The sequence below is a fragment of the Nyctereutes procyonoides genome, unplaced genomic scaffold (genome assembly GCF_905146905.1).
Source record: "Nyctereutes procyonoides isolate TBG_1078 unplaced genomic scaffold, NYPRO_anot_genome, whole genome shotgun sequence".
In the NCBI taxonomy this organism is placed as follows: domain Eukaryota; kingdom Metazoa; phylum Chordata; class Mammalia; order Carnivora; family Canidae; genus Nyctereutes; species Nyctereutes procyonoides.
In genome coordinates, this window is record NW_026575126.1 from 60,261,700 (window position 1) to 60,322,537 (window position 60,838).

The window sequence follows — 60,838 nt, forward strand, 5'->3', positions numbered from 1 at the left end:
AGCTAAACTAAGCAAGGACATTAGTGCTTCTGGGCAAAGCTGGGGAGGAACGAGGCTGGAGTAACAGGCAAGGCCCTTGACACAGGCCAAGTTTCAGAAGTCAGCTGGATTCTGGGAAAGAACAAAGGAAAATAGCCCAGGCCAGTCACAGATAGCAAGTGAATTAAGGTCAAGAGGGCCTTTTGGGGAAGAGGGACTATCAAGGGTAGAGGCGGTCTAAGGAGTGGAACATCTGGGGTTTTGGCGACAAGCCCCAGCCAGGCCAGCCCTTAGCCTTAGGACTCCAGTTTGGGTAAACAGTCTCAGGAGCTATCCTTGAAAAAAAGAGTTGGTACAAGCCCTAATCTTATCTCCTCTTGATAAATTACAAAGAAAAGCCCAGGACTCTGAGATCTCTCTCCTCTCCCTCCCACTCTTCCCTAGAATGACATCCGACAGCCAGATAGGAGATTCGCTCACCCGTCCACAGCCAGAGTCAGGAGGCAGATTCCAGCTGCACACACCCACACACACATGAGCCTTAGCTAGGTTCTTTTGTTTTTATTGAGCCTTGCAGATGGAGTTAGTGGTGAAGAGGTTCCCATACCCGTCGCCGCAGTGCAGGGCCTGGAGAAGGCTGGATCTCAGCAACTGCTGCAGTCACTGGGGTAGACGTCCCAGTGCAGGCCAATGGCATTGATGAGGGAGCCAGCACGGCCGCTGATGAATCGGAGCACAGTGTTGGGGTACAAGGGGACAGCGTTGAAGCTCGTGCCTGTGTCTTTCCCAAAAGGCAGGTAGCGGCCCTTGTCCGTCACAAAGACCAGCTTCCTCAGGTAGTACTTGTACTTGCCAGACACCTGGATCACTGACTCCCCGGGGTGCAGGAAGATCTCCTCCAGATCTCCCTGGGTGCCACCCACATAGTCGCTCCATACCTTGCCATAGCGCACCTGGAGGCTAGGGGCAGTGTGAGGAAGGAAGGAAGACTGACATTGGGCTGATCATAATTCAGGACCTCCCCGCCTCCCTGCTGAGACTTGCAGACTGGTGATGGGGCAACAGGTCTCCTGCCAACTCCACAGTATGTGAGGGGTGAGTGAGTCCTTGAGATCATATAGGGAACTTCAACTCACTTTGCCCACAAATGCAGAGGCTCAGAAAGGAAAAATTACCTAGCCAGAGTCAAGCAGACAGCGTTGGAACTTGATTTTGGAATCTAGATTCCCACTGTGCTGCCCACCCCACCCCACCCCCAATACAAAGGGAGCGGAGGGATCTTTCTGGAAAGTTCTCGTTAGGGAAGATACTTTGTTGTTCCAGGATGTAGTCCAGGATTAGAAGGCTATACATTGTCTGGAGAGAGTCAGCAAAGATGGAAGATGCCAGGGGGGGCTTACACCTCAGGTGGGGCCCGACTAGCCAGCTTCCAAGTGCCTGAGCAGCTATGGCCTATGATTTGCCTGAGGTCATGTGTGCTGGGGGGGCTGTAGGGTTATTAGCAGAGCTGGCCTCAGATCCCTGTCCTCTAACAACTTTCACGTATCATGTTATCCCTGGGAATTTGTTGACTGGAACAGCCATGACCCAAAGTGACTGAGAACTTTCCAGTTTAGCAAGATCAGAGCAGATCCCCAAACCACAGAAACACAAAGAATCTTACCCTACGATGTAGTATCTGTTGACCCGGACACGGAGGGCAGTGATAGGGCCTTCCAGCTGGTTGCCAGAATGGGAGAATCGCTCCCCTCCACCACCTCCATACTCTCCATTGTATGAGGAGGACCTAGCCTGAACTGGAGGGGACAGTAGGAGTTGAAGGGAGAAATCTCAAAAGCTCAGTTTCCCCACCACCACCTCCCACAGCTCAGTGCCCACCACTCCGAGCCAGCCTCTGAAAGCCTTCGCCACCAGCAATGCAGGAGGCTGCCTTCCCATGACACTATGCTGGGCTCCTGGCTTCTCACTTACTGGCATTGGCTGAGGCTGATGCACAGAGTAGGGCCAGAAGAGCAATGGTCAACATTCTGGGGCTGGAGTGGAAATAAGGAGAAAGTCAAGGTTTAGCCTTTTTTCTTTGGCTTTCATTTACTCAGGCTTCACTGACCTCCAGCTGAGTGTCAGTCTTCTTTGTCTTCAACTCAGACCTCACTGACCCAGTCTTGGGTTTAGAAAGGATTGTCCCTAATCTATAGTCCTGCTCTTGGCCGACTGTCTTCTGTCCTTAACCCCTCTGTCGTCCCTGGTCCAGAGGGAGCCAACTCCCTTCTTCCATCCCAGATCAGAAGATCAATCCTAACCCTCTATCTGGACCAAGCTGTGTTAAGTCCTGATCCCTCCTGCCACAAAGCAGGAAAAGCATTTTCAAAGAAGTAGAGACCATCTCCAAATCATAGAGATGGCTGAGTTTACCAAACCAGGAGTCTGAGCAAAGCCTAACTGAAATCTGCCTGTAAGGGATGGGCCTGGCGTGGGGGGACATCTGGGCAGAGTTCAAACTTCTAGCTTCCTGCTGATCTCAGATCAGAAGGAAAGGAGCATTTTAGAGGTGCATCTCTGTGACACCCGGGGAGTAGAGGTGGTGATAGAGGAGACTGCCACCACCAGCATCAGAGCAGTTCAGGCAGAGGTGGATAGAGATTGCAGAAGGTGTTTGGACTAGCTCCAGATATTAGATTCCAGATGCCTGCTCTATTTGTCATAATTCTTTCTCCACTAACACAAATCTGGCCACATTAATTCCCCCGAGCATCCCAGACATCCCCAGTTCTTCCGCTGAGACCCAGATATCTTTGCACCTCACTCAGATACAGATGCCCCAGTTAGCTGACCCGCAGGTTTCTCTTGCCACCCAATCCAAGTAGGCGCCTGTCTGGCTCAGCCTGAATTCACCTTAATTTGAACCCGGCCATCCCTGTCACCTCTTAGTTCAGGCCTCTGTCACCCCTCACCTGGCAGTTTCAGGTGCAAAGTAACCCCCCTGAAACTTTCAGATCTTTTATACCAGGTCTGAGCCCTCCTCCTGCTCTTTATCGTGTGAACCTCACCTCCTGAGCAAATATGATCAACCTCTTAGGATCAGTTGTCAAGCAGGGTCCGGAATATCTTATCCGGCCTCTCCCCCCAAGGGTGACAGATCACAGGGTGGGGTACTCGGGGCCAAGGCCAGATCTCAGGACGGACAGGCAGGATAAACTTGAGAAAAGGTCACCAACCGAAAGGACCATCAGCTTTGGGTGGGCTAAGTTACTAATCACTTCTGGGTGTGGTCTAAGATTCCCTCCCCTATTTGGTTGTTCTGCAGGTGCTCTCACCTGTACTATGTCATCTTTCAAGATAAACATTGTCCTTTCAGGGCATTTGAAATATAGATTCTCTTGGAGAGGGATTATACTCCCAATGCCCCATACTTAGGAGTGCCTACTATATTCCAGACAATTTTTTCCCTCTCCTTTTTACTTTATATGAAAAAAAAAAAATCCACATTGATAGAAAAATTGAAAGAATTGTACAAGTACCCATATACCCACCATGTCAATTCTACCATGGTTAATATTTTGCTGTATTTGCTTTTTTTTTCTTCCCCCGTCTATCCATCCTCAACCTGCCAGACTGTTCACAAACCTTTTCTGAGAAGGGTAAGGTAACAGGGGGGGACACCTGGGTGGCTCAGTGGTTGAGTGTCTGCCTTTGGCTCAGGGCTTGATCCCGGGGTCCTGGGATCGAGTCCTGCATCAGGCTCCCCGCGAGGAACCTGCTTCTCCCTCTGCCTATGTCTCTGCCTCTCTCTGTGGGTCTCTCATGAATAAATAAAATCTGAAAAAAAAAAAAAAAAGGTAACATGGTGTTGCCGGTGGACACTGAACACCTGTAGATCCCCCTCTTGGGAACAGTCAGTCCAGAGGGCACGTGGGAAGCTAAGGAAGTAAAAGTAGCCAGGTCCTCCTTGGGGGCAGTTCTGCTCAGGACCCCAGGACTCCTGGGAGCCACAGCTGAATCTTCTGGGGGTTACAGCCCACACAGGACAATTGCTCTTTCCTGTAGGTCTGAAATGCCTCCCGGATTGATGTCATAGATTTCTTCTCTTTGGAGGCCCTTCCTTTCCACCTACATCCCTAGAATGGACTCCTGAGTCTTGCTTCCTGACCCCTCTAAGATTGGCTCTTTGACCCTCTGGGTCAGCAGGTCCTCCCAAGCAGACAGAAGGATGGAGCCCCAGGAGGGGCTGGAGTCATTAACCTCGGTTATTAATGACTAGTAGTTGGACACACAAAGCACCCACCCATCACAGGCTCACCATCTAGGACTGAGAGCTCCTCCCAAGAAAGCAAGGGAACCCCACCCTAAGAAGCCGGAAATAGGACAGGGCTCTTCTGGAGATTGCTGAACCAGGAGGGCAGCCAGGGACACTGTGTCTGACCTCACTTCTCCAAGTTCAAAAGAAGCCTGTCCTGCTGACATACTTTTCCTTCATTCTAGATGTTCTGTTTTGTCTCTTGTCCTCTCTGGTTTTCCTTTGTTTCCTGATTCTGTGTCTTAAATTTTCCCCCATGTCTCCTGCTCTGAGGATTTTTCTTTATATTCTCTCTCTGTGGTTTTTCCTTCTACCTCTTCTCTTTGCCTCTCTTCCTCCCCCAAACTCTCTTTCCTCTGTCTCTTCTCTTACTGTTGTCTCTCTCCTCTTCCTTATTAGGAATATATCCTACAGGATGCAACCAAACACCAATATTAAAGATGGCCTCAGAGAGGTCTGAGGTGAATGCTTAGGGAGAATGCCCTCGCATTTCCATGCATGATGCATCTGGGATCCTCATAACAGAGGCCCCCACACTTGTCATGGGTTTATCTGATACACTTAATGAAGTTCTGGAATATAGGTGAGGTCCTGAGCCGATGACCAAGAAAGAATTCTTGAGACATCTTTGGTGAAAAATGGTGATTTAATTAAAACAAAGGGACAGGATCCGTGGGTAAGAAGAGCTGGGTAGGAAAAGCTGTTTGTTGCCCAGGGCCTGTGAAGAGTGGCTGATTATATACCTGGGAGTTGGGAGGGGTTTGGGGATAGCATCCTCTCTAAGGAACTTTGGAAGCAACATTTCCAGGACCCTGAGGGGGCTAGCTATTGTTGGGGAAAGGTCATTTATTACCAACTAATAAAACCTGAGTCATGAAACCCTTCAGATGTAAATGGTGGGCCACATTGGGGGATGATTGCTAACAAAAATCTTGGGGGTTTAGAGATAAAGGAAATTTCTTTTTTTTTTTTTTAAGATTTTATTTATTCATTCATGAGAGACACAGAGAGAAGAGAGGCAGAGACACAGGCAGAGGGAGAAGTAGGCTCCATGCAGGGAGCCGTACGTGGGACTCGATCTTGGGTCTCCAGGATCACGCCCCGGGCCGAAGGCGCCCAGATAAAGGAAATCTCTAAAGGAATTTTTATATGTTAAAGTAGACTTACAGGATCCTGGGGGGTGGGCAAAGATTGCCTTTTGCCCTTAGCAAAGTATTAACTTGGAGGCAGCTGAGTGGTAGAAGAATGCTCCACTGCCTGTTTCAAGGATTTGTCAATGTGCTGCCCCTGGCTTGTGCTTTGTCCTCAGCTAGTCCTCTGTTCCCCCATCACACTGACCCCACCTAAGCAGAGAGCCAGAGTTTTCCCATCCCTACAGACTGTTCCCTGTGTTCCCACAGCAGGCCCTCCAGCTCCTCTCCAGAGGGCAAGAGAGGCCTTCCTTCCAGTGGGAGAGGGTCAGGGCTCATCCTCTGTCGGTCCCAACCACATAGGCCATTGTGCAGCTCATGTGGGGACATCCAGGGTTTGCTTTGATTTGGTGCAGAAAGAGTCAAGAGGAAGATGGTGGAGGCATTGGGACTCCAGACCTCACCTCTACTTCCACTTCATTAACTCCTGTTTGAATTTTTCACATTTTACCCATGTGTCTGCTGGGGGCCTACCTGCCTTAGTCCTACAGGCAGTGGGGGTTGTCCCTGTCCCCCTTCTACAGGCAGTGGGTCACCCCTACCCTCAACCTACAGGCAATAGGGTCACTGTTCCCATCCTACAGGTAGTGAAAGTCCAAAGCCTCCCAAGCTTTCTACTGTTGCAGGGCAGCTTACATTCTCTCCATCTTCTCTGCCCCCCTGGCAAAGCAACTTACACGTTTGTGGAGCATCTGTATGTTGGAGGCAATGTTCGAGATGTTGGAGAGACAGCCACCAAAGAAGAGTTGAGTCACATACTCCCCTCAGGAGCTTTTGCTCCAAGGGCTGGGATGGGGGGTGGGGGTGCTGTCAGACAATGGAACAACTGTTAGCACATGACAGGCCTGAGGAAGTACACAAAGCAGAGGGAGCTGGGAGCTGGGCTGGAAAGGCTGCTCTGCTGCCTGGGGGGCCTCCCTCCTCAGGTAACATTGATGAAGACTAAGACCTGACTGAAGCGATGGAAAGAACAGATGTTTGGGGGTAGACTGGGCCTGGTGAAGGCCTGAGTGCCAAAGCCCTGAGTGGGCGTGCAAGCAGTGAGTGTGTGGAACTGTGTGCAGTGGAGCAGGGGCTGGTGTTAAGTGTGGAAGTCATGAGGGTGGAGAGGGAGGTGTGGACAGCAGACAGGGGGCAGATGCTGCAGGGCCTGAGAGGCCTGGTCAGGAGTTTGGATTCCTCCTGATGGTGAGGGGAGCCGTTGAGGGATCTTACCTTTTTTTTTCTTTTTTTAAGATTTTTATTTATCTATTCATGAGAGACACAGAGAGAGAGGCAGAGATGTGGGCAGAGGGAGAAGTAGATTCCCTGTGGGAGTCTGTGGGGGACTCCATCCCAGGACCCCAGGATCACTCCCTGAGCCAAAGGCAGACAGACACTCAACCACTGAACCACCCAGGCGCCTGAGGGATTTTGCTTTTTTTTTGGGGGGGGGGTGCTTTTTAAAACTGGAGAATGAGGGCAGCCGGGGTGACTCAGTAGTTTAGCACCACCTTCAGCCCAGGGTGTGATCCTGTAGTCCCGAGATCCAGTCCCACGACAGGTTCCCTGCATGGATCCTGCTTCTCCCTCTGCCTGTGTCTCTGCCTCTCTCTCTGTGTGTGTCTCTCATGAATAAATAAATAAATAATCTTTTTTTAAAAATAAAACAGGAGAATGCAGAGACGCCTGGGTGACTCAGTGAAGTCAGCCTGGGAGTCTTGGTTTCCCTCAGGTCAAGATCTGGGGTGGGAGATTCGAGCCCCACCTCCCGCTCTGAGCTGGGCGGAGTCTGCTGGTCCCTCTCCTCGCCTCTTTCCCTCGCGCTCTCTCTCTCAAATAAATATTTATTTATTTTTATTTTTAAAAAGATTTTATTTATCAATTCATGAGAGACACAGAGAGCAGAAACACAGGCAGAGGGAGAAGCAGGTTCCCGCAGGAAGCCCACGTGGGACTCGATCCCCGGACCCCAGGATCACGCCCTGGGCCGAAGGGAGGTGCTCAACCTTCTGAGCCACCCGGGCTGCTCTCGAGTAAATATTTTTTAAAATAGATAGATGATGATGATGATCTCAAGTAAATATTTTTTAAAATAGATAGATGGGGGTCCCTGGGTGGCGCAGCGGTTTAGCGCCTGCCTTTGGCCCAGGGCGCGATCCTGGAGACTCGGGATCGAATCCCACGTCGGGCTCCCGGTGCATGGAGCCTGCTTCTTCCTCTGCCTGTGTCTCTGCCTCTCTCTCTCTTACTGTGTGCCTATCATAAATAAAAAAAAAATTTAAAATAGATGATGATGAAGAAGAAAGATAGATAGATAGATAGATAGATAGATAGATAGATAGATAGATAGAAGTGGAGAATGGGGCGCGGTGGGGGTGGGTGGTAAGAGCGGAGGTAGGGAGGAATCTGCCTCTTCCCGCCCATCCTGAATGTTTCAAAATGTTTTTCCAAACAATGGCAGATCTGTTTCCTGGTAAGAAAAAAAAAAAACAAAAACAAAAACCTCTATTTCCTTGTGTAGGCCTTGGGTCTCCCTCGTGGCTTCATTTGAACAAAGGGCTTTAGCACAAAAGCAAATGTGAATATTGCTTCTCTGTTCACCCTTCACTGTTCCAGTGAGGAAACTAAAGTCTCGCGAGAGGAGTGACCCCACTCAATTGCAGACGGGGTCCCTCTACCCCCTGCCCTCCTGTGCCCAGTGCCCCGCATGCCAGCCCCTGCAGTGGCCTGCAGTTTGCCCATGCCACTCCTGCTGCCTTCTGCTTGTCTAGTATCTTCTACCCTCAAGACATTCATTGACACCCGCCCCGGCACCTCTCACCAAGCGTCTATCGCAGGTGCCCTCTCCCCAGCCCCTCCCTCCACTACAGATTTCTTCTCTCTGGCCTCCAGCTGTGCTTCCTACATCACCAGCTTGCCTCTGATTACTCTGTGCTGTAATTTATCTGTTTACATGGAACCTCCTCTACTAAACCTGGAGCCCACTGGAGGCCAAGCCAGTGTCTTCACCTCTGACTTCCCCGTTCCTGCTCCCCACCTGGCACCAGAGCAGGTGCCCCAGAAATGACAGTCTTAGCTCCGGTGAGAATTCTACTAAATGCGCATCCTTTGTCTTTTCACTCCAGTGTCTCTCCTCTGGTAGGCTCCTATTTGGGTTTTCTTGTTTCTTATTTCTGAATCTTCTGGTAAAATTCTGCGTTCAGTAGAATACTGGACATAAAGACCAAATTTCAGGTTGAGGTTCTCTATCCAACACTCATTAGCGGAGTGAATGTAAAGAAGTCACATTTTAGGGCCTAGATTTCTGCATTTGTAAAATAAGAAAAAAAGGTCTCCAGGTCAACCAAAATCCTCAAGGATGATGTTTTTCTTTTTTTTTTTAAGATTTTATTTATTTATTCATGAGAGACACACAGAGAGAGACAGAGACACAGGCAGAGGAAGAAGCGGACTCCATGCAGAAAACCCGACGCGGGACTCGATCCCGGGACTCCAGAATCACGCCCTGGGTTGAAGGCAGGCGCTAAACCGCTGTGCCACCCAAGGATCCCCAGATGATGTTTTTCTATCTGTAGGTCTTAACTCGCTACTGGACCACGAAATCAGACTATATATTTTTAGTTTATTTATTTATTTATTTATTTATTTGTTTGTTTTTTAGTAATTTGTACATATAAGGTGGGGCTCGAGGCCGTGACCCCGATATCAAGAGTTGTGCGCTCTTCTGACTGAGCCAGCAGGGCACCCCAAGACAAACATAATTTTAAACACGGACCTCGGGGACGCCTGGGTGGCTCAATGGTTTAGCGCCGCCTTCAGCCCAGGTCGTGAATCTGGAGTCCTCTGATCGAGTCCCACATCATCAGGCTCCCTGCATGGAGCCTGCTTCTCCCTCTCCCTCTGCCTGTGTCTCTGACTCTCTCCCTCTCTCTCTCATGAATGAATACATATAATATTAAAAAAAAAACTTTAAAAATAAATAAAAGTGGAATAGAGAAGAAAGTGAGAGCATCACATGCAACAAGTCTAAATACTGTTTCCTGAATTATTGTTTCAGTTAAATACTCTCTACTGTGTATTGGCTCACAATATAAAATGTTCTTTCCTATTGTGAATTGGTATTTAAAAAAAAAAATCCTTGGAAAAAAAACCTTTCCCTCTCTCAAAGGGTAAGATTCTTTGTATACCAATGCAGTTCAAAACTGCCAGGCTAGAAGTGGGTTGGGACACCTCTAGGGTAGTAACCAGAGCACCTCCAGAAACCCAAAGTATATGTTGGTAATCTTTTTTTTTTTGAGGGAGGGGAAACATGTAATTGACATGTAACATGATAACATGATCAATTTCAGGTATATAACAGACTGGACATGTATATATTGCAAACTGAGTTAATTTTTTTTTTTAAAGATTTTATCCATTTATTCATGAGAGACACACACAGAGAGAGGCAGAGACATAGAGAGAGAAGCAGGCTCCATGCAGGGAGCCCAATGTGGGACTCCATGATCACTCCCTGGGACTGAAGGCAGGTGCTCAACTGCTGAGCCACCCAGGCTCACCCTGAGTTAATCATTTTTTGAAGTCAGAAACCTATAGCGATAGACCAGGAATATATTAGAAAGAGACAGGTCCTAAAGGGCTCCTGCCCTTACTCATTCCATGAGCTTCTGTTTGTTTATCTGCCATAGGAGATCAGTTCGATCAATTTGTGTCAAGCCCCTGGCACAGATCTGGCCCACATAAGTACAGAGTAAATTTCTCTCTCTCTCTCTCTCTCTCTCTCTCTCTCTCTCTCTCTCTCTCTAATTCTCACAAAACATGGCCTTTCTTTTTCCATCTCTTTATCTGAAGATAAAGTTGATGAGGGCAGCCCTTGTCTTTCTCATCTGCAGTTAGCTGTATTTATGGCTTAGCTTAGTTCAGATCCTGGAGATCTTTATCAAATGCATTTTTTTTAAGTTTATTTTTTTAGTCATCCCTGCATCCCACATGGGGCTTCAACTCATGACCCCAAGATTAAGAGTCACATGCTCTTCAGACTGACGCAGCCAGGTGCCCCTCAAAGAAATAATTTTCTGTAAGTTGATTTGAACATTTAAGTTAAAGTCACTTGGAGGGACACCTGGGTGGCTCAGCGGTTGAGCATCTGCCTTCGGCTGAGGGGATGATCCTGGGATCTGGGTCGAGTCCCACATCGGGCTCATTGCAGGGAGACTGCTTCTCCCTCTGCTGTGTCTCTGTGTCTCTCATGAATAAATTTTAAAAATCTTAAAAAAAAGTCACTTGGAAATCTGGTTCTGATTTCATTTTATTGGGGCACCTGGATGGCTCAGTCAGTTAAACATCTGCCTTCGGGTCAGGTCATGATCTCAGGGTCCTGGGATCGACCCCTGCTTTGGGACTCCCTGTTTAGCGGGGAGTCTGTTTCTCCCTCTCCTTCTGTGTGTTCTCTCTCTCTCTCTCAAATAAATAAAATCTTTTAGAAAATGTAATTTCCTTTTATTGAGCTATGATTACATGGTAATTTTTAAAAATCTGTGTGTGCTTTTTTTTTTAAAGATTTTATTTTTAAGGGGCACCTGGGTGGCTCAGTCAGTTGAACATCCCACTCCTGGTTTCGCGCAGGTCATGATCTTAGGGTCGAGGGATTGAACCCATGTCAGGCTCCACACCCATCATGGAGCCTGCTTGGATTCTTTCTGTCTCCCTCTTGCCCCTTCCCACCAGCTCGTGCTCTCTTAAAAAAGAAAAAAAATAATTAAAAAAAATCCAATGAGTATTTTTTTAAGTTTTTAAAGTAATCTCTACACCCAACGTGGGGCTCGAACTTACAACCCCGAAGTCAAGAGACAAGGGATGCCTGGGTGGCTCAGTGGTTTAGCACCTGCCTTTGGCCCAGGGTGTGATCCTGGAGTCCCAAGATCAAGTCCCACATCAAGCTCCTGGCTTGGAGCCTGCTTCTCCCTCTGCCTCTCTCTCTCTCTGTGTCTCTCATGAATAAATAAATAAAATATTAAAAAAAAATAATCAAGCCAGCCAGGTGCCCCAATTTCTGTGTTTTTGCCTTCAGCCTCAGTACCTCTTACTGAATGGTTTGATCAATTGCAACTCTTTGTGTTTTCATTTGTTTCATTTATTTTTTCCTTTGTTTCCTGTATTTGTTTTTCTCCTCACCAAGAATAATCACCTTCCAGAACATATAACAATATAACAATATCAAATATTGATACAACAATATCATAGTGGGAATCAGGTGAGGTCATTCTGCCAGGATGCAGTCATTATCACTGTGTGCGGAAGAATTCATCTAACAATATGAGCAGATTTAGTGTCCTTCATATATCACAGGAGGCTCAGTCACCTGCTCCTGTGCGATGTGTTCTACAAATGCATGACGACAGGGTCAGTTGGTGTGCCCTTGTGGTGTGCTGGTGAAGGACATGGACGGCCGGGCAGGACCACTCAGAAGCCTGGGGCGAGTTATTTTACCTCTCTCTGCTTCTGTCTTCTCATATGAAAAATACACACAGGGGATCCCTGGGTGGCGCAGCGGTTTGGCGCCTGCCTTTGGCCCAGGGTGCGATCCTGGAGACCCGGGATCGAATCCCATGTCGGGCTCCTGGTGCATGGAGCCTGCTTTTCCCTCTGCCTGTGTCTCTGCCTCTCTCTCTCTCTGTGTGTGACTATCATAAATAAATAAAAAATAAAAAGAAAAGAAAAGAAAAAAAAAACAAAAGCTTTAAAAAAAAAAGAAAGAAAAATACACACAAACAAAAAAGTGATCATTGTGCCTGCCTCCATGGGTTGCTGTGGTCCTGAAATGGTTAATGTTGGTAAAGTTCCAGACCACTGCCTGGTACAAGGTGAGGTGCCAAGGAAGTGCTTCTTGTTCCTCATGGTCTAAGGAGTGACTCTGTCCTGTGAAAGTAAGAAAATCATAGGGGCATCTGGGTGGCTCGGTTAAGGTATCTGCCTTCTGCTCAGGTCACGTCCCAGGGTCCTGGGATGGATGGAGTCCCACATTGGGCTCTTGGCTCATCAGGGAGCCTGCTTCTCCCTCTCCTTCTACCCCCCCCCCTCACGTTCTCTCTTGCTCCCTTTGCTTTCTCTCTTTCTCTCAAATAAATAAATAAATCTTTAAAAGAAAATCATAAAGTTCCTAATTGCCCTGCATGTTTTACTTTATTTATTTTATTTTTTTAAGATTGTATTTATTTATTCATGAGAGACACACACAGAGAGAGGCAGAGACACAGGCAGAGGAAGAAGCAGGCTCCATGCGGGGAGCCCGATGCGGGACTCGATCCCGGGTCTCCAGGATCACACCCCGGGCTGAAGGCAGCGCTAAACCGCTGAGCCACCGGGGTTGCCCCATTTATTGTTTTTTGAGATTTTATTTATTCATTCATGAGAGAGAGAGAGAGACGCAGAGACACAGGCAGAGGGAGAAGCAGGCTCCATGCAGGGAGCCCGACGTGGGACTCGATCCCAGGACTCCAGGATCATGCCCTGGACCGAAGGCAGGCGCTAAACCGCTGAGCTACCCAGGGATCCCCTATTTATTTATTTTTACCCCTCGTTTTAGTTGTAAACCTAAATTGTATATTTCTAGCATTCCATACATACACTTCATCTTGTTCTTTTCTCCCCCCTCCCCCCACTCAATAGGACTCAGTACTCTGCAGACGAACTAAAGCCCCAGAGGCACCACCACCATCATCCCACCCGCCTGAGGGCAGAGCTCACAGATTTTAGTACTTCCCAACTCTGGCCCTGTCACATCAAGGTTATGAGATGTCACATATCTCCTCTAGCATCATCACCTTTTCATGTCCACTTGGCTAATGAAAGAATAAGGGCAAAGGGGTCAACTAAGCAGAGAACAGTGATACGAAGGCCAAGATAGCTTGAACTGAACATCATTAAAAGCACTTAGTGAGCTTGCTGGAAAAATGGAAATGAAGTGTCCTGCTGGGAAGGGCTCACACCCTGGTGAGGGGCAAACCTGATCAACTGGTCTTCAGAGTGTAGTGAATGAGCAAAGCCAGAGGGCTAGGGATTCAGTCAAACACAGGGGAGGGAACCAGGGTCCCGGCTGTGACCACGAAGTGTGGTCACAGATGCCAGAACTGCACAGTGAAAAGAGAGAAGCACGCTGAGGTCTGGCTCTGCCACCCTCCTTGGGCAAATTACTTAACGTCTCTGAATCTCAGTTTCTTCATTAGAGAAGAAAGGATGAGATCCACCCCAAGGGTTATTTTAGAGGATTAAATGAAACATACAAATGTGCTTAGTCAGGGGCACCTGGCTGGCTCGGTCAGTAGAGCAACTCCTGGGCATGATTCAAGCCCCCCGTTGGGTATAGAGATTACTTTATAAAAGAAAATCAATGTTCTTAGTAAATTGCTTGACACATAGAAGGCGCAAGGGCCAGGAGCAGTAGCATTGGAGGAGTGCAGACTTTGAAACAAAGTAGGAAAATCAGTGCACGGACAAAGTGGGACACATCATCCTTCACTGTGGAAAGAAAATGTCTGGGCAGACAGGGCTCACAGAAACTGTAGGAAGCCTGTAAGAATCCTCAGACAAAAAAAAAAAAAAAAAAAAAAAGGAATCCTCAGGCAAGCTATGAACAGACCCAAGAGTGAAAGCATGGTGTCCATGATTGCTAATCTATCCTTGGAGAAGGAGCCAAAGGGGCCAACCCTCTCTCAGAGGCTGAGAATGAACAGGGAGGAGAGCTAGGGCTCCTGCCTGAAGGCATCAGCTTTCTGCACAAGAGAGAAAGCAGGTCCATTGATGACAAGATTTGAGACTGGGCAAAGTTTGCTAGGGAAGCTGTGAAAGATCTGGAAGAGCTTTGTAGGGAAGGGAAAGAAAGAGCATTGCCCAGATCCACATTGACAGCGTGACTGAGGGACCAGGTGGAGTTAGGGGCGTAAATGGGGTGAGTTTGTGTGATTTTCTCCAACCGGGCTCACTAACCTGGTAGTAGGATAATAGGCAAGAGGTTGTATTGGTCCAAGGTAGAAGCTTTATGAGGAAGGTGTGGCTGAGGACAAGGCTAGCAAGTGGCAGAGAGAGGTTGGTTGGAGCAATACACCGTAAAGTCAGGGTTATAGAGGAAGTGCAGTAAGATCAGGGAGGGACTCCAGGATGTGGGCTCCAGGAAAAATATCAATAGGATGCACCAGGAGGTGGAGTGGGAGAGAGGGGAGGCTCAGAGTCTGGGGAATCTGGTGGTCAGTGTAGAGCAATCTTGAGTGGTAATGAGATGGAAGGGGAGATCTTTTATGGTCTTTTTTTTTTTTTTTTTGAAGATTGTATTTATTTATTCATGAGAGACACACTGAGAGAGGCAGAGACATAGAAGGAGAAGCAGGCTCCTCACAAGGAGCCTGATGCAGGACTCAATCCCAGGACCCCCAATCGCACCCTGAGCTGAAGGCAGGTGCTCAAACGCTAAGCCACCGAGGTTCCCCCTTTATGGTCTTTCAGAGATGAGAAGCAATGCTATATCAAGACAGAAGAGGACAGAAGTGCTGAATGCCTACTTTATGAGGTGCTTTATATAAACTATCTACTATTACTTCCTTATAGCCCTTCAAGTTGGGAATTCGTGAAAAATGGGAATCAAATATAGGAATCTCAGATTTAATCCCAAGACTGACTGGTTCCAAAACCCAGATTCTTTCCACCACTGCAAATATCCCCAAAGAGGTGGCACTTGGGACCTTTCTAATTCATTATCATTTTTAAAAATTTATTTATTCATGAGAGACACAGAGAGAGGCAGAGACAGGCAGAGGAAGAGGCAGGCTCCTCATGGGGAGCCCAATGTGGGGCTCGATCCTGGGACTCCGGGATCATGCCCTGAACCAAAAGCAGATGCTCAACCACTGAGCTACCCAGGCATCCTGATTCTTTTTTTTTTTTTTTTTTTTTTTGCTTTTTTGTTGGAGTTCAATTTGCCAACATATAGCATACACCCAGTGCTCATCCCATCAAGTGCCCCCCTCAGTGCCCATCACCCAGTCACCCCCACCCCCCGCCCACCTCCCGGCATCCTGATTCTTATCATTTTTTTTAAGTTTATTTATTTCGCTAATCTCTACACCCAACACGGGCCTTGAATTTATGACCCTGAGATCAAGAGTCGCATGCTCCTCTGACTGAGCCAGTTGGGCCCCCCCATTCTTATCATTTTTCACAGTTCTCAAGGTTGGAATCTCTGACTAGGGATCCTGAGCAGCCACTAGGTACAATTGGCAGGCCCTGAGCAGTGATGAAACCTTCCTGAGTTCAGCCCTGTCTTTATTCCCTGTTGGCAGCAAGATGGCCCCTGGTGAGGGTTGGGACTCTCAGTGGGATAGGGCCCCACTGCAGAGTGCATGAGGGTGAAGGGAAGAGCAACAGGAAATAGCTGTACTCTTTTGTTTAAGCTCTGGCTGTATTTCCTATGATTGACCTCCTCAGGAAGTCATTCATTCAGCAGGAGGAGAAGGTTGGAGATGGTCAGATCTGGGCTTGGATTCAGCTCCAGCACTTGAGTTGTGTGACTTTGGGTGCCATTGCCCAACTTTCTCAGTTGGCCTAGAATTAAAGGATTTTCTGAGATGTGGAACTTCCAGTGCTAAAACCAGATTGGTCCTGAGGCGCCTGGTTGGCTCAATCAGTAGAACATGTAACTCCTGATTTTGGAGTCGTGAGTTCAAGCCCACATGAAGCATAGAGCTTACAGTAAGTACATACATACATACACACAGAAAACTGGGATGATCCAGACAAAATTGGGATGGTTGGTCACCCCAGATGGGCTACTCAACACTTCTAAGCCTCAGTTTCCAAGTACATTACAGCTACCTGCTATCTGCTTCTCTGCTCCTCACCACCTGAGGTTGTGCTTTTCAGAGAACATAAAAGCAAGGAATGTGGTTTAATTCCATTTGGTTAGAAGAAGCTCAAGTTTGCCTGCCTGCTCCTTCATCTGCTGAAGCTGAACTTCTTTTTTTTTTTTTAATTTTTATTTATTTATGATAGTCACAGAGAGAGAAAGAGAGAGAGGCAGAGACATAGGCAGAGGGAGAAGCAGGCTCCATGCACCGGGAGCCCGACGTGGGATTCGATCCCGGGTCTCCAGGATCGCGCCCTGGGCCAAAGGCAGGCGCCAAACCGCTGTGCCACCCAGGGATCCCTGAAGCTGAACTTCTGAAGGACAAATCAACTTTCACTGACATGCTGCTTGGAGTCTTCAGCTGTTGCTCATGTTGTGACCTGGACCCAAAGTCATAAGCCTCCCTAGTTGAACCACCTCCCCTCCTGTTCCTGGCCCCTGCGTCTTGCTGTCAGGTAAGCATGGCAAGATCCAAGCACACATGCTCAGCAAACAGTAGTATGACAGTGGCTGGGCACAGGTGGATGAGGGCACCTTGAAACATAAAACCCAGAACTCTGGTCACAGTATCATTGCATACGGAGGAATCTTTAGGCTTCAGCCAGAATGAGTGGCATGAGCACAACAGGAAGAGAGCAAAGTCTTTCTGAAGGCTCGTCTTCCCTGGTGCCTGCTGTCAATTCTGTTTTTGCCGGAGACTGGTGACCACCACATATTGCCCAGGAGCCAAGTGCATAGGGAATTCAGCAATGTGCAGGAAGGCAGTGGAGCTGTCGTTACCATAGGAGAGTGGGTTCTGAGCAGAAAGTAAGGAGAAGTGGATGAACTCAGCAGTCATAAATGTGACCATCCACAGTTCCTCAAAAAGGTAACCAGAGTCACCATATGATTGAGAAGTTCTACTTCTAGGTACAGACCAAAGAGAAACCGAAAACATGTGCACACAAAAGCCTGTGCTGGAACATTCCATAGCATAGTCCTTTGTGATAACAAAGAAGTAGAAACAACTCACATGGCCCCTCAACTGATGAATGGATAAAAACAATATAAAATATCCATACACTAAAATATTCAGCTATAAAAAAAGAATGAAGTATTGATTCATGCTACAGCATGGATGAACCTTGAAAACATTATGCTAAGTGAATGATGCCAGATACAAGAGGCCACATGTTATATGATTGCATTTATGTTAGATGTCCAGAATAGGCAAATGCATAGACATAGCAAAGATAGTTTTTGCCAGTGTCTGGGGGAGGAGGGAACAGGGAGTGACTGCTAATGAGTACAGGGTTTCTTTCCGGGATGATGAGAATGTTCTGAAATTAGATAGTAGTGACAGTTGCACAGTCTTATGAATATAGTAAAATTCACTACATCTTATTGAGTGAGCTTCATAGCATGTGAAGTGTAGCTCAAGAGAAATAATAATAAAGTTTGGCCACTCAGTTCTGTTACCTGTAGAGAGTGCAGCAGTGGAGTGATGCCTTCAGGATCCCGTTGATACCCCTTTGGCATTGGGATGGGGTCTTAGAGGAGGAATGGATTTGGATGGATGAATCTTCTGCACCCAGAATACAAGCAGATCCTCCAGTTGGATCACCAGTGGCTAACTGCCCATGGAGGTAGTAAACCTTTGTGATGAATGGGGCCCTGACCGCCAGGTATGTGGTGGAGGACCTAAAGCTTAATGTTTCTCTGAGACCACCCATCTCCGTCAGAATCAAGCTAAGAGGGATGCCTGGGTGGCTCAGTGGTTGAGCGTCTGCCTTGATCCCGGGTACGGGGATCGAGTCCCACATCGGACTTCCTGCAGGGAGCCTGCTTCTCCCTCTGCCTGTGTCTCTCCCTCTCTGTGTGTGTGTCTTTCATGAATAAATAAATAAAATCTTTAGAAAAAGAAAAAAGAAGCAGGCTAAGAACCTAAATATGAGCAGGCTCATTAAGTGTAGGAATTGGGAAGGGATACGGTAGCCCATTGGGCCCTCTTTTCTCCTGGGAACATCTGGTGTGCGGCCATGTGTCACAGGGTGCAGGGCCAGGTGCTGGCCACTGAAAGAACTGTACGGTATAGAGGTGGCCAGATTGGACAAGTGGGATCCAAGTGGAAGTGAAGGAGGCACCTAGCAAGTCAGATAGCAAGTCCTTTAGGCAGAAAGTGAGCAGAATGCCAAGGAGTAACTCACCTACCTCCCAAATTTCCTTCCTTCCATTTTCGCGGGGCCTGGCATCCTCTGGACCTTCTGACTAGAGAGGACATAGCCCCAGATGGTGGCCTCCCATTTGCTGGCAGGTTTCATCAGAGAGGCTGCACTGCTAGAAAAGTCGGCTTCCTCTGCCTCCTCAGTCTGCCCTTCCCCAAATAAATTAGGTGGTTTTATCCAGGGAGATTTCCCATGTGCTCCACACCCCCACACCCAAGCAGGAGCACATAATTGACATATGCTGAGACCCGCAGGAACTTGGGCCATGTGGGTTGCTAGTGCTAAAGACCCTGGTCCTGGAATTGCTTGGCTACTTGGCTGTCTTTCTCCCATCCCCCCGCCCCGTAACCTCCACAAGGTCAGGGACCATGTCTGATTGTCCACTCTTGGATCCCCGTGCCTGGCACATAGTAGATTCAAAAATAAATATTGCTTGCATTTGTGCTTTTACTGGTAGCCAAAATGTTCCCAACCAGTTTAGGGTGGGCAGGTTGTGCTTTTCCTGGGCAAGTGAGGAGTCCTTTAGGAGGGGCTCCATACCCGAAAGTAGCCAGGCTCCCCAAAACATAATCATAGCTGCCCCTCCACTCCTGGCTGCAGTTCCACTCAGCTCATCAGCAAGGATTCTGACACACCCAGGCACACATGCACACAAGCACACGCATGCATACATATGTAGGAGCACACCCATCCTCACACATACTCAGATTCACATTGGCTTCTCTTCCCCCAAATTAGGCATCCAGTTACACTTCCTTTTTTTTTAAATATTTATTTATTCATGAGACACACACACACAGAGAGAGAGAGAGAGAGAGAGAGAGGCGGAGACACAGGCAAAGGGAGAAGCAGGCTTCATGCAGGGAGCCCAACGGGACTCGATCACGGGAGTCCAGGATCACATCCTGGGCCCAAGGCAGGCGCTCAACTGCTGAGCCACCCAGGGATCCCCTCCAGTTACACTTCCAGTATGAAGTATCTGCTAGTGAAGGTGCTTGGCTGTCTCTTTTGGAAATCCAAGCTAACCCATCTTAGATGGTTCCTGATCAATTTTCTTAGAACCCGGCAGCCCCGGTGGCGCAGCGGTTTAGCGCCCCCTGAAGCCCGAGGTGTAATCCTGGAGATCCGGGATTGAGTCCCACGTCAGGCTTCCTGCATGGAGCCTGCTTCTCCCTCTGCCTGTGTTTCTGCCTCTCTCTCGCTCTCTCTGAATAAATAAATAAATAAACCTTTAAAAAAATTTTTTTTTCTTAGAATAAAAAAAAAAAATTCTTAGAATCAAGCCCAGAATGGAGTCATCCCTTTTGGAGATCCTGGGTGAATAGACAAGCATCATTTACTCTTTTTTTTTTTTAATTTTTAAAAAGTATTTTATTTATCTATTTGACACAGAGAGACCACAAGCAGGAGGAGTGGCAGGCAGAGGGAGAGGAAGAAGCAGGCTCCCTGCTGGGTATGGAGCCCCCATTAGGGGCTCGATCCCAGGACCCTGAGATCATGACCTGAGCCAAAGGCAGACACTTAACCGACTGAGCCACCCAGGTGCCCCAAGTGTCATTTACTCTTGGATGCCTTCCCTGCACACCTTTCTACCCACCACAGAGAGAGCTCCGGCTCTGTCTTTGGAGAAATCATGGAAGCCTTCCCAAAGTTACGAGGCTTTAGCTGAGCCTTGGCAGACAAGTAAAAGCCAGGTAGAGAGGTGTTCCAATCTCAAGGAGAAAGGGACTCTGTTTACCTGGCACCCAGTAAAGGGCCATTATCACTGGACGTTTTGTAGATACATGATAAATACGTACTGGAGAAAGGCAGACAGTAGACTCAGGGGCTGTAAGTTTGTGTGAGTGTGAGGTCGTAGCACAAATGAAGTTGAAGCTAGAGAGGTGGGTTTGGAGCCAAACCATGAAGGGCTGTGCACTAAGCCAGAGAATTTCCATCTGATCTAGCTGGTAGCAGTAAGCTCTCAAAGATTTTGAAGCAGGAAGGTGATAAGATCAGAACTGTCTTTTGGGGGTACTTGGGTGGCTCAGTCAGTTAAGCATCTGCCTGGGGCTCAGTTCATGATCTCGGGGTCCTGAAATCAGGCTTCTTATCTGAGCCACACATAGTGCTCCCTGATCAGCAGGGAATCAGCTTCTTCCTCTGCTCCTTCCACTGCTCATGCTTTCTATTTCTCACTCTCTCTCAAATAAATAAAATCTTTTAAAATAGAAAAAAAAGAGCTGTCTTTTTAAAAGATTAGCCTGGAGGGGATCCCTGGGTGGCTCAGCGGTTTCGCGCCTGCCTTTGGCCCAGGGTGTGATCCTGGAGTCCCGGGTTCAAGTCCCGTGTTGGGCTCCCGGCATGTGTCTTCTCCCTCTGCCTGTGTCTCTGCCTCTCTCTCTCTCTCTCTCTCTCTTTGTCTGTCTATCATAAATGAATAAATAGATCTTTAAAAACAAATAAATCTTTTTAAAAAAAATTAGCCTGGAAAAGATTAGAATGGGGGAGAAATTGAGTGAGGGAAACCACATCAGAAGGCTGTTGAGACAGGCCACCAAGGTGTGGCTATGGGGGTGGAGAGGGTCATCACATTCGCAAAGTATTTTACATATAAAATCACCTGGACAGGCTGACGTGGAAGGAAATGAGGAAGAGGAAAGATTCCAGGATAGTACACCTTCCTAGCTCAGCACACTGGGCAGATTGCAAAATCCCATTAGCTCAGATTGACATAAAGGAGAATAAACATAGAGGGAGAGATGGTAGGTTTTAAAACCTTTTTATTTTGAAATATTACACAACTATAGAAAAGTAAAAAAAAAAGAGGAAATGTATTGTGCAATAATAATGAGGCCATTTTTTTTAAAAGATTTTATTTATTTATTCATGAGAGACAACACAGAGAGAGAGAGAGGCAGAGACACAAGTAGAGGGAGAAGCAGGCTCCATGCAGGGAGCACAACGTGGGACTTGATCCCGGGTCTCCAGGATCACGCCCTGGGCTGAAGGTGGCGCCAAACCGCTGGGCCACCAGGACTGCCCAATGAGACCATTTTTTAAAATTTATTAGTTACCTGTGAAATCTAGTTCTGTTCTAGAACATAGTTGACAGGTGTAAGATTATATAAATGACCATTTTTGGTCTCGAGTCACAGAAATGCCACCCAAACTATTAAACACAAAGGGAAACGTATTATAAGGACACCAGAACCCAAGGACAGGAGTGAAGCTGGGCATCAGGAAGGAACTAGAGGGCACCTGGGTGGCTCAGTGGTTGAATGTCTGTCTTTGGCTCAGGGCGTGATCCCAGGGTCCTGGGATGGAGTCCTGCGTTGGGCTCCCCTCAGGAAGCCTGCTTCTCCTTTTGCTTGTGTCTCTATCTCTCTCTCTGTGTGTCTCATGAATAAATAAATAAAACCTTAAAAAAAAAAAAGGGAATTAGAACCAGGTCTCTCCAGTGCTCCTCTCTGCTGGCTGGTTCTTCCACTTCTCTGGCCCATGTGATGGAGAGGGGTCAGTGAGAGTTCCTAATTTTTATATCTAACAGATTCAGTCATCCAGACAGTCATTCAATTTCAGCTCCAAAGTCCCAAGGGAGAGAACTTATTGGTCCCACACGTGTGGCATGTTAACCTAGTAACTTGTGGCTAGGTGCAAGGTGACATTCAGAAAAGATGATTCTTCAAATGGTGGCACTAGTCAAAGAATCCAACAAGTGTGCACTACAGGGCAGAAGCTGTCAGGCTCCCCCAAGGATGCAGACTAGAGCAGTGGTTCTCAACCTTGGCTGCATATTGGAATCACCCAGAAAACCGTAAGCCTGCTGCCTGGGTCCCACCTATCGGGAGATTGTGATTGTCTTGGTCTGGGGTGTGGCTACAACATCAACCTTTTAAAAAAAGCTTCCCAGGTGTTTTTTTGTTTTTTTAAGATTTTATTTATTTATTCATGAGAGACAAAGAAAGAGAGAGAGAGGCAGACTCAGGCAGAGGGAGAAGCAGGCTCCCTTCAGGGAGCCTGATGCAGGACTTGATGCCAGGACTCCAGAATCACGCCCTGGGCCGAAGGCAGGGCCACCCAGGTGTCCCCCAGGTGCTTCTGATGTACAGCCAGGGTTGTGAACTTGTGCCTAGTGCCATGTCCCTCTAGGTCACCTGGGTAACCTGCTAAGATGCAGCTTCTGATTCACAGAGGCTGGGCAGAGCCTGAGATCTACACTCCCAGGTGATGCTGTCCTGGCTGGTCCTCCACCCGCCCTGGGCAGTGAGGTTCTGGGACAGCACCGTCCAGTAGAAGTCTCTGTGGTGGCCAGATGTTCTGTAGCTACACTCCCCTGTGCAGCAGCCATGACTAGCTACGTGTGTCTGTTGAACACCTAAAATGTAATTATTGAGACTGAAGGACTGATTTTATTTTATTTGAATTAATTTGAAGAACTGCATGTGGCTAACGACTACTGTATTAGACAGACAGGTTTAGTGTATCTCAGCCACGGAGGGGGAGGGCAGATCTAAATGGCTTGTGGCGTTTCTTAACCAACCTCAGTGCTGCTGTTGCTACTGTTTTTCTCCTCACCCTCCCCAATTTAGGCCCTAAAACAGTGGAATAGGATGAGGGGAGGGACCTAGAGACAAAGAGTGAGCACTGGAGAAGGCCCCACCGATGATTCTGAGGCACAGTCCTTACTCATCCTGGGAGAGCAATGCCATAGGGTGTTCCAGTATACACTTTGGTGTTACAAACCTCCCTGAATGTAGTGACCTAAGGCAGTGATATATATATATATATATATATATATATATATATATATATATATATATATATTTATATATCTATTTTAAACAAGGCTCAGTGGGGATAGCTCATCTCTGCTGCGCTTGGGGTGGCTGAAAGGCTGGGTGAGAATCATGGAAGAATAGCTCAGTTACAGGTGGGTAGCTGATGCTGGCTGTCATTTGGGACTGCCCCTGGGACTTTGACCAGATCACCTACATGTATCTTGGACTTCCTCACACATGGTGACTGGGTTCCAAGAGGGAGCACTGAGATGATAGATGATAGATTAGATAGATAGATAGATAGATAGATAGATAGATAGATAGATAGATAGGGATCCCTGGGTGGCTCAGTGGTTTAGCACCTGCCTTTGGCCCAGGGCATGATCCTGGAGTCCTGGGATCGAGTCCCACATCAGGTTCCCTGCATGGAGCCTGCTTCTCCCTCTGCCTGTGTCTCTGCCTCTCTCTCTCTCTCTCTCTCTCATGAATAAATAAATAAAATCTTAAAAAAAAAGACATAGATAGATGATAGATGGATAGATGATAGATAGATATATACCCCAAGCCAGGTGGGAGCTCTGTCCCTTCTTTAAATGTTTTTCTTTTTATTTTATTTTATTTTATTTTTTTTAATTTATGATAGTCACACACAGAGAGAGAGAGGCAGAGACACAGGCAGAGGGAGAAGCAGGCTCCATGCACCGGGAGCCCGATGTGGGATTCGATCCCGGGTCTCCAGGATCGCGCCCTGGGCCAAAGGCAGGCGCCAAACCGCTGCACCACCCAGGGATCCCAAAATGTTTTTCTTTTTATGTTTTAATATTTTTAAAAAGCAATCTCTATACCCAGCATGGGACTCGAACCCACAACCCCAAGGTCAAGGGTCACATGCTCTGTAGACTGAGCCAGTCAGGGACCCCTGTCCCTTCTTTTTTTTTTTTTTTTTTTAAGACTTATTTATTTTAGAGTTTGGGGAAGGGCAGAGGGAGAGACTTTCAGGTGGACTCCCCACTAAGTGTGGAGCCGGAAGCTGGGCTCAATCCCCCAACCCACCAGATCACAACCTGAGCCAAAACCAAGAGTCTGATGCTCGATCACTCAATCGACTGAGCCACCTAGGTGCCCCCTCTCCCTTTTTTTTAAACCTAGGCTTTGGGGCCATGCTATCACTTCTACTCTAGTCCAGTCATTAGAAGTCAGCCACTAAGGCCAGCCTACGTTCAAGAGATGGGGGACTAGACATAACCTCACAAGAGAAGGAATGTCAAGGAACTTGCAGACATGTTTTAAAACCACCACACACACCTAGGCGGTAAGAGCACTGAGGACAGAACGCTGCCCATGGCTGCCCACAAGCCAGCCGGCTAGTCTATGATTCTCTCACTGGTTCCAAGTAGAATCAGGCTCCTCCCAGAGCACCTAGCCCCAGGAGCACCCCATCAGCCCAGAAGACACCTCCCCCAGGGTTGTTTCATAGACTTCTGACCCAGAGACTCCTCTATTGCATACACTCCTTGAGTAACTTCCTGATTCCTGTTTTCAGAAATTCTTGAGCAGTGGAGTGGGAGGAACCCGAGTGTCAGGATATCTGGGTTCTGATCCCTATGCTGCAGAAGATTCTGCAAAATGCAAAACAAAATGTAAAACAAAAATGCAAGCTAGGGTGCCTGGCTGGCTCAGTCAGTGGGCATGTAACTCCTGATCTTGGGGTTGTCAGTTTCAGCCCATGTTGGGTGTAGAGATTTACTGTAAAAATAAAATCTTAAAAAAAAAAAAAGAATGCAGACTTATTTGGGAGTGAGGAAATTACAAGCAATAATTTCCCTGTTTCAATTTTCTATATTATTGTTTATTATTTTTTAAAGTTTTTCTTGTAGTGAAATACATACAATAAATTTTACCATTTTAATGATTTTTAAGTGTACAGGTCAGCAGCATTAAGTACATATTCACTGTTGTGCAACCGTCCTCACCATCCATCTTGAGAACTTTTTTATCTGGTCAAAGTGAAATTCTATACTTATTAAGCAACTCCCCATCCCCTTACCCCCCCAGGCCCTGGCCACCACCATTCTACTTTCTTGGTCTCCGTGAGTCTGACTGCTCTGGGGACCTCGTATGGGTAGAATCCTACAGTATTTGTCCTCTCGTGACTGGCCTAATTCACTTAGCATAGCATTCTTTTTTTTTTTTAAGATTTTATTTATTTATTGATAGAGATGCAGAGAGAGAGAGAGAGAGGCAGAGACACAGGCAGAGGGAGAAGCAGGCTCCCTGCAGGGAGCCCGATGCCGGACTTGATGCCAGGACTCTAGAATCACGCCCTGGGCTGAAGGCAGGCGCCAAACCGCTGAGCCACCCAGGGATTCCCTAGTGTTTTATTTTTTTAAGGAAAGACTAAAACAAAACATTACATACATTTCAAATTTATTCATTTATTTAGATTTTTAAAACTTATTGTTGTAAATACATGTAACAAAATGTATTATCTTAGCCTGTTTTTCAAATTTTATTTTATTTATTATTTATTTATTTATTTTTAATGATTTTATTTATTTACTTGGGAGAGCGAGAACACAAGCATGGTGTAGGGCAAAGGAAGAAACAGACTCCCTGCTGGGCAGGGAGCCCGATGTGGGACTCAATCCTTGGACACTGGGATCATGACCTGAGCTGAAGACAGACACCTAACCGACTGAACCACCCAAGTGCCCCAATCTCTTTAATTTTTTTTATTTTTTAGTAATGTCTATACCCAAAGTGAGGTCAAACTCATGACCTCAAGATCTAGGGTCGCACGCCCTTCCAAGAGTCAACCATGTGCTGCAATCAACCATTTTTTAAGTGTCCAGTTCAGTGGTATCAAGTTCAGTTTTTTTTTTTTTTGTAATTTCTTTATTCATGAGAGACACAGAGAGAGGCAGAGACATAGGCAGAGGGAGAAGCAGGCCCCATGCAAGGAGTCCAATGTGACTTTCCATCCCAGAACCCCAGGATCACATCCTGAGCCGAAGGTAACACTCAACCACTGAGCCACCCAGGCGTCCCTCAGTTCTGTTTTTTTTTTTTTTTTAAGATTTTTATTCATTTATTTGGTAGAGAGAGAAAAAACAAGCACAAGCAGGGGGAGGGGCAGAGGGAGAGGGAGAAACAGACTCCCTGCTGATCAGAGAGCCCAATGAAGGGCTCCAATCCCAGGACCCTGAGATCATGACCTTAGCTGAAGGCAGACACTTAACCGACTTAGCCACCCATGTGCTCCAATTTCAGGTTTTATTTTAAGGCTTATGATCTCATCAAATTATAATTGTATCAGATTCAAGCATGTGTCATAGGGCTAGGAGCCTCCGAACTCTATTTCTACCTACTCCTATCTCATGCCACACTTTGTGCTCCTTCTGGCCCTTTCCTCAAAACCACCAGGACAGACCAATGTGAGTCAGGCTGTCCTTGTGATCATGTTGTAAGATGCTAACATTTCAACATATTTTTTAGCCTTTCTCAAAAAGCTTGCAAAAGAAAATATTAATCCCAAGTAAGAGTTGTGTTCTGTTCAGTTGCTTGCCAGACTAGGAACTTATATTTATGCTTCTCCCATCCCTCCCACATACATGGGTTGTGTGACCTTGGGCACGACACTGCCCTTACGCGGGGCTTGCTTGTCATCTGTCGGCAAGCGAGTCAAACTAGACAATCTCCAAAGGGACCCAAGTGACCGATAACACTCCCTCATGCTGCGTTCCCAGGCTCTGCGGACCCTCACCCCAGGAGAAAGGAGCCAGGGTGGCAAATGTCCAGGGCCTTGGAGATAGACCTGAGCCTGATTCTATACCGGGCTTCTTCCCAGAGGCCTTACTCTGTTGCTACCCACACCGCACCTCACCGATGTCTTCCAACCAAAATTGAGGCCAAATATTCTGAAGACAGAGAAATGTGTATTCATAAGAAGTATGGGGAAGGCTGGGTTGAGCAGGAGAGGGGAGGGTGTGGGTGGGCCAGGGCCAGAGCCACCGCCCCGGAGTAGGGAGAGCAAGGAGCCTCGAGTGCTCTGTGAACCCACCTCTTGGTCTCTGGTGGAAGGTTTTGGGGCCTGAGGCCTGGCTGGGGTGAGACTGAGTTCAATACAACCACTGCCCGTTGAGCCCCACCTCTCGCCAGGAAACGCCTCCCCACCACATTGACCACATCCCCCCAGGTCGCCTAGGAAACACTCCCCACCCCAGGGCCAGAAGAGTTGGGGCACAGTTGCCCAGCAACAGGTGGTGCCCTTCCGCCCTCATCTGAGGCAATTGCCCGGGCACTCAGTCACAGGGAGTGCCTCAAAGGGAGAGCCAGGAGCCCTGGGGGTGCCCCAAGGTAAGGTGAGGCAGCGGAAGGCCCCTGCAGGTGGGAAGCTGGGGGGCCTGGCAGAGCAGTCAGGCAGGGGCCAGCTCAGAGGAGGCGCCTGACCCCTGGCATGACAGCCAGCGAGCATGCTGGAGCCTGTAGAGGCGAGACCAAGCCCAGGGGAGTGGTGAGGGCACAGGAGCATCCCAGGTGCTGGCCAGTGGCTGGTGGGTGCACACAGGGTGGGGGCCGGGAGGGGAGGAGGGGACAGTCTCATCTTACCCACCACTTCCTCTGAGCCAGAGCCAGACCTGGGCCGCGGGGGTGAGGGTGCTAGATGGAGGAAAGAAGCCCTTGGGGCCCTCAGAGTTTTGTCTGGGGCACCCCAGCATCTGAAAGGGAACTGGGGCTTCTGCAAGCAAGCTGGGGAGCCTGAGCAGAAGTGTCTGGCTGTAGGCCGTGGAGGGACCCTTGCTCTCCAGCCTTCTGGGTCCCCTTGGTTCCTCTGTCTGCCCAGGTCTGTTTCCCGGGCCAGATGCTGCTCCCCTCAGGCCTCTGTCTTTCTCCTCGCCCTTGTTTGGACACTCACTGCCTCCTGCCCCCGCTTAGGTTGTGGCGACCCTGTCTCATCTGACCCCTGTCTTTCCAGATGCCTTCAACACCAGAGCAGCCCTCTGGGCAACAGGAGGGACTCCCTGTGTCCGAACTGGTTCCGTGGCCCCCACTGCCCTGCGGGCCCTGCATCCCCATCATGCTGGCCCTGGCTTCCCTCGCCGCACTCTTCCTCCTAACCACAGCCGTGTTGGCCGAACGCCTGTTCCGTCGCTCTCTGCACTCGGACCCTGGCAACCAGGCACCCACCCTGGTCTGGCGCCCTGGAGGAGAACTGTGGATCGAGCCCAGGGGTACTGCCCGAGAGCGCTCAGAGGACTGGTATGGCTCTGCAGTCCCCTTGCTCATGGACCGGCCCCCAGACCCTCCCACCCCTGGGGGCACATTGGAGGCCAGAGCCACAGCCCCACCTGTCCCTTTAGCCCCACTCACCCCTCCCGGCTCCTTGGCCCCCCATACCCCACACAGGGCCCCAGCCTGCAACTCTTTCTGGGGGCCCCAGGCCTCAGAGGAGAGGCCCTACGCCCCAGGCCTGGTAAGCTGGGCTGAGCCTGAACAGAGGCCAGAGGCCAACATGCATCTGGGGAGCCCCCAGGCCCAGAGGCAGCGACTAGGAAGCCCTGATTTTGAGTGGGGCCTCCAGCCTCGGGTCACCCTGGAGCAGATCTCAGCTTTCTGGAGGCGTGAAGGTCGGACCAGTGTGGGGTTCTGAATCCCCAGGGCCTGGAGGACTGGCGTCCCAAAGACCCATACAGAAGGCCCTACCTCAGAGAAGACCCTGAAGCTCCAGCCTAGGAGCCCAAGTTGATACCTGGGTCCCCAGGGAAGAATGCCCCCCACCCATCCTCGGCCTTTTACATCTGGATTTCAACTCCCTGGATCTGGGGCTGGGTAGTTTCCTGTGGACAGAGCTGGTGCTGCAGAGGAAGCCCAGAGGTGTGTGCCTTTGGCTGCCCCAGGCTGCAGAGAATTGGAGGTGGGGTCCACTCTGGGCCAGAAGACACCAAAATCACGTTGCAGATTAAGATCTCAAGGTACCAAAGAGGCAGAAAATAGCATCATCACAGGGGTTTCCGCCTTCCTTTGCTCTGCAGCTAAGATGCTGGGGTTGGCGTGCAGGGTTCCCGTGGATGCCGAGAAACAGGCCGAGTGTGGATGCAGCAGGAGAGGACAGGAAGTCAGCCTCTCAAAGCCACAGATTGTGCCTCCAAGGAACACAAGACCAGGCAAAGGAGCATCTTACTACATCTCAACTGTGCCTTTGACCCTCAACTTGCAACAGAGAACTTCATCAGCCAAACTGGGGAGTTGCCTTCCTTGCCCAGACCCGGGACCTCGTATCAACAGAGACCAGGGGCAGGCAGCCTTCCGACCTTGACCCCTCCAGGATGCGGGACACCAGTCAAGGAGACCTGAGTGCGATCCAATGTGGAAAGGAACGTTGTCCCAGGGCAGAGCGCCAGCGTCTGGTCATCTCCCTCGGACCTTGCTGGATCAGTCCAGAGAGATGGATTTGCCCCAGGACACGCTTATTTATAACGCTCCACCCTTGTAGAAATGGAGCCCAGGGATGTCCTTGGCCCTAAAGCCATCTGTAAGAGCTGACCTCCCCTCTGGGAGAGGAGCCAGGAGGGGGGAGAGGGGAAGTAGTTTCCATTCCATTCCTGGGGTTTGATTTCCCAAACTTCAATCATGAACGTTAGGATTTTTGCCATATCACTTAACCATCTGTATTTTTCTTTAAGATGACTTAACTATTTGCTTAATAAATTTATTTTAGGGGATCCCTGGGTGGCGCAGCGGTTTGGCGCCTGCCTTTGGCCCAGGGCGCGATCCTGGAGACCCGGGATCGAATCCCACATCGGGCTCCCGGTGCACGGAGCCTGCTTCTCTCTCTGCCTATGTCTCTGCCTCTCTCTCTCTCTCTGTGTGACTATCATAAATAAATAAAAATTAAAAAAAAATCAAAAAAATAGTTGTTTAAATAAATTTATTTTAAAAGGAACCTTTTTTTGTATCACTTCTGCAAATGGAAAACCAGTATCACTTGCCATAAATAGAAGATCCAACATGAAAATAAATACAAGGTAAACAAAGATATTGCGTAAACGTTGTTCTTTCACTGCTGGAGGCATTCATTTACTCAAAGATCTGCTCTTTCTTTGTTAAAAGAAAAGAGAACCGGTGGACAGTAAGTGTTAGGAAAGTGTCAGACTTTCTAGTCCCATCCTGCCATCTCTCTACCCCCCCACCCCCGCCCCCGGAAGTACAGAGACAGACTCAGAGTCCTGGGGGGTGGGGGGGAGCAGCCATCCTGTGCTACTGAATGGCCAGGAACCTCCCAAGTTCACACCCGGGAAATGCTGGACACAACTCTTCCTTCCTGCTCAGGAGGGCCTTGGAGCACTCACCCCCTGGATGCAGGAAGGAAGTGGAAGTACCAGCAGGGCATTCCTCTGAGCCAGGCCCTGGGGGTGGAGGAATCAGGCCCTCACTCTCAACGAGCTCAGCGTCTCCAGTGGCAGGGGCAGGCCTGGGGGAGGGTGACAGAAGACAGGGACACAGAACTGATACAAGATAGAGATCAGGGCTCTGGTCCCATCTCTGTCACTCAGGAGCTGGAAAACCATGTTGCTTCTCATTGTCACCATCAGCTGGCAGGACTGGGTCGTGGGGACCCTGCACATGAGGGGCAGACAGTCCGCCAGGGAAACACAACAGGCGTACAGTGTTCAGAGCTCAGACGCCCACATGTCAAGTGATCAGCAGAGGCAAGGCCCTGGCTCTCCAGCTGGCCTCGCTGCCCACGCACTTGGAGACTTCAGAAAAGTGATGTTTATGTTGCTAGGACTCACATTCTTTTTCTGCATGAGAAAGTTGAAAGTTAACCAAGAGGGGCATCTAGGTGGCTCAGTGGTTGAGCATCTGCCTTGAGGGTAATGATCCCAGGGTCCTGGGATGAGTCCCACATCAGGCTCCCCGCAGGGATCCTGCTTCTCCCTCTGCCTGTGTCCCCGCCTCTCTCTGTGTCTTTCATGAATAAAATAAAATCTAAAAAAAAAAAAAAAGGTTGAACAAGATGCCCTGTGGGGACTTTCTAGCTTGACCTCTTAAAGATGCTGGGAAAGGAAAGAGGGGTGTGCATATGCATGGACGAATGTGATGTTCCTGCCCTAGAGCCCAGCCTGCTGTCCCCAGAGTCATCTTTACACTCTCAGACACAGACAAGGGGCCACAGGAAAGGGGAACGGATGGCTAGGTGGGTGGATTAACAGTGGCATTAGTTTTATCCTTTTCCTTTCTCTTTGTTTTAAACCTCTGCCTCTCCTTTTTAACACCCTCTGATTACTTTCTCATGCTGAGTCCTTCTTTTAATTCTTCAGGTGCTTAAAATATACTTACTGTGGGGTCTTTTGCTCCATGATTCTTTTGTCTGGAGTTCTGGGGTGCTTACTTTCGTCCATGACAGATGGTTTCCTTTTAAGTTTCTAATTCAGGGCTGTGAACTCAGAGTCAGCGGGGGCACCATGTGACTAAGTTTGATGTTGTCTTTCTAGAGAGATTCTGGTTTGCTCCTGTCAAGGATGCTTCAAGGGTATTACGAACCCTGAACCATGTTATTTGCTCATTTTATCTGGGCTTCCATGACCATCCAGATGGTGTAAACTTGGAACCCAAATCCAAGTGAGGGCAAGCCTTCCGCAATGAATTCTCAGGACTTTTCTATTGCCATCAGATCTCAGGGCGAGGCAGGCAAGGTTCTTTTGTGCTCTCTGAGCCGATGGAAAGATCGTTTTTTCTAGTCTACTCCTTCACTAAGGGTCCCCCTTTAAGGGGTTGAGCTTTATATTAGGGTCTCCGTTTTCTTTTTTTTTTTTTAATTTTTATTTATTTATGATAGTCACAGAGAGAGAGAGAGAGAGGCAGAGACACAGGCAGAGGGAGAAGCAGGCTCCATGCACCGGGAGCCCGACGTGGGACTCGATCCTGGGTCTCCAGGATCGCGCCCTGGGCCAAAGGCAGGCGCTAAACCGCTGCGCCACCCAGGGTTCCTGGGTCTCCATTTTCAGTGGCCCTGCAAGACCTCATCTCCAATCTCTAAGTGAAGGTAAAGCCCAAAGCCCCTGTGTTGCCAAGATCTACGGCCTCAGAGCTCTGGTTTTCAATTTCCTCCTTGTGTGTGGGGATTCCCCTTACTATCTTGAAACCCAGCTGTGCATTTTGAGGGATGTTTACTTGATTTTATGCCTAATCTCTACCTGTTTTATGGTGGGGATGTGCTCCTTAGGTTACATTGTTCACGACATCACAAAACCCAGACTATTTCCTCTATAAACAAGATCAAATCTCTTCCACCTTAAAAAAACCAGCCAACCGACAACCAATTCTCCATCCTTCACCACGCATGACCTCGCACCTCCTTCACTGCCAAACTTCTGGAAAGAGCTGTCTGTCTTAACAGTCTAGGTTTCCTCCTCTCCCCAGCAGCTGAAACCTGCTGTAGGCTTTGGCATGCCTCCAGCACTCCAGAAGAAACTGCTTTCTTTTCTTTCTTTCTTTCTTTTTTTTTAGAAACTGCTTTCACCAAAATCATGACCTGCATATTTTACTTAAAGGATACCTCTGTAGGCTACATTTTTTTCTCTTTTTTTCTTAAGATTTTTAATTTATTTATTCATGAGAGACACAGAGAAAGAGAGGCAGACATAGGCAGAGGGAGAAGTGGGCTCCCCGTGGGAGCCAGATGTGGGACTCGATCCCAGAACTCCAGGATCACGACCTGAGCCAAAGGCAGATGCTCAACTGCTGAGCCACCCAGGTATCCCTTGATTCTTTTCTTCACATGTTCTCTTTGCTTGGCTTCTGTGATTCCACACACACCTGATATCCCTTCCCTCCCTCTGGCCATCCTCTCTGACTTCTTTCTTGTCTGCCTTCTTCAGCAGTCCATCCTGGACAGCTTTTGTTCTCGCCTGCCACGCTTCTCCTGAGCAATCTCACTCATGCCCATGGCCTCACCTGATGTCTCGTACCTGAAAATCCCCAAGTTCCCACCACCAACGGTGGCAGATATGATCCTCCTATTTATATGCTCTGCCATTATTCCAAAGTAATAGTAACAATGGGAAAGAAACAAATTGACTAACTAGAAGATTATCTCAGAATCACTCCACAGCTGTCCTTGGGTACAGAGACAACATTTGTCCCCAGGATAAAACCAGGAAAAAAGAAAATACAGGGGTCATGAATTTGCATGAGTAAAGAGGCCAAGCAGGAGATATAGGTGGCCAAATGGACCAAGGGACAGAGGTGGGAAGGGACACATGCCCATCTGTAGGGACAGCAGCCACTCAGCTCTATTAATCACGTCTGTCCTGATTTTCTAGCAGAAACTAGAAATCTGTTTTTTTTTTTTTAGGTAAAATCAACCAAAATGTTGACCACTTTATATATATGTAAGTATTTTAATAAAAGCCAAATGAACCAAAGCTGTAGGCCACTTGTGGTTCATGAGCCATCAGTTGAAGATCGCGCTCTCTCTCTCTCTCTCTCTTTTTTTTTTTAAGTAGACTCTACACCCAGCCTGGAATCCAACAGAGGGCTTGAACTCATAACCCTGAGATCAAGACCTGAGCCAAGATCAAGAGTCAGATGCTCACTCAATTGACTGAATCACCCAGGCGCCCCTCTTCCTTTTTAAATATTTTTATTTTTTTAAGATTTTATTTATTTATTCATGAGAGACACACAGAGAGAGGCAGAGACATAGGCAGAGGCTGAAACAGGCTCCATGCAGGGAGCCCGATGTGGGACTCAATACCAAGACCCCAGGATCTCAGCCTGAGCCAAAGACTGATGCTCAACCACTAAGCCACCCAGGCATCCCTAAAGATTTTATTTTTAATAATCTCTATATCCAACATGGTGCTCGAACTCAAAACCCCAAGATCAAGAGTCATATGCTCCAGCAACTGAGCCAGCTGAGTGCCCCTGGAGATCTCCTTTAAACAAACTTGAATAAATGCCTGGGAAGTCTCCTGAAGTGGATGTGGAGAGTCCCTTCTTGTCTTGACCTTTGGTGGTGTGAGGTGTGGCAGGCTGCTCTCAGATTGTCTTAAATCAGGGTTTTCTCCACCTCCACACAATTGACATTTGGCCCAGATACCTCTTTGTGGTGGGAGACTTTCCTGTATGATGTAGGATATTTAGCAGCATCTCTGGTCTGTAACCACTAGATGACAGTAGCATCCCCCGAGATATCACAACCAAAAATGTCTCCAGACATTGCCAAATGGCACCTGGGGAGAGGATTGAAGCGAAACATTTTCATCAATTAATACACCTGCCCGGGATCCCTGGGTGGCGCAGCGGTTTGGCGCCTGCCTTTGGCCCAGGGCGTGATCCTGGAGACCCGGGATCGAATCCCATGTCGGGCTTCCGGTGCATGGAGCCTGCTTCTCCCTCTGCCTGTGTCTCTGCCTCTCTCTCTCTCTTTCTCTCTCTCTGTGACTATCATAAATAAATTTAAAAAAAAAATTAATACACCTGCCCACAGAACTCGCAGCCTGTCCAGGTATATGCCTGCTGGTGAACTACGTGGATCTCCTTTGACTCACTTCCAGTAGAACCAAAAGGATTAGGATGAAGAGACAAAACAAACAGCCCTGGAGGAAACAAATAAATGAGATAATGCAGCATGAAACAATAGAGGTTTCTAGGAAGACATGGTAATTGGAGAACAAGAAATAGTTTGGGAAATTACAAATATTATTGCCTAGGGTTGCCTGGGTGGCTCAGCAGTTTAGCACCTGCCTTCAGCCCAGGGTGTGATCTGGAGTCCCAGAATCGAGTCCTGCATTGGGCTCCCTGCATGGAGCCTGCTTCTGCTTCTCCCTCTGCCTGTGTCTCTGCCTCTCTCTCTTTCTCTCTCTCTTTCTGTCTCTCATGAATAAATAAAATCTTTTAAAAAAAGAAATGGAAAATATGAAAGAAAAGTTAAGAGATGATCAATCCATTCAATATTCATCTGAACGAAGTTCCAGAAAGAGAGCCCAGAGAAAATGGAGGAGAGGAAATAATCAAAGATTCTATTTGATTGAAAAAAAATTTCAAGCAGAGAAAACAGCTCTATAAACTGGCTGTCACTTGGCTGCATCCTGGATCACCTGAGGAGCTCTTAGAAACACACGCCAGGATCCCTGCTCCTCCTCAAGGTGAAGAAAGGGAACCAGGTTTACCCTATCAGAAACAACTACCACTACCACCACAAAACCAGACAAAACACACAAAACAATGGTTTTCAAAACACTGGACACTAAGCAATGAAGGACAGTAACAGAAACACTGCAATTCCAGAGAGAAAGGAACACAAGGACACTAGGGGAAGAGCCATCTTTGCAGGGAGCCCCACTCAGGGCCTTCTCCCACCAGCCAGACTAGAAAATGTGACAAGGCTTTGGGCAGGGTATTTGGAAGGGTTTGGCTTTAGTAGCAGGGAATAAATAGCCATAAGCTGAGCGTTGCTCTGGACCTGTCTATCAAATCATACAGATTACAAAAATATCTGGCACTCAGCAAGGTAAAATTCACAATGTTGAAAGATTACCAGGCAGGCAGAGAGGCAGGAAACACATGAAGAATGTGAAGAATAATCAATCAATTGAAACCAACCCAGAAGTGACACATATGTTACAATGAGCAGAAAAGGACATGAAACAGCTTTCATAACTGTATTTTGTATGTTAAAAAAGTTAAATAGAGACAGGGAGATATAAAAAAGACATAAATTCCTAGAAATGAAAATGACAATGTCAGGGCCACCTGGCTGGCTCAGTCCGTGGAGCATGCAACTCTTGCTCTTGAGGTTGTGACTTTGGGTGTGGAGATAACTTTAAAAAACAAAATCTTAAAAAAAAAAAAGAAAATTACAGAGCCAGATATGAAAAATACATTGAATGAGATCAACAGTAGATGAGACATTGTGGAAGAAAAAATTAGTCAAGTTGAAGGCAAAGCAATAGAAATTATCCAAAATAAAATACACAGAGAAAACAAAATTTTTTAATGAAAAGCACATTAGTGAGCTGTGGAAAAAATCTCACATAGCCTAATATGTGAGTAAATGGAGTTGAAGGAAAGGAGAGACAGAGGGACACAGAAAAAATATTTTAGGAACTAATGCTTATGTTATTTCCAAGCTTGATGAAAATTATAAACCTACATATCCAAGAAGTTCCATACATCTCACACACAAGAATCTTCACCAAGACACATCATAATCAGGGGCGCCTGGGTGGCTCAGTGGTGTAGTGCCTGCCTTCAGCCCAGGGCATGATCCTGGAGTCCTGGGATCAAGTCCCACATCAGGCTCCCTGCATGGAGCCTGCTTTTTCCTCTGCCTGTGTTTCTGCCTCTCTTTCTCTCTGTGTCTCTCATGAATAAATAAAAAATACATATTAAAAAAAAGAGACATCAGGGATCCCTGGGTGGCGCAGCAGTTTGGCGCCGGCCTTTGGCCCAGGGCGCGATCCTGGAGACCCGGGATCGAATCCCACGTCGGGCTCCCGTGCATGGAGCCTGCTTCTCCCTCTGCTTGTGTCTCTGCCTCTTTCTCTCTCTGTGTGTGACTATCATAAATAAATAAAAATTAAAAAAAATATTTATAAAAAAAAGAGACATCATAACTAAATTGCTCAAAACCAGTGATAGAGTGAAAATCCTAAAAGTAACCAGAGACAGCTCAACAACACTAATCATCAGAGTAATGAAACTCAAAACTACAATGAGATATCACAGCCATTAGGATGGCTACTATTAAAAAAACAGGGGGCCCCTTTGTGGTTCAGTTGGTTAAGCATCGGACTCTTGATTTTGGCTCTGGTCATGATCTCAGGGTGATGCAATGGATCCCTGTGTCAAGCTCTGTGCTGGATGTGGAGCCTGCTTGAGATTCTCTCTTCCTTTTGAGCTGCACCCCCCTGCCAATCTCTAAAATAAACAAACCAGGAAATACATGTTGGTGAGGATGTAGAGAAATTAGAACCCTTGTGCACTGTTGGTGGGGTGACAAAATGGTGCAAACACTATGGAAAACAATTAAAAATAGAGCTACCAGGGAGCGTGGGTGGTGCAGTTGGTTAAGTGTCCAACCCTTGGTTTTGGCTCAGGTTGTGATCTAGGATCATGGAATTGAGCTCCACATTGGCTTCAAACTCAATGCAGAGTCTGCTTAAGATTCTCTCTCCTTCTGCTCCTGCCCTCCCCAAATAAATAAACAAATCTTTAAAAAAACTAAAAAACAATAGAGCTACCATATAATTCAGCAATTTTACTTCTGGGTATATGTCCAAAAGAATTGAAAGAAGGATCTCAAAGCACACGATTTCACAGCAGCACTATGCACAGTAGCCAAGAGGTACAAGCAACACAAATGTCCATCAATAGATGACTGGAGAAGCAAAATATGTTCTATACACATAATGGAATATTATTCAGCCTTAAAAAGGAAGGACATCCTATCACATGCTACAACATGGATGAAACTTGAGGACATTATGCTAAGAGAAATAAGTCAATCACAAAAAGACAAAATACTGTATTATTCCTCTTACATGAGGTATTGAAAGTAGTCAAATTCATAGAAACAGAAAATAGGATGGCGGTTGATGGAGAAGGAGGAACAGAGGAGTTACTGTTTAATAAATGTAGAGTTTCAGATTTGCAAGATGAAAAAGTTCTAGAGATCTGTTTTTTTGTTTTTTGTTTTGTTTTTTTTAAGATTATACTTATTTACTGGGCAGCCCAGGTGGCTCAGCGGTTTAGTGTTGCCTTCAGCCCAGGGTGTGATCCTGAAGACCCAGGATCGAGTCCCACGTCTGGCTCCCTGCAGGGAGCCTGCTTCTCCCTCTGCCTGTGTCTCTGCCTCTCTCTGTGTCTCTCATGAATAAATAAATAAAATCCTTTTAAAAAATTATATTTATTTACTTATTCATGAAAGACACATTGAGAGAGAGAGAGAGAGACACAGGCAGCGGGAGAAGCAGGCTCTTCGCAGGGACCCTGATGCGGGACTCAATCCCTAGGCCCTAGGATCAAGCCCTGAGCTGAAGGCAGACCACTCAACCGCTGAGCCACCCAGGCGTCCCTAACCATATCAATAATTACATTAAGCATAAATAGTCCAGGCTAGATTGGAAAGGAAGAAGTAAAACTATATTTTCAGAAGACACGCTCTTATATATAAAAAATTCTAAGGAATCCACAAAAAATCATTATAACCAGCAAATGAATTTGACGAGGTTGCAGCATATATAATCAGTATAAAATATATACCATATATATAAGCACATGAAAAGATGTTGGCATCACCAGTCATTAGGGAAATACAAATCAAAACCATACTAGGACACTGCTTTACACCCACTAGGATGGCCATAATAAAAAAGACAGGGGTATCTGGATGGCTCAGTTGGTAGAGCATGCAACTCTTGATCTCAGGATTGTGGGTTCAAACACCACATTAGGTGTAGAGATTACTTTTTAAACACTAAAAACTTAGGGATCCCTGGGTGGCTCAGTGGTTTGGCACCTGCCTTCAGCCCAGGGTGTGACCCTGGAGACCCGGGATCGAGTCCCACATTGGGCTCCCTGCATGGAGCCTGCTTCTCCCTCCTTCTGTGTCTCTGCCTCTCTCTCAGGAATAAATAAATAAAATCTTAAAAAAAAATAAAAACTTGTACAAGAATCTTCACAGCAGCACTATTCATAATAGCCTTATTGTTAATAGCATTATTCATAATTATTATTCATAATAATAAAAGGGGAAACAAGACATGGGCATCAATGATGAATGGATAAACAAAATGAGATCTGCTCACACAGTGAAATATTATTCAGCCACACAAAAAAGTGAAGTACCAATGCACTCTACAATGTGGATGACCCTCAGAAATGTGCTAAGTGTGGGACGCCTGGGTGGCTCAGTGTTTGAGCATCTGCCTTCAGCTTAGGTCATGATCCTGGGGTCCTGGGATTGAGTCCTGCATCGGGCTCCCCACAGGAAGCCTGCTTCTCCCTCGGCCTGTGTCTGTGCCTCTGTCTCTGTGTCTCTCATGAATAAACAAATAAAATCTTAAAAAAAAAAAAAAAAAAAGGAAAACTAACAGGGGTGCCTGGCTATCTCAGTCAACAAGAGCGTGCAACTCTTGATCTCAGGGTCATGAGTTCAAGCCCCACATTGGGTGCAGAGATTAACTAAAGAAGTAAACAGATAAACTTTAGAAAATGATAAAGCAACAAAAATAAAAGGTGTGTATAAGCTAAATTCTTTGTCCTTCACACACAGAGTCAAGAGAGCTTTAAAAGCTATAAATCATCATCTTTCTAATTCAAGAGAGCCACCAGAAGAATTCAAAACAACTCTTTAAAAGTGGGCTATCTCCAGGGAATTAGAGTGAATAGAGGTTTTTACTTCTTCATTTTTATAACCTGATAAGTGAATTAATTAACAAGTGAAAAATAAAGGCGAAGATAAATTAACTATCAGAGTTAATTCATAAAGATGTATGAAACTTTTTTGGTTTTATTTTAATTATTGTATGCAGAGTGATGCTGACCTATTGCCACGGACAGGTCACGAAACAGTTCTTTTGCACCTTCTCTGGCTTCCCTAGTGCACTTTTCATCCATTGGAATTAATTAGATTAGAATTTTTAAATATATGTTTTTTAAGATTTTATTTATTTATTCATGAGAGACACAGAGAGAAAGGCAGATACATAGGCAGAGGGAGAAGCAGAGTCCCCATAGGCACCCCAGTGTGAAACTCGATCCCAGGATCCCGGGATCACAACATGAGCTGAAGGCAGACGCTCAACCACTGAGCTACCCAGGTACCCCTAGATTGGAATTTTTTTAATGCAAGGCTTGTTTTAGCCCCTGAAATAATCTATTTGGGTAGTTTACCAAAAATACAAAACTGTGTTAAGTACAATCGTTTACCCAAAAAGCTGCCAAACCTCAATGGATTCCCCTTTGGCTCATAACATTCCAAGAAAACAAAGCAAGTCATGCAAAAAATAAAAACTAAATGTCTTTGTTTTTCGGTGAGATTACAGTTAAGGGACTATCATTATTGTTCAATATGAGAAGAATGATTTTTATCGAGCCTCTAATACATCAGCATTGTCCTTCCCATATTGATATATTATCCCAAAAAAATGCTTTCCTTTGGCTAAAGGGCAACTAAATATCAAGAAGCAAGGGGCTTGTGGGATAGCTCTTCTTGGTACCATCCCAGGCTTCGGAATCTCTCAGCTGAATTGCTGGGAGAGAGGAAAGAGGTTACCCAGCAACCCACCAAAGTAGAGCTATGAGGATCTCTGCCCCTGACCATTTTCCAGGGCTGCTGTGCTAGATTCCAGGGATCTGAAGAGCACTCCGTTCTTGAAATGAAGAAAGCCCTCATCACCTGGCATGAGTTTGGGGTGTACAGTGATCAGCGGAAATGCTATTCACAGCCTCCTGGTGAGATTCCCTTCAGGACTTTGAAGTTTGGTCTTACAAGCTGAGCCTACTTAGGGCCTCAGAAAGCAGGGCTTAAAATGTTACTGAGCAACTGCCAAGATGATCAAGACTCAGGAAGCGATTGGAACAAAGTACAGAGGTACTGAAATATTTATGAAATTTTACCTACCATATTGTCTTGAAGGCCTAGTGATAAATTAATACATGTGTCCACACCACGTTATACCACAGTGGGATTTTTTAAAGATCCAAAGTTGAATTGCTTTCAGATACTAATAACATCTTGCCAGTTTTAAATGCCTTCAGTTTTTAACCGGCCTTAGCACGCTCAAACTCATGCCCACTGAGTTCACGGTCTCTATCAACCTGGTTTGACCTCTTGCCTTCCCCGACCTTCTAGACTGAGTACCCCAGTTGGTGGGTGGGTGGAGGGCAAGGGAAGAGGGATGGAGAGATGGGAGGAGGTGGGCAGGTGGGTAAATGGAAGGGAGTGGTGGATGAACTGATGAGTGCATGTGTACCTTGGTAATCTCTGGAGTACAGAGGACCTTAAAAAGTCGCTGAGAGACCTGGAGCAGTTGGATAGGGATCTGGTGAAGAGATTAAGCTGGAAAAGTGGGTAGAAGAAGGAACTGTTGCATACCTCTCCTCAGCTTCCATCCTTGAGCAGATGCGCTGAATATTCACAGCCTCCCTGGCTGTTATCTTTGGGACCCAGAAGGGAAGATGGAAGCAGAGAAAGGACGGTGGTGTCGTTACAGTGTCCTCTGGTGGCCATGAGGGGACTTGGCGTTTTGTCTTTTTTCTCCCAACCCCGCACCCCCAGTAGACTATGAAGTCCATGAGGACAGGGACTTTTGTCTGTTCACTCATTGTTGTATACTCAGTGTCTAGAATACTGCCCAGTATGTAGTAGGTGTTCAAATCATATTTATTGAATGAGTGGCTGATAGATTTCTAATCTTGCTCCACCGCTTTATTGATGTATGACCCTGAGCAGCTCTCTTTACCTCATAAATCCTCAGTTTCCTCCTGGGGAAAATGGAGATACTCACCCCCACCCCCATGGGCGTGGAGAGAAAGAGACCTTCCCAGGGCTGAGCAAGGGCACTCAGTCAACAGGTGTTCCCTTCTCACCCACCAGCCAGCGTTGGTGACACGTTATATGCTGACTGTAGCACCCAGCTGGATAGGCACATTTGCCATAATGAGCATGGAAGCATGGGCTTCGGCTGGGCTTGGGGCAGCTTGGGGAAATCATCCAAGCCTAATCCCAGGCTGGCCATGCAAGAAGAAGGTGTAGCCAGATAGACAGGGTGCTACCAGATGAGGTGTGAGATTCATCTTCCGATTCCACTCCCCAGTTCAGTCTCCCCACCCCCACAGCCACACCCAATTCCTCCTACTGCCTTGAACCCATGGGTTCCATCTGAGCTCTGAGCCTTTGCACACGCTGTTTCCTCTGCCTGCAGTCCCTTGTCTCCAACCCCATTGCCACGACCCACATTCGAGCCTGTGAGGGGCTGCATCAGCCTCCTCCTGGGCTCCCTGCAGCCACTGTGGCTCCCTTAAATGCATTCTGATGCAGTGAACTCGGTCTACAGCAAATATGCTTATCTCACTTTCCAGCTTCAGTCTGATTGTTCTCAGGACAGAGTCCAAGTCCTCTGGCCTACCATCTTGTGGTCTGGACCCAGTCCAGCTCCTAACCATCTCGCCTGTCTTGCTCCCATCTTCAAATCTTCCACCAAACAATCCAAGTCATTTCCTACCTCTGAGCCTTTGTCCTTGCAGTCCCCTCTGCCTGGAAATCCACTCCATTGCGAGGAAGGCATGTGTTGTTTTTGCCTGCCCAGGATCCATTTCCTTTTCCTCTGGTAATGGGATCCCCTCCCAGCTCTCAGATCCGGAGGTGCCTGGAGGGCTGACCCATTTCTGTGTTCAAGGGTGATCTTGAGACTCAGCCTGCTAGAGTTCTTTTTTCTTTCTTAATTGGGATGCTGTGGGTGCAGTACACATTCTCCAGTTGGCCACAGCCCACTTCGCTCCCATTTATCTTCTGGGTCCTGGAAGCATTGGAGTTTGAGATTCCGGTATACTTCCTTCTGTGTCTGTCAGACTCTGATTCCCTTCTGGATTCCAACTGTTTTGCCTTCCCTTTCCCAGTGTATCCATGAATCTTGATTTCCTTATCTTGACACCTAGAAGTGCCCCTGGTTCTGTGGGTGTTCAGTTATGACACTTCGGGATTGAGAAGCTGAGGCCCAGAGATCTAAGTTCCCTAGAGCCAGGAAGTCTGCCTAGCTGAGCATGACTGTTTTCCCTGGAAAAAGGACAGGAGGACCCAAAGGTGGAAGTGCTTATTAAAGAGGAAAAGTGTAGCCCCAGGGGGCATCTCTGGGGTGTGTCCTGTGAGAAGGTGTCACCAAAGGCAGTGGCTCACCACTTCTGTCCAGCATCTTTGCTAGATTAATCTCCACTGTGTGCTCTGAGCCTGACTACAGCAGCTGCTCAGCACTTAATTCGTGCGTGAAGGATGGTCTTGTCTTGTCTGGAGCTTTCATATCTGAGATGAGCTCATTGTTTTCTTGATCTGTCCCCTTCTTAGCAAGGGGTCTCCAGGATTGAGGAAGGGGCAAAGGGGTAGGTTACCTCCCTCAAGGCAGACTGTGACCCCTAGACCCTCTCTAGTAAAGGAGCTTTGTGGATGAACTGTTTTCCTCTTCCTCTGGCAAAGGGCAGAGAAGACAGTGGGTTCCTCTCTCAACTGACGATAGCGCAATGGAACCAGGACATAAAGGGACTTCAAGCACCAAATGGAGATGCATAGTGGAGTCGGCTGGGGACCCCAGAAGTGAATGGTCAGGTTCTCGCTTCCTCCAAAGAGGTGGGAACAGTAGCCAGAGGTGAGAGGCAAAATGCTTAATAATCAGTACAATATGGGCACCAACGAAGTAGAATGTTCCAGCTGAATGCCAGCCCAGTGGCAGGCTCCCTGCTCAGCGAGGAACCTGCTTCTCCCTCTCCCCATGTCCCTCCTCTGCTCATGCTCTCTTTTAAAGACTTTATTTATTTATTTATTTATTTATTTATTTTATTTATTTATTTAAGAGAGCATGGGTGGGGGGAGAAGCAGAGGGAGACGGAGAAGCAGAGGGAGACAGAGAAGCGGACTCCACACTGAGTAGAGAGCCTGATGGGAGGCTCCATCCCAGGACTCTGGGATCATGACCCCAGCCAATGGCAGATGCTTAACCAACTGAGCTATCCAGGTGCCCCCCACAATTTCTTTCTGGCATTTGTTTAAAGAGCTCTCTTGAACTTATTTCAACAGATTGTTATCATGTTTTATTTTTTTTTTAAGACTTTATTTATTTATTCATAGACAGAGAGAGAGGCAGAGTTACAGGCAGAGGGAGAAGCAGGCATCATACAGAGAGCCTGACGTGGGACTTGATCCAGGGCCTCCAGGATCACGCCCTGGGCTGCAGGCGGCGCTAAACCGCTGTGCCACCGGGGCTGCCCTGTTATCATGTTTTATCTGTAAGCTGCACACATAGGCCATGATGGCTATGTGATGGCCAATGCCTGGCTGACAGTGACCACTAGACCCCATTGGTGAAAGACACATTTTGACTTCAGAGAAGGTAGTGTGTGAAAACAGGTGCATCTTAGAATCAGTGAGCTATGGTTAATTTCTAAGAGTCACTGAGCCTTCATGATGTGTTAATGGTCACCCAAAGACATCTGTAAGGTTGCTCATTTATTAGACCTATTGTACAGATGAACAGAGGTGAAGTCAGCCCCTCCAACTCACACAAGCAGTAGGTGGCAGAGCCAGACTGCAGCCCAGGCCAGTGCTAGGAGAGTCGTGTACTATACTTAGGGGCAACCTTGAGGGTCCCAAGAAACCATGCTATCCCACTGGTGGCAGCATCCTCTTTGCCTTTAGGACCTGTGGGCATTGTACATGGGTGTGGCCCCTTCAGGAAACAGCTTGAGAGAGAAGTCAAGGGCCGGGGCAGCCTGGGTCAGCATCCCTAGAGAGAGGACGTCGATGTGGGGCCCACAGAACTGGGGGAGGTTGGCCAGTGTGATGCCTCCGCTGGCCTCCACGCCCACACCGGGGAACTGGGCCTTCAGCGCAGCAGCCGTGGGGTGCAGCTCCTGTGGGACATAAGCCAAGGGGAGGTGAGAGTCCCTGACTCGGCCCCTTCCCCGGAAGCAGACCCTGCCTCACCTCAGGCCTGAAGTTGTCCAGCAGGACGAGGTCCGCTCCGGCCTTGGCGGCCTCCACAGCCTCCTGCAGACTGCTGCACTCCACCTCCACCTTCAGGGCGAAGTCAGCCACCTGCCGGGCCCCCTGCACTGCCTGGGGGGCAGGCCCAGAAGGTGAGTGAGGACAGTGGCACCTGACATGGGGGCCTGGCCCCAGAAAGGCCCCAGGTGGATAATGAGCTTGGGGTTAATGAAAAGGCAAGGCCACGGGATGGTTTCTCCCACATTAGTGAAACCACATGAAATTACCCCTTCTGTGGATCCAAAAAATGGCCAAATATCAGCCATATTTGGCACCAGGACGGGAGTCCAATTTGACTCATGAACAGTAAAACTGGAAAGCACCTCTTTCTGCCCACGGGTCCTGTCCCCCTGCTATAATACAAACACCTTCTTGTACCAGAAAAAAAAAATAACAAAATAAAACTGGACGGGGTCTTTAAGAACATTTTCAAATAGGAAACCGGTCCAGGAAGCTCGAGCAACTTGCTCAAGGTCACAGAGCCACCATCACCAGCAGCTCAACCACCCTTTGCTTTTGAACATCACAGCAAGTCCCAGGGCCCTGCTGGAGAAGTCTGCCACCAGCCCATCTGACCTGACGGCGCGAATGCCCAAGGGGGTGGGAGTGGGGGTCCAGCACCCCGGACTCCCCAGCCATCACTGTTCACCCTGGCGTGGTTGGGGGGGGCGGTCGCTGGTAGGGGGAGGGGGCTGCGGCTGGGAGCGCAGCAGGGCCGGCGCAGGGGCCCAGCGGGACGCACCTTCTCCACACCTCCTGCGGCCAGGACGTGGTTGTCCTTCACCATCACCAGCCCTCCCAGGTCATAGCGGTGGGCGGCGGCCCCGCCCACCAGGAGCCCGAACTTCTCCACCAGCCGGAAGCCGGGCGTGGTCTTCCTGGTGCCAGCCACGTGCCCGGTCCAGCCGGTCCCCTTGGCGGCTTCGACGGCGGCGGCGGCGGCGCTGGCCACCCCACTGCAGCGGGCCAGCGTGTTCAGGGCCACCCTCTCGCCCAGCAGCAGGCAGTGGGCGGGGCCCCGGACCTCGGCCACCTTGGCCACCGGCACCAGCTTGGAGCCTTCAGGGAGGAACCAGGACACCTGGCAGTTGACTCGGGCAAAGATGGCATCGAAGAAAGGCCTCCCGGCCAGTACCCCCGGGGACTTGGCCCACAGCACCGCCTGCGACGGGGCTGCCCCCGAAACCAAGGCTGCGTGGTTAAGGCCTGGGCAGTCCTCGCGGAGCCAGCTGTCGGCCAGGGCGGCCAGAGTGGTGGGGGGCAGCAGCAGCTCCAGACCTGGGAGGGAAAGACAGAGAACAGGGTTACACTGAGGACGCCTCCCTGCAGTCCGGGGTGGTTGTCAAAACATCTAATGACCAGCTAAACTGGGGGCTAGCCAGTCAGGGCAAAGATCTGGGGTTCCCCTCAGATGGGCTTGTGGGTTGGACAAGGGTGTCAGATTAGGCAAGTAAGAACACAGGACACCTAGTTAAATTTATTTATTTATTTTTAAAAGATTTTATTTATTTATTCATGAGAGACACAGAGACAGAGAGAAAGAGGCAGAGACACCGGCAGAGGGAGAAGCAGGCTCCATGAAGGGAGCCCGCCGTGGGACTCGATCCCCGGTCTCCAGGATCACGCCTGGGGCTGAAGGCGGCACTAAACCGCTGAGCCACCCCGGGATCCCCACCTGGTTAAATTTAAATTTCTGCCAAACACCAAAGTTTTCTTGGTATAAATATATCCTAGGTGATATTTAGAACAGACTTACACTTAAAAATCATCTGTTGATTATCTGAAATTCAGATTGAACCCAGTGACCTGTATTAAGTGGCAAACCTAGTGCTACATCAACAGCTATTTACCAACCAGAAGAGAAGGCACCTGAGAGTCACCTGCAGCCTTTCCAGTCTCCCTGGCACCTGGCACAGAAGGATTAGTTATGAGTGGAGGCCCCCAGCAGAATAAGTGTATGTCTGCTCCGTAGCATCAAGTATTTTATAGCTGGAAAGTCCGGTTTTTACAGATATGGAGACTGAGGAAAGGCAAGTGCGCTGAGGTCACACAGCAAACTGGAGGCCGACCAGGCCTTGGGATCCCTTCCCCTTCCCCCTCTTGCTTGGAGCACACACACTCCTATGCCTGATGTCTCAACGAACTGTCCTCTCTAGAGATGGGGGCTGTACAAGGAGGAAAGTGTAAGTGGAAATTGGGCTTGAGCCCTTGCTCTGTGAGGCACAGCTTCAGCAGTGTGGACGAGTCCTTTCTCAGTAAAAAAGTTGTGGACCGAGTGGTCCTTCCCGCCCACGTTACCCGCGTTTAGCCGCTAACCCGTCCCTAAGGTCTGTGGATTGAATGGGTGAGCTCAGGCGCGGTGCAACATCGCCATCTGTCGGCCATGAGAAGACCTGCAGCCTCCTGAATGGACGGCGCTTCCCGTCGTCGTGGCAGGGGGAGACCATTGGATAGCATGTTAGGTTTGTTTTTTGTCTTTGTTTTTGTTTAGATTTTATTTATTTATTCATGAGAAACACACAGAAAGAGAGGCAGAGACACAGGCAGAGGGAGAAGCAGGCTCCATGCAGGGAGCCCGATGCGGGACTCGATTCAGAGTCTCCAGGATCACACCCTGAGCCGAAGGCAGATGCTCAACTCCTGAACCACCCAGGCGTCCCTGTTAGGTTTGTTTGTTTTTTTTTTTTTTTTAATTTATGATAGTCACACACACACACACACACACACACACAGAGAGAGAGAGAGAGAGAGAGAGAGAGAGAGAGAGAGAGAGAGGCAGAGACACAGGCAGAGGGAGAAGCAAGCTCCATGCACCGGGAGCCCGACGTGGGATTCGATCCAGGGTCTCCAGGATGGCGCCCTGGGCCAAAGGCAGGCACCAAACCGCTGCGTCACCCAGGGATCTGTTAAGGGGTTTTGATTGGATAGTATGTTGGGTTTTGTTTTGCTTCCTCACTTTTGCTCCACATTGAAGTTAAAACAGGTATTCTGGCTTGCTCTACCCTCAAAATAAGGCTTTCTTCCCCAAAGTCAAGCACCCAGTCTTCACCCCTTCCCCACCCTCAGTAATTTTACCTGGCCCTCCTTGCTCATATTCTGCCCCAAATGGCTTCCATTCCTCACTCAGAGCCAGTTGTGCCCTGGCTGGGTACTGAGAGCAAAGTGACTGTGACAGCAAAGTAAATATGACAAAGACATAGTTGTCATCTCCACTGTTCCACCAGCCAGCCAGGCAAAAGGCTGTTGGACATACAGCAGAGATATAGAAGCCCCAGCTCCAACCACACCAGGTGCAGTGATGTTTGCTTTTTAAAGTGAATGTGAATCCTTCAACTGGTGAATATACGATATACAAACTGTGAGGCACCTCTGGGGTGTAATTCTACTTGGCAACATAGAAAGGAACCAACTACTGACACACACAATAGGGGACTCATTTCAAATGCATTATTCTAAGTAAAGAAGCCGGATTCTAAAGGCTATGTGCTATTTGAGTTCATCCATATGACATTCTGGAAAAAACAAAACCACAGCAAAAGAACAGACTGGTGGTTTCCTGAGGGGAGGGGGGCTGGCCACAAAGGAGCAGGACCAGGGAGTTTTGGGGATGGGACTGAATGAGTCTATATTTTCTCTGATGGTGGCTACAGCACTGATGCATTTGTCAAGACTCACAGAACTGTACACAGAAAAGGGTGAATTTTACTCTCTGTAATTATGCCTCATTAAATCTGACTTTAAAATAAGACAATAAAAAAGTAAATCACCTTCCTGCTTCAAACCGCACTTTCACTGTATCAGCTCCAGCTGATACTTCTCTCCCTTTTTCATTTATTTTTTTGACAAATCCTTCTTTTTTTAAGATTTTATTTATTTATTTGAGAGAGAGAGAGAGAGAGAGAGAGAGAGAGAGAGAGAGAGACAGGCAGAGGGAGAAGCAGGCTCCATGCAGGACGCCTGACATAGGACTCGATCCGGGTTCTCCAGGATCAGGCCCTGGGCTGAAGGCAGCGCTAAACCGCTGAGCCACCGGGGCTGCCCTGACAAATCCTTCTTGAACGCCCCCTCTGTGCCAGGTACTAATTGCTGGGTAACAGAGTTGGCAGCCCTCCTTCTTAGCTTTCAGGCCTTAGCCTATGCTGTTCCAAGGCTGTGCCTTTGCCTGGAAGTCCCTTCCCTCTCCCTTCCCCCAAACTCCCCCTTTCCCTCCACTCCTCTCTCAGGTCTTCTCTTAGTTAGCACTTCCTTGGCAGGGGGCTCTGCAGACACCCTATCGGGTCACATGTGCACTGTGCTCCTTGATCTTCACCCATGCTCTAATGTCATCACCCAGAGTTTTCTGCTGCATCTCAAGTGCCTAACACATGGAACCATACAAATGTGCTATTTTTATGGGTCAAAGATGGCCAAATATTGGCAATTTCATACTGATTTGCTTAATACTAGATGTTCAGTGATACTCATCCTAGCATAGAGGCTGCTGCATGGTAGATGAATAAGAACCCAGACTCTGGGGCCAGATGGCCTGGGTTCCAGTACTGCCTCAGCCATCTTCAGTTAAGTGATCTTGGGCAAGTGACAGAGCATCTCCAGGACCTCAAAGGTGCCTCCTTTGTCATAGGGATAACAAAAATAAGCACCTCATAGGGCTGTATGAAAATTAAGTACTTTAATATTTGCAAAGCTCTCGGAAACACTGTCTGGCACACAGTAGATGTGTCTGCTAAAGGATAACTGAGCATCTACCGAGGGTTGTGGGAACACAGAGGAAGAAATGACTAAGTGTCTGTGAGGAAGGAGGGAGGTAGGTTCTGTGGCCTTGAAGGATGAGTAATGTTTGCCAGGCAGATATGAGGTGGTGGTGGGGGAGACACATTTCATGCTGAAGATGCTGGTGCTCAAGTCTCAAAAGCAAGAAAATAGAGAAAGGCTGTAAGGGGAGAAATGGGATGGCCAGAGTGAAAAATGACTAAATTATTTAGCTGTGTAGTTTGGACAGATCCTAGGGTCCATCACAGAATTTTAAGCACAAGGGTTTTTTTGTTTGTTTGTTTTAAGATTTTATTTTATTTATTTATTTTTAAAAATATTATTTATTTATTTATTCATGAGAGACACAGAGAGAGAAGCAGAGACATAGGCAGAGGGAGAAGCAGGCTCCCCATGGGAAGCCCGATGTGGGACTCCATCCTGGGACCCCAGGATCACAACCTGAGCCAAGGCAGATGCTCAACCACTGATCCACCTAGATTTTATTTATAACTAATTTCGACAATCAGCATGGGGCTTGAACTTACAACCCCGAGATCAAGAATCACACGCTCTACTGACTGACCAACTGAGCCAGCCAGGTACCCCAAGCAAGGGATTATGGAATTATGATTTTGTTTCAGGAGGGTCACTTCAGCCACTGACTGGAGATAGGTTGGGAGGCAAAAGGAGGCTGAGGCAGTTGGCCAGACAGGAAGAGATGTAGCCCTGAGCTTGGGCAGAACCGTAGGAAGAGCAAGCAGGGGCAAATATGAGAGTTGTTTCTAAGGTAGGATCTGCCCGAATTAGCAGCTCATGAGATGTAGAAGCCTTGGGTTTCTGCCATAGGTAGCTGCAAACTGCCACAAGGAACTATTCAGGGTGGAGGATGGGGACAACAGAAGGCAGCAACCTGCATGCCTGCAGCGTGCCAGCCGTGGGCACCACGCTTCTCTTGGGCTCTCTCGTCTGAAACTCACCACAGGGGATTATTCCCATTTTACAAGCACAGAAGCTGAATGTCAAGGAGGTTCGTGCAGCTGGTGATGTAGCTGAGAAGCAGCAGAGCTGGGGGGAACGACTGACTTTGGCTTTGCAGATGTTAAGGTCGAGATGCCAGCAGGAGGGATGTGCCTGGCCACACCATGATGGTGGGTCCTGGTGAGACACTGGGTGAGGAATGGAGATTTGGGGGCCACCAGCAGACATGAGTGATGACTAAGCATAGCAGTGGGTGAGATCACCAGGTCAGGAAGAAGAGGAGGCCTCTGGGAAGTACCAGTATTTAAAAAGAGAAGCAGCACCAGGAGGGAGTGGGTGTCTGGAGCTGAGGGTTTCAAGAAGTAGGATGTAAGCAGAAGCAAGTAGAAGGCAGGCTGCAAATGGGCATAAGACTTAGCAGCGGGGAGGCCATTGCCAGAGCACTCTTAGCGCTGTGCAGTGGGGGCAGAAGCCATATCATCACGGTCAAGTAGTGCATGGGAGGTGAGGAAGTGGAGGTGGGGTGTGAGACCACTCTTCTCTGCAGAACAGAGAAAGCAGGAACCCACCTGAGGAGCTCTTCAGACTCTGCTGCTCAGCCCCAGCCCAGACCAACCAAATTAGAATCTTTTATGAGTGGTTCCCGGGCATCCAAGTTTGGAAGAGCTCCTCCTGTGTTTCAGATGCACATGAAGGTTAAGAACCAATGCTCCCAGGGATCCCTGGGTGGCTCAGCAGTTTAGTGCCTGCCTTCGGCCCAGGAAGTGACCCTGGCTGGAGTCCTGGGATTGGGTCCCACAACAGGCTCCCTGGAGCCTGTTCTCCCTCTGCCTGTGTCTCTGCCTTTCTCTCTCTGTGTGTGTGTCTCTCGTGAATAAATAAATAAAATCTTAAAAAAAAAAATGAATGCTCCCGGAGTGCCAGGCTGGCTCACTCCATAGAGCATGCAACTCAATCTTGGAGTTGTGAATTCGAGCCCCACATTGGGTGTAAATATTACTTAAAAATAAACTCTAAAAAATTAAGAGAAAGATGCCTGGGTGGCTCAGACAGTTAAGTGTCTGACTTCCTTTGGCTCAGGTCATGATCTCAGAGTCCGGGAATAGAGCCCTGAATCAAGCTCCCTGCTCAGCAGGGAGTCTGCTTGTCCCTCCCCCTCTCCCGCTACTCGTGCTTTCTCTCTTTCTCTCTCAAATAAATAAAATCTTTTTAAAAAATAAATAAAAGGGGCACTTGGGTGGCTCAGTTGGTTAAGAGTATGTCTTCGGCTCAGGTCATGATCTCAGGTCAGATCCTGGGATAGAGACCTGTGTTGGGCTCCCTGCTTGCCAGGGAACCTCCTCCCTCTCCCTCTGCCCCTTCCATGTCTGGTTCTCTCTCTCTCTCTCTCTCTCTGTCTCTGTCTCTTTCTCTTTCAAATAAAGAAATTACAATCTGTAAAAATAAATAAGCAATAAATAATAAAAAGAATCTTTTTTTAAAAAAAAGATTCATTCATTTATGAGAGAGAGCAAGAGCACACTGGAGAGTATGGGGGCATAGGCAGAGGGAGAGGGAGAGTCTCAAGCAGACTGTGTTGAGCATGCAGTCCTAAACAGGGCTCTATCTCACAACCCTAAGATCATGACCTAAGCCAAAACCAAGAGTCAGACACTTAACCTACTGTACCACCCAGGCACCCACACACACAAAGAATCTTTTTTTTTTTAAGATTTTATTTATTTATTCATGATAGACAGAGAGAGAGAGAGAGAGAGAGAGAGAGAGAGAGGCAGAGGGAGAAGCAGGCTCCATGCACTGGGAGCCCGACGTGGGACTCGATCCTGGGTCTCCAGGATCACGCCCTGGGCCAAAGGCCGGCGCCAAACCGCTTGAGCCACCCAGGGATCCCACACACAAAGAATCTTAACACACATACTAACCAATCACAACATGGATCTTATTTGGATCCTAATTCAAACAACTGAAACCAAATTAAAGCATTTATGAGACAACTGGAAATCTGGACACTGGATGTTTAATAACATTAAGGAAATTTTTTAATAATTCAGATGTAAAAAAAATTAGTTGTGATCATTGTATTGTGGTTGTAACAAAAAGAAAAGTCCTCATATTTTTTAGAAAATACACGCCAAGATGTACATGTATGAAAAGACTTACGAGGGATCCCTGAGTGACCCAGCGGTTTGGCGCCTGCCTTTGGCCCAGGGCGCGATCCTGGAGACCTGGGATCGAATCCCACGTCGGGCTCCTGGTGCATGGAGCCTGCTTCTCCCTCTGCCTGTGTCTCTGCCCCCCCCCCCCTCTCTGTTTGACTATCATAAATAAATAAAAATTAAAAAAAGAAAAAGAAAAGACTTACAAGCCCATTTTGCTTTAAGGTGTTCCTGAAAGGTAGAAAGTAGAAGATGTGTGGATGGAGCCCAGCTGGCCAAAAGTTGGTGGCTGTTGAGGCTGGGTGATAGGTACATGAGGGTCCATCCTTACTTTTCTGCTTACTTTTGTGTACATTTGAAATTCTCTATAATAAAGAAAAGGAAGAAAGAGAGAACGGAAGGAACGAAGGAAGGAAGGGACGGAGGAAAGGAGAGCAAGAAATCTTGTTTGACAGGGTCAAGGAAAGCTTTCCTTAGGGTGGGGAAGACAATGGTTCTCAACCTTGGCTGCACAATGGAATTATCTGCGGAGCTCAGCAAAATGCTGATGCGTGGGCCCCACCCCCCAGAGATTCTAACATAATGGGTCTACAATGTGGTGACCTAATTCTAATTCATAGCAGAGCTGAGAGCTTCAGAACTGCAGGAAGGGAATCATGGCTACCATCCACTGGTGCCTACCATACGCCAGGCACTTGCCACATTGCCACAGGCCTGGCACTTTGTTACAAATCTTACCCCTAGTTCCTCAAGCTAGAGCTCATTCATATTTACAGATGGAGACCTGAGGCTCAGAAATGTAAAGGAAACTCCTTACAGAGCAGAGTAGGAAATGACCCGTGTGGATTCAGGTTGTGCCTCCTACGCTGCCTCCACCAGCAAGGGTTGCTCTCTTGGAGGCTTCGAGATCCATTGTTCTGGGCTTGTCTACCATTCGGTCAGAATATTATCTGCTCCGTGTTCCGTTTGTGAAACATAAGCAAGTACATCTGGTTTGTTTCAGGCCCCCACTCTCTCATGTGTTTCCAACAAAAGGGATTCCTGGGGGAAGCTTTGAAAATGCGGCTCTTCTATTTAGCAGCTGTTACTGAAAGGAACTTCAGAGAAGGGAGTGCTGTTTTTGCAGGTGCCTGAGGAGACCTTGCCCAGAAACTGCCACCCAGGGGGGACAGCTATAACACCCTGTCCCACCTTCTACCCTTGCAGTTGTTATATGTAAAAGTTCTCTCAAGATGCCTAGACTTAAAAAAAAAAAAAAAAGAAAGATGCCTAGACTTCACAGATTATATATAGTTTTACCCTGTGAGATGTAACCCTGATCTCTTCATTAGTTGACTAAAGTTTTATTAAAATTGGCATCTCTGGGGGAACCTTCTTACACTGCTGGGAGGGAATGCAAACTGGTACAGCCACTATGAAAAACAGTATGGAGATTCCTCAAAAGTTAAAAATAGAGCTACCCTACCACTCAGTAATTGCACTCCTGGGGATTTATCCAAGGCATACAAACCAAGCGATTCAATGGGGCACATGCTCCCCAATATTCACAGCAGCAATGTCCACAATAGCCAAACTATGAAGAGAGCCCAGATGTCCATCGACAGATGGATGGATAAAGAAGATGTGGTACATATATACAATGGAATATTACTCAGCCACAAAAAGAATGAATGCAGTCCTAAACAGGGCTCTAAACAGTCCTAAACAGTTGCATCATTTGCAACGATGTGGATGAAACTAAAGAGTGTTATGCTAAGTGAAATAAGTCAATCAGAGAAAGACAATTATATGATCTCACTCATATGTGGAATTTAAGAAACAAAACAGATAAACATAGGGGAAGGGAAGGAAAAATAAAATAAGATAAAAACAGAGAGGGAGGCAAACCATAAGAGATTCTTAATTCCAGGAAACAAACAGAGTTGCTGGAGGGGAGGTAGGCAGGGAGATGGGGTAACTGGGTGATGGGCATGAAGGAGCGCATGTGATGGAATGAGCACTGGGTATGATATATACAACTGGTGAATCGCTAAATTCTCCTCCTGAAGCTAATAATGTGATGCATGTTAACTAACTTGGATTTAAATAAAGTTTTGAAAATGGGCATCTTTGTTTCTGAGGGGATGCATCTTGGGCTATTTCTTGCACTAGATCAGAATCAGAATGCCCATACCTTCATCTTTACATCAGTTACTTAACTGTTTCTTGTCTGGGATGGATGGGTCACAAAGGGAGACTCTATGAATGCACCTAAGATGAGTATAACAAGTGATTGTTTTCAGTTTCGTGTGTAATGACATGGCCTGTGCCTGCAGCTACAGCTCTGGTATGTGTTCAACTAAAAGCAAGTCAGGAAGGGGCCGCCCAGCTAGTTCAGTCAGTGAAGCGTGCAGCTCTTGATCTTGGGGTCATGAGTTGGAGCCCCATGTTGAGGGTAGAGATGACATAAATAGATAGATATATGGATAGATAGATAGATAGATAGATAGATAGATAGATAGCAGCTGGCACTTTCTAAAGCGCTGTGCCAAGCATTTTATATATACCGACACATTCGATCCTCACAACAACCTTATGAGATAGGTCCCATTATTCATTTTACAGATAAGGAAGCTGAGGCACTGAGAGACCACAAACCACATCCAAATTTCACAAAGTTCACACAGCTGGGAAGTGGGGAGTTAGAGTCATTAACTCAGGCAGAGTGGCTCCCGAGTCCCCTCACTTACCCCACCCCACTGCCATAATCTAGCACTGAGTGATATTTTTAAATTGTGATGTGCTTATCATGTCAACATTCACAGAGTTCTGCAAACCACACCCATGGTTCCAGGGCTCTGTCCATGCAGTAGTAAGAACATCCGGCTCAGGAGTCAGAAACACCTGGGCTGGAACTGGACTCCACCACCTACACACTGAGTGACCTCAGGCGGTTTGCTAACCTCTCTGAGAGTCGGTTTCATGCAGGAATCACAGGGCTTTTCTTTTCTTTCTTTTTTTTTTCTTTTAAGATTTTATTTATTTATTCATGAGAAACACACAGAGAGGCAGAGACACAGGCAGAGGGAGAAGCAGGCTCCACGCAGGGAGCCCGATGTGAGACTCGATACCGGGTCTCCAGGATCACGTCCTGGGTCAAAGGCTGGCGCTAAACCGCTGAGCCACCCAGGGATCCTCACAGGGCTTTTCTGCAGTGACAACCTCCCCACGGGAACATGTCCCTGATGAAGGACCTCCTCCCTGCATCCCAGTCCCCAGGAAGAGGAGAAGAAGTGCCTGGCGTAGAGCCCCAACTCTTACTTCATGGACACGAAGTGCTCGGGATGCTACAAAATCACCACCGTCTTTAGCCATGCACACACCATGGTTTTGTGTGCTGGCTGTTCCACTGTCCTTTGCCAGCCTGCAGAAGGAAAAGCAAGCCTTCTGGAAGGATATGCCTTCAGACAGAGGCAGCACTGATAGCGCCCTGAATCAAGATGAGTGGGACACTATCCCAATAAACAGATTTTGGATAAAAAGAAAGGAAAGGAAAGGAAAAATCACAGGGCCACAATGAGGAGGGCAAGAAGCGGTCGACAAGTGCTGAGCCAATGCCTGACAGATGTCTCTGAACCCCTTTGGGTGTGACCGTGGCACCCCTGATCATTCGGCTTAAAAAAATTTTTATTTATTCATGAGAGACACAGAGACACAGGCAGAGGGAGAAGCAGGCTCCCCGCAAGGAGCCCGATGCGGGACCCCTCTGGAACTCTGGGATTAGGCCCTGAGCCAAAGGCGGACGCCCAACTGCTGAGCCACTCAGCCATCCCTCAGCTCTTTATTTGTTGATCCATTTGGCTAACACCAGATGGAGACAGAGGCTGACGAGCACAGCAACTCCCAGCTAAAGTTCTTTTTCTCATCACCTTCTCTCTCTAGAGAAGAGAAATGACCTCCAAATAGGGCTCAAAGGGACTGCCTATCATGCAAGTGGTAAAACGCTCTACAGAATTTCAGATCGGGGGACACCTGGGTGGCTCAGCATTTGAGCGTCTGCCTTCGGCTCAGGGCGTGATCCCAGGATCCGGGATCGGGTCCCACATCGGGCTCCTTGCATGGAGCCTGCTTCTCCCTCTGCCTGTGTCTCTGTCTCTCTCATTGTCTCTCATGAATAAATAAATAAAATCTTAAAAAAAAAAAAAGAATTTCAGATCGGTTTGAGTAGCAAGAGGGGGCTGAACGGCAGGACCGGGCCAGACTGAGCAGGCCTTGAATGATGGGAACGAGTCAGGGTCTTGTTCAACAGGCAAAAAGAAAAATCACTGATACATTCCATCTGAAATCACTTGGAAGTTTAAATATTTAAACTGCGCCTGGTGTTCTTGAAAGATGCAAGATGGGAGCCTGCAGCAACAGCCCGGGCAAAGAACAGGGGGCCAGGGGAAGGGTAGTGAGGGCATTGCTCCCAAGGCTGTAAGGGAACGCAGCACCCGCACCCTGCACCCTGCTCCCACCCTGCCCTGCTCATGCTTGGGCCAGGCCTGACCTCTCCATCTTTGCCCACCAGCCTGCCATCTACATCTGCCCCAACTCTGTCCTCACCCCTCCTTGCTGCCACATCCCCAGCTTTTGCTTCACCCCTTAGACTTTTCCCTTAGACCCTCCCGGCTTTATTCCCATGAGGCACTGATCAATGCCAGTCCAGAGTTATGGACACATATCACCAGAAAGAAGGCAGCAAAGCAAAGGAAGACTTCACCAGGCTGCTCCCCAGAGGGAGGTAGGAACAGAAAACAAAGAGGGTAGAGGTTTAGGTGACGCTCAGGAGAAGGGGAGTCCATAGGACGTGGCAACTGTCTGGATGTTGGGGTGCGAAGGGGGATGAACAGTCACAGATGACCCTGAGTTTCCTTTCCAAGTAGGAGGATGGTGAAGTAGGGATAGACATGGAGAGGATATGAGGGGACGTCTCTGAGTCTGACATGCCAGTGAGTTGTCAGGTGGAGATGGACATGCAAGGCTTCCAAGTGTGGGACTGGGACCCAGAGAGAGCTCAGGGCTGCAGAGACACACCCGGGGAGTCAGCACCACCACCAGCATGACTACACCGAGGGATTCCTGTGTAGTAGGCACTGGACGTGTATTATCTCATCAAACGCTCCCCACAACCCAAGGGAAGACAACATTTTCACTTCATCAGTAAGGAAACTGAGGCACAGTGAGGAGAGGCATTTTGTCTGAGGTCACACAGCTAGCGGGTGGCAGGAATGGGGCTGAATCCAGGCTCTGACTCTGAGGCTATTTCTAAACTGAAAGTTTGTTTGGATCCCCAAGAGCTGGTTCCGCAGCCTAGCCAGAGGTGCCAGGTGTGTGTGTGGGCCACCAGAAGCCCCAAAGCAGGGGAGGCAGATGAGAGCCAAGGAAGAAGCAGCCCAGAAAGGGGGAAGGGCAAATGCAGAGAGCTCTAGAAGGAGCCCGACTTCTGTCCTGCAGGCACTGGCCAATAGCTTCTGTGAGTCTGACATTCGTCCTCCCTACAGCCTCATGAGCTGGGAACTAGTATTGTCATTTTGCAGATGCAAGAAGATGAGGCTCTGAGAAGTCAAGTGACTTGCCGGAGGTCACACAGCCTGTTCCAGGTGGAGCCCAGATTCAAGCAGGAGCCTTTGATTCCAGAGCCTGGCCCCAATCATCGTCCACTTGTCCTCCTTCTCCTCTGCGACATCACCCCCACCCCAGGCAGAGTCACGGGGCTCAAGTCCCCTCCCCCCACCGGCTACATAAGGGACAGGACTTTGCCTCCCCTCCTCCCTGCTGGCTAGCATGGGGCAAAGTCCAGAGCTGCTCCCCAGACAGGGCCTCCTCCAGACCCCTCTGGACCTTTCCTTTCCTGGGGCTCAAGCCCCTTTCTCCCCAGAACTCGCTGGGGACTATAGAAAGAGAAAGAAGAGGCTCTCAGGAGACAGAAGAATTGCTTGGGGTTCAGAGAGGTCAGAGGGCGTGAGGAGGGGAAAGCAGGGGGGGCAGGGAATGGATCTTCTTTGGTGGGGGAGGAGGGCTAAGGGACTGAGATTAGTTGGGATGAGGAGGGAGGCAGGAGAGGGGAGATGGTGATGCAGGGACAGAGAGGAGAGGCCTGGGGGTTTCCTTTACCTTTAGGGTCCATGATGGCTGGAGGCGCAGGGCTGGCGTGTCCACTCTCAGTCCACGACCGCAGAGGCCCAGAGTGGGGGTGGGGCTGCCAGAGGAAGGAGGAAGGGGCCGGTCTAGCCAGGTCTAGCCAGCCCCTCTCCAGTTCTCTGGAGCTCTCTCCTGCCCTCTCCCAGGAGCCCGGGCCCTGGACACACCTTCTCCTTCTGCTCTCTACGTGGGACAGGAGGAGCTCTCATTTGTGTAGCTCAGAAGTGTGTAACTCAGAAGTCTTCTCCCTGAGCCAGAAGCCCAGGACCCTCCACACACTCAGCCCTCCCCAGGCTTCACATGAGCAGGCTGGAAAACTTCTCTGATGGGTGCCCTGGGAAAATCATCAGCCTCGGTCCTGGGTTCAGATCCTAATTCCATCCCTTTTGATCTTGAATACCTTCTTGGCCTTTTCTGTGCCTCATTTTCCTTAGCTGTTAAGATGTGATAATTCCTCCCTTGTGGGTTCAACTGATAATCAAGTGAGAAAACTCTATGAGTAAGAGTAGAAAGTCAACCCTTCCCTTCCTTTAGCTCCTTTTCCCAGGGTCCATCTTGCACCTAGGACCTTGCTTGTCTCACTCTAGTCCAGGCTTCCAAACTGTTTTATCCTCGATGCCATGTTTATCCGGGTTTCTCTCTTGAAGGCTCTTTGCTGGCTCTTGCAAGTCCTTCTTCCTACAGTCGACATCTTGGTGTTCCCTCGGTGTGGTGGGACAGTTTCTCTTCTCCCCCTCGGGACACAGCTAAACTACATTTCCAGGCTCCTTTGCACTGAGGCTGCCACATGACTGGATTCTGTCCAGTGGAATGTGAGGGAAGGTGATACCGTCACTTCCAGACCTGGCCCTTGAAAACCTTCCCATCATGCTGCCCTCTCTCTATCCTCCCTATCTGGCGAATGGCAGAGCTGCAAAATAGAAGGAGCCTGGGTGACTTTATGGAAGCCCACTTTCCAATGGCAGCAAGGAAGAAACTTCTCCTGAGTTATACCCCTGACATTTAGGGGTTGTTTGTTACAGCACCTAGCCTGTCCTGACTAAATGACTAAATCCTGAGCCTCTCTCCATGGCTCCCTTCTCATGCTGCATGGTGAATGGCACAGTTTATGCATTTATCCATCAGTGTCTTATTTATTTATTTATTTATTTATTTATTTATTTATTTATTTATTTAATTTTAGTGTCATTATTTAAATTACTATCTACAATCAGATGATTCTCAAATCTCTAGCTCTGACTTCCCTCCTAAATTCTAAAAATTAACTTATGTTCTCCCCCAAAACTGCTCATCCCTTTGCATTTCTACATAATCCTATCTGCATCTACTCCACCTCCCAGGATAGAAATCTCAAAGCCTAACTTCTTTTTTTTTTTTTAAGATTTTATTTATTTATTCATGAGAGACACACAGAGAGAGAGAGGCAGAGACACAGGCAGAGGGAGAGGCAGGCTCCATGCAAGGAGCCCGATGTGGGACTCGATCCTGGATCTCCAGGATCACACCCCAGACTGCAGGTGGCGCTAAACTGCTGCGCCACCAGGGCTGCCCTCAAAGCCTAACTTCATTCTTCCCTCTATCACCCAGCAGCCAATTAGGTCTAAAATTTGATTTTCTGAATAAGTGTATTTCAAATTTCACCTTCTTTTTGCCCTTAGGCCAGACCCCCACTATATCCAAATTGTACTAGAATAATGCTCTCACCTTGGGCTGTACTACCTCAG

General features: G+C 48.0%; 3 protein-coding genes and 1 pseudogene across 5 annotated transcripts; 2 read left to right on the plus strand and 2 right to left on the minus strand.

The window, feature by feature from the left end:
- Nucleotides 1-482: 482 nt before the first annotated feature.
- ZG16 (zymogen granule protein 16) lies at nt 483-42,633 on the minus strand. Of its 3 annotated transcripts, none has more exons than XM_055340616.1 (5): nt 42,539-42,633; nt 6,141-6,270; nt 1,951-2,012; nt 1,643-1,775; nt 483-939 (listed from the first exon to the last, which is right to left on the minus strand). In XM_055340616.1, exons 3-5 carry the CDS (start codon nt 2,003-2,005, stop codon nt 624-626), a joined length of 504 nt encoding a protein of 167 aa, XP_055196591.1. In that variant the 5' UTR covers nt 2,006-2,012; nt 6,141-6,270; nt 42,539-42,633; the 3' UTR covers nt 483-623. The 3 variants fall into 3 exon arrangements, with proteins under 3 accessions (XP_055196591.1, XP_055196592.1, XP_055196593.1); XM_055340617.1 differs by lacking the exon at nt 42,539-42,633 and adding an exon at nt 41,410-41,544; XM_055340618.1 differs by lacking the exon at nt 6,141-6,270 and having other exon boundaries at nt 42,539-42,616.
- On the plus strand, nt 27,455-30,121 carry CUNH16orf54 (chromosome unknown C16orf54 homolog). The gene is made up of 2 exons (XM_055340614.1): nt 27,455-27,659; nt 28,279-30,121. The coding sequence occupies exon 2, from the start codon at nt 28,279-28,281 to the stop codon at nt 28,951-28,953; it is 675 nt and encodes a 224-aa protein (XP_055196589.1). The 5' UTR covers nt 27,455-27,659; the 3' UTR covers nt 28,954-30,121.
- Nucleotides 42,634-44,122: 1,489 nt separating the features above from the next.
- QPRT (quinolinate phosphoribosyltransferase) lies at nt 44,123-59,885 on the minus strand. The gene is made up of 4 exons (XM_055340517.1): nt 59,088-59,885; nt 45,809-46,344; nt 45,007-45,138; nt 44,123-44,933 (listed from the first exon to the last, which is right to left on the minus strand). Exons 1-4 carry the CDS (start codon nt 59,098-59,100, stop codon nt 44,715-44,717), a joined length of 900 nt encoding a protein of 299 aa, XP_055196492.1. The 5' UTR covers nt 59,101-59,885; the 3' UTR covers nt 44,123-44,714.
- LOC129519705 (40S ribosomal protein S27-like) lies at nt 56,168-56,414 on the plus strand (annotated as a pseudogene).
- Nucleotides 59,886-60,838: the final 953 nt, after the last annotated feature.

What these genes read in the sequence shown, in the direction of transcription:
- ZG16 (XM_055340616.1), bottom strand. Translation starts at nt 2,005, where the DNA reads ATGTTGACCATTGCTCTTCTGGCCCTACTCTGTGCATCAGCCTCAGCC. An exon ending in ATCAGCCTCAGCCAATGCCA is followed by an intron (nt 1,776 to 1,950) that starts GTAAGTGAGAAG and finishes TGTCCCCTCCAG; the next exon opens with TTCAGGCTAGGTCCTCCTCA. An exon ending in AACAGATACTACATCGTAGG is followed by an intron (nt 940 to 1,642) that starts GTAAGATTCTTT and finishes CACTGCCCCTAG; the next exon opens with CCTCCAGGTGCGCTATGGCA.
- CUNH16orf54 (XM_055340614.1), top strand. Translation starts at nt 28,279, where the DNA reads ATGCCTTCAACACCAGAGCAGCCCTCTGGGCAACAGGAGGGACTCCCT.
- QPRT (XM_055340517.1), bottom strand. An exon ending in CCGCAGGAGGTGTGGAGAAG is followed by an intron (nt 45,139 to 45,808) that starts GTGCGTCCCGCT and finishes CCTGCCCCCCAG; the next exon opens with GCAGTGCAGGGGGCCCGGCA. An exon ending in TGGACAACTTCAGGCCTGAG is followed by an intron (nt 44,934 to 45,006) that starts GTGAGGCAGGGT and finishes TATGTCCCACAG; the next exon opens with GAGCTGCACCCCACGGCTGC.